General features: G+C 40.1%; 2 protein-coding genes across 6 annotated transcripts; one reads left to right on the plus strand and one right to left on the minus strand.

The window, feature by feature from the left end:
• The first annotated feature begins 12,854 nt into the window (after nucleotides 1-12,854).
• Nucleotides 12,855-41,233, plus strand: CPM (carboxypeptidase M). 2 transcript variants are annotated; one of them, XM_053979016.1, is made up of 9 exons: nucleotides 12,855-12,915; nucleotides 13,129-13,285; nucleotides 28,373-28,470; nucleotides 35,640-35,812; nucleotides 37,240-37,424; nucleotides 37,674-37,844; nucleotides 38,668-38,820; nucleotides 39,854-40,002; nucleotides 40,533-41,233. In XM_053979016.1, the coding sequence occupies exons 1-9, from the start codon at nucleotides 12,898-12,900 to the stop codon at nucleotides 40,770-40,772; spliced, it is 1,344 nt and encodes a 447-aa protein (XP_053834991.1). In that variant the 5' UTR covers nucleotides 12,855-12,897; the 3' UTR covers nucleotides 40,773-41,233. The 2 variants fall into 2 exon arrangements, with proteins under 2 accessions (XP_053834991.1, XP_053834992.1); XM_053979017.1 differs by lacking the exons at nucleotides 12,855-12,915; nucleotides 28,373-28,470 and having other exon boundaries at nucleotides 13,152-13,285.
• Nucleotides 41,234-42,459: 1,226 nt separating this feature from the next.
• Nucleotides 42,460-60,451, minus strand: MDM2 (MDM2 proto-oncogene). Of its 4 annotated transcripts, none has more exons than XM_053977473.1 (12): nucleotides 60,366-60,449; nucleotides 59,893-59,974; nucleotides 59,729-59,801; nucleotides 57,055-57,129; nucleotides 56,583-56,716; nucleotides 56,374-56,423; nucleotides 55,059-55,126; nucleotides 54,816-54,909; nucleotides 52,120-52,280; nucleotides 51,011-51,166; nucleotides 49,566-49,643; nucleotides 42,460-48,033 (listed from the first exon to the last, which is right to left on the minus strand). In XM_053977473.1, the coding sequence occupies exons 3-12, from the start codon at nucleotides 59,795-59,797 to the stop codon at nucleotides 47,464-47,466; spliced, it is 1,455 nt and encodes a 484-aa protein (XP_053833448.1). In that variant the 5' UTR covers nucleotides 59,798-59,801; nucleotides 59,893-59,974; nucleotides 60,366-60,449; the 3' UTR covers nucleotides 42,460-47,463. The 4 variants fall into 4 exon arrangements, with proteins under 4 accessions (XP_053833448.1, XP_053833449.1, XP_053833450.1 ...); XM_053977474.1 differs by lacking the exon at nucleotides 60,366-60,449 and adding an exon at nucleotides 60,112-60,129; XM_053977475.1 differs by lacking the exon at nucleotides 59,893-59,974 and having other exon boundaries at nucleotides 60,366-60,451.
• Nucleotides 60,452-60,948: the final 497 nt, after the last annotated feature.

Consider the following 60,948-nt stretch of genomic DNA (forward strand, 5'->3'; position numbering starts at 1 on the left):
TATGTACTGTTTTAACCTTGTTGTTTATCTGTCAATATAAATTAAAGCAAGAGAAAGCTTTCTGGATGGTTTTACTATCCAGATATTGCTGTCTTAAATTGCAAATCAGTGTAGAATATCTGTCAAGTCCCATACAGCTGTCAGATGATTGCTTGTATTTTAACTTAATCATATGTGGCTTTATAGGTCGTTTAGAAACAGATGGAGAATGTATGTCAATCTTTACAATGCAAAAAGTGACAAAAATGTCTATATTTGTAGTATAATCTCCATGCAGCATCATGATTACAGTTATGATAGGCATAGGAATGACCATCAAACTCCATCACGTAAAGGCAGTTGTTTGTTAACTTTAAACTAATGCCTTTAGGTACCTGCTAAACAACTGAGGTACATGCTAAAACATCCTACCTTTACTGGATTCATCAGCTAGGTAGCTTTCCAGAAATTACAGATTAGTCATATTGCAGCCATGGTGGGAATCCCTAGAATCTCTCCTACTGGTGGCTTCCCACAGCTGTGGGCATTTTCAAATGGAGCTTTTTCTTTTATTTTAATTGTAATAATGACTTTGTTAACTGTGTAAGTGGTTTTGATGATAAAAATGAAATGCTTGGCAAGATGAGTAGTTGATTTTGGTACACCTTAGCTCTGCATTACGGGCCATCCACAGGTCAGTAAACTTCATTGCAAGACAGGACCACGTAGGAAACAGCAGATAACTCCTTTGCTCAGTCCCGATCAGAGGCTTTTAGCTGAAATTATGTTTGCCATATCTTTTCTGTTCTTGTGAGAGACAAAGTCCACAGTTTGCAGATTACCAGAAGGGGAAGCTCTGGTTGCCCTTACTAATACTGTGTATGTAATGTTAGAAATACTGCTTGCTGTCAGATGGGGGATGGTGAACCAGGTGTCATGGGCTGTCCTTGCAGTGGTTTCTCTTGGAGTCACAGACTTCTCTGATCCTCCTGGCTTTTCAGAGCAGCAAATTTGTGATGCAATAGGACAGATTTTGTAGAATTTTTCCTTCAAATTAAAAAAAAAGATTCTAAGGCCAAATTCATGTGTACCAGAATGGAAAGGCAGTGATGGTGGGAAACAGTATCACAAAGCATATAGTCAGAGAAATAGAAACAAAACTGCAGTGTCCCAGACCTCAGAGCAGTCCAGATAGCATCAGTGAAAGGACAAGATCGGCTTGGAGTGATGTGCATCCCAGAAAGACAGGACAAAAGCCCTACTGTGGCTTATTTCTGTGAGCACAGAGGACTAACACAGTAACAGCTCGTACCAGAAGGGAATAGTGCTGTGTTAGTGGCTTACAGGCAATATTAAATCTATCAGAACATAGATAAATACCCCTGCACAGGGTGATTTTGAAAAGGCTGCTAGTGAAGGGTAAGAGAGCCTGTTGCATCCGTTTTCTCAGGAAATTTGTTCAAAAGGCTGTCTAGAGAGTCCTCATCATTACAAAGATGTGCAGTACCTAGGATCAGCTTGAGACAGCCCACAGGCCACCACAGATAGAGATGATTATTTTTTGATGAGGGACAGCTGTTGTGTGACTCTTCACTCAATGTGTTCATTATTCAGAATCATTTGCACCGTAGTTTGCAAGAGCCTGGTGTTCCCAAGTTATCTTCAGCAGTCTTAGCATGACATAAGAGTGGATTTAACAATCTGTTTCACAGATTTGAAGGGCCACCTTAACCTTTTGTGTCAGGACCTTATCCTGTACTACTGAGCAAATAGTCTTCTCAATTGTAACAACATTTTTGGCAATTGTAACAATATTTTAAAACTAATAAATCCTCCTGAATAATATGTTCACACATTTTAAATCCCCTGTCTGCATTTTTCTTTCTTTGCTTTACCTTACCATTTGTGGAACTACAGTAAAATCAGCAGAGCTACAGCATTTATTATTATAGAATAAAGTTCAGAGTGCTTGTAAGAAAAGACCAAATTGACTACACAGCAGTTTAGACAAAAAGCAGCATTTTCAGCACTCCATGCAGGGCTGTAGTAAACATACTCTCTTTTTCTGTGTTTGTTTGCAGGATGCAACCACAGAGTCACTATATGCTTCTTATGTATTAAAATTTAGTGTCTCATTTTCCTGAAGCATTGGGCAGATTATTTTGAAATGTTCATAAAACATGCATTTTAAGCAAACAGAGCAATTTGATCTTTGCTTAAATCTACAAAAGGTGAAACAAGGCTGCTTCCAACTCTGTTCTGTGCCCTGGAGCAACCTTACACTAGCAGGATAAGCAGTTTATTTGATGATTCAATTTAAAATCTTTTCTAAGTGTAATGAAGTGACAGTATCATTCTGTGATAGGAGAGTTTGTTATAGGAAATTTTAATGAAAGGCTCTTTTGTTCTGCCTTTACTATTTGTAAAATCTGTCAAATTACATCATGCGCAGCCTGAGTGTTTTAAATAGAGATGAATCTAAGGTTCCATTTTTTTAGTCTTTTTAAAGTAGGATTTATTGAGTTTGTCCTTCTTACAGAGAAAAGGATGAGTCAAGATAGCCAGTTCCAAGAATGCATTCAGTCTCAGGGTCTGAATTCCATGACTTACAAAAAAATTAAGTATATTTGCCTTGGGTTTTAATATTCTAATATTTTTCCTTCATTAATAATAATAATTTTTTTACTGTCCTGATAATGTACTTTCTCTACATACATCCAGCTTTTCTTTATATTCTAGTATTTAATATAAATGTTTTCTACTCCAAGTATCTCCTTCTTTTTGTAACTTATTCTTAATCTGCTTCAATTCACTTCAGGCCTTACATAAGTGTATATATGTCTCAGGAACTTGAGAGCTCTTGCTTTCATATATGGAAACTTGAATTTGACCAACTGTTTTCTTTGCAAATAAGGAGTAAGTAACAACAAGGAGCTTAGGTCATTAGTCATGAACCATGTCATTAGAGGGTGACACTTCACAGGACAGAACACCCGTTCCTTGTTTTGGATTTTTTTCATGTGGAAAATTAGATTAGAAGTCCCTTCATTAAAAGAGTATTATTGAAAACTGTCCATGCAGCTTTTCCCTGGATTTTCCTTCACACTCTACAGGAGTCACCTCCCAAAGGCTGAGGCCCTTTGCCAATCACTTTGTCAATGCCCCCTTCCTTCGAAGGTGATCCCAGCTGCTTGGTTTCCCTAGCCTCTAATTCCAGGCTCCTAGCCCTGTTCCCCAGCATCCAAGCAGTCAGGTGATCTGCTGAGCAGATCACCTGCTCACCTGGGTGATGGCTGAAATCTTTTTGCATATCCCACAGCTCTCTCTGGGATAGGGATTGAGTGGTTCCCTCTTGTTCTGGCTCTTCTTCTTGCTCTTGTGATGGTTCTGCTTTGTTGTCCTTTGCTAAACAAACTCTCTTGTGTCCATTTCTTCTGGTGAGAAGGGGTGACTGATACTGGCAGGGCTTGGTGCTCTGGGTCAGCTGCAGGGCCTGGGGCCAGGGTTGGAGCAGCTGCAGTGCCTGTCACTTTGTCACCAAATCCAGGGAGATTCTTTTCCTTTGAGGATCCTGAATAGTGTTGAACTGGGCTCAGTAGGCCAGCACCCAGCATGTTGCAGTGATTTGTGTCTCTCTGGAATTGCTGGGTTGAGGACATCCTTTTTCCAAGTATTTTCCTAGTTTTTCTGGATCCTGCACTTGTTCAGGGGGAAGTTCCAAAATGCTGGAGGTACCCACTGTCCTAGGCACTTGCCCACACTGTCCCACACCCCCGTCCACTCAGAGGTGTCCAGTCTCAGTGCAGATCTCTGGGTGGTTTTCTTAAGTAGTTACTCAACAAGACCTGGAGCACAGTCAAAGGACATAGGAATAAAACTGTGCTGGTTTGAACATCCCAAGGATATTTGAAATTTGCAAGAGCTGTAGTAACTAGCCTGGAGGAGAAAGGAGGTGTCTCCTCCATGGATTATGTCCCTTACAGTGGGAAGAGGAGAATAGGTAAAAAGGTAAGACTTGTGCATTGAGGGAACAGTTTAGTAATTGCAATGAAGTAAAAGATGATGATGATGATGATGATGATTATAATGATGGTGAAAAGGAAGATAAGAAGTGGGAGAGGAATAAATCCCAAGAAAGATAATTGATGCACAATGCAATTTCTCACCATCCACTGACCAGTGCCCAGCCAGTCCCCCAGCAGTGATCAGCCCTGCTTGTCCAAATTCCCCCCATCTTATATACTGAACAGGACATTCTGTGGTATGGAATATCCCTTTGACCAGTTCAGGTCAGCTGTCCTGGCCATGCTCCCTCTGGCTTCTTGGCACCTCCTCACTGGCAGAGCATGGATGGCTGAAAAGTCCTTGACTTAAAGTAGGCACTGCTCAGAAACAGCTAGAACATCATTGCGGAATCAACAATATTCTCATACTAAATCCAAACCACAGTACTGTACCAGCTACTACTTGGCCATGGTCTTAGCAGAATGCCAAATGATAGTAGACATATTGTCTGCAGCCCAATCAATAGATCACTGCCAAATGTATGAAAAATGCTGATTTATTACTTTTGCACACTCTTCAATTACTCTATATACATAAATGACAACATAGGACAATGCAAAAGTGAGTCCAGAGAGTCTAGAATCTTGAATGGAGCAAAATAAAAATTATTCCCAGTTCTTTAATTCTCAAAAGAGACTGGACCAAGATTTTTTTTCCATGTTAATCAGTTCTGAATAGAACATAAACAGAGAAAGGAAAAAAATCTTAAAATAAGAGTAAACTATGGCATTATATTTTAATCAGATAAAATGTTCCTATGAGACAGCAAAAGTTCATAAATCGCTATTGGCCTAGCAACTCACTAAAATTTTGTTTCAAAAGAGGATGGGAGAAAATAACGACGATCAAAATTGTGAGCCCAAATCATTAAAAGAAAACACAACAGAAATTAGAGATGCCTACGTCCATGGATCATCTCTGTTTTAATATAAAGCTATGTAATCTCTACAGAAGGCAGACATTTCCAGAACAGTAGATGCTCCAACTATGAAAGCTCCCAGGCCTATTCCATCTCCTACAAGACAATACACATCGTCTTAACTGTGGCTGAAATCAAGACAACCTTGGCATAAGTTTAAAGTTGTTGAACATATGGTTGTGTGATTTACTGGCTCGGATTCTCTATTTACAGCTGGGTAAAGGCTGGACAACACATAAAGATCTTTTTTGTAATTCTAGATCTAGACAAAAGTACCAGAATTACCAGGAGTAATTAGGACCGCACTGGCTGGAGAGGAAGAAATAAATTTTGGTCCTTTTATAAGGAATCATGTCCTAGATATAAATTTACGCAAGAGATAATATATTTTGTGTTTTCACGTGCAGTGAAAAGAAATAATTCTTTGGTTAAAGACAAAGACACAAGATGGATAAAGTGATCACACATTTTGGTTACATTTAGGCTACAAGGCCAAATTTAAAGGTCCAGTCTCAAAAATTATGAATCTAAGGGAACCAAGAAAAATTTAAAAACTGAATTTAAGTTAATATAACTTCATCATAGGATCAGGAGAAGATGCAAGTTCTGTCGACTCAGATTCTCCTTTACATTTAGTCCTGTCTTTAAAATTACAGTTAAAACACAAACGCTCTTCAGTTCACATGAGAGCTGGCTAACATTCCAGTCCTATAAAACATCTGTCTGCCACCATGAATCTAAGATCTGTTCCATGACTCTGTAAACCAGCAATCACATTAGGCTTATATTGTAATACATTTGTAATTGTGATAGTTACTTTGCAACAATGCCAAGTCCTGGAGCACAACAGATCTATGAATATTAGGACAAGGTGAAATAATTAATGTTCAAAGAAAGCAAATATGGGAAATGTAAATTTTTTAATGATCAAATATCTATATCCATGGCAATCTATGGAAATATTTGTAGTATACAAGGGAATTTGAAGTATCTGCCTGTAACAAGACAGTTTTAAATATCAAATACTTCTCTCAACAGTTCAATCATATAAAAGACAGACTCCCATGAAGTTAGGCTTGCATGGGAACAGTCATGTAAAGGAGAGGCTCAGAAAAGCTACTCTGTCTATGACAAGAGCAGATCAAGACTCCATAGATATTCATTAAAAACCCTGTAGGATGAAAAATAATTAAAATTATATTAAAAACAATCAATTATCAAAAAGGTTTTGCAATCTATGCAGTTCATGCAGTTCAGCCTTGCTATTTGTTATGGGGATTTGAATACATGCCTTGAAATGAGGATATCTTTCAAGTTATCTTAGTTTAGAGATCTCCTTACCACAGGGTCTCTGGGGAATTAATGTTTTTCTTGTGTATTTTCAGGCTTCCTGTGTGTGAGACTGCCAACAAGGATTACTAATGCAAATGAGATGAGGCTATGCTTTCTCAAAAACTTGAAATCCTCATTCCCAGTGGAGAATCTTGTATTATATTTACGCAGCCATATACTAGCAAAATAAAAATGAATATATTCAACCCCACTGAAGATTTGTTTCCTTCTGTATCTGGTGCAGGAAATTGTTCCAGCCTGGGGCTTGCTCAGATGTCAGTTCGATGCCTGATGACTCTGCTCAAGCCTGCTGTCATGTATGTTGTTTTGAAACATCCATACCAAAGATGTGCCAAGAATGCTAAAGCATCCCTTATCCTTCTCTGTGTGTGGATTTGGCAGGAAAGGTTGCTAAGGGGTTACTTTTAGGAAAGAGTTGTCATAAATAAGCATTTATTTTTTCATTATCTAGTTTAAGTACAAACATTCTAAAGCAAGAAAGCACTCAAAAATATTTGTGAATAAATAACATTGGAAGTTTAATCATATACAAATTCAGTGAACCAAGACAAAATTAAGGCTTACCTGATCTTTCTTGCTTCATATCAAACCTTGCCTACTTTTATAGTTTTCTAATAATTCTGTAAAAGATGAACTAGCGGGGAAAAAATTCTCTGCTGTCAGCAAAACAACTTTCTTTGTCTTGATTTTGGATTTTCTGATTAAGATATTTGTGACCTCAAATAAACTACCTTCTAATACTGAATATTGAAAGATCCTTGCTGTACAGGTTGTGTCTTGATAAGGGCTGCTCTTTAGCTAGCTTCCATAGCCACCATGGGAGCAGCTTTTGTTTCACTTATAAGCATTTGTGAATAAAAGTTATTATTTCCAGTGCTCTTTTATGCAGGCTGTTGTGTCTGTAAATACTGTCTGTATCAAGATAACATTAATAAGATTTCTGTCATGACAGTTGTCTTGGAAGGCTCATGTGGCTGGAGGAACTGTTTATATATTATCATCATTTTCTATACCAAGCAGGCAACGATATCAGACTAAGGGTAGCAGAGGTTTCCATATCTGTTAGAGGGTTCTCTTGCTCAAATTTCAGTTTAATTTGCATTACAAGACTGTTTGACAAGCACTAATTAATTTATAGCTAAATTCAGCATTAATATTCCCATGTCATTAGTGGGGGAGGAGAGTAATAGCACTTCATGTATCTCTAGGGAACAAGCCATTGCCAGAAGAGAGGCAGAGCACAACAGTCTCTCTCTTATGAGTTCAGCTTATTCTTCCAAAGAGACCCTCTTTTGGCCTGTGGCATCCCATATGTACCTCCCCTTAGCCAGCAGTTCACTGTCCAGGAGCCATCTGGCTCTTCTGCTCCCACAGCAAAGGCCAGTGCCTGTATGGATTGGGCAGCTGAGCCAGGTGAAAACAGGGATTCTTTCGATGGTGTATGTGTGTGTTTGGGTTAGCTTCCAGATGCACCAGTTCCCCAATCCTACTGACCACAGAGCTGCTCGAGTGCTCACACTGTCAAAAGGGCGTCAGCAGGGTGGCCTCTGTCAGAGACAGCTCAGTTTTAGGTTACTTTAAGCAGGTTACAAAACCATACCCATATCTTCAGAGAAATGGAGCCTACATAGAGCCATATCGCTTAATAAATAACAGTCTAACCAGTGCACAGCCACTACAGATTAACCCAAGAAGTCTTGACATCTGCTTTCACTGCAATCAAACAAGTGACATCTTTGTTTATTGCACCACTAAACATTAATTTTTAAACTGCCAATCAGCAAATCGATAGCTATTGTATATCTGGAAAGCTCCCTTTTCATTTCTTTCCCAAAAGAAAAAGGTTAGTGCAAAACATCTGTACAAAACATATGTACTTTTGTGCATAACATATGTACTTTTCACTGATGGGAGATTTCAGTGTACACTGTTCAGTCGGTTATCTGTGTAGAGGCCCATTATGCATAAATCAGTGCAGAGAAATAAAGGATTGGTTTATTACACAATGAAATTTTCTAAAAAGTATCCTAATTTCCTGTTCAAGAAATGGCACCATTGTTTTCTTGAAACAGATATGCTAAATGGCCTGGAGGAATTTTGTTTTTAGGAGACAGATTTGCCATCATTATGAGTAAGAGTGTTGCATTGTTCATGACAATGGCAATTAAAACATATTTTGATTTGAAGGTAATTAGCAAAAATGGCAAAACACTATTTCAAAGCTCGACAAATTTCCCAAAGAGCTAAAGCTGAAATGAGTCCAATTCTTGGGATAATTTTCAGATTGCTCAAAAGTATTGCTTAATATCAACAAGAAATCAGCTATAAAGAATCTCTGTAAATTCCATAGTATTAACTGCAATACATTTCATATACAAATTAGTAGACCTGACAAGATGCTATGTCATCATCTTAAATCCGTCAAATTTTGTTACCCTGAGGTCAGATTAGCAAGATGTCAGTGAGCAGAAAGAATACTCTCAATCCTTTTCCATATGAATTCACCTGCCAAATCTTCTCAATTACTTTTTCTCAACCACAGTATGTATAATGCTTCCACCTTCCAGGCCACTCTCACCTCCATGGACATTCCTCACCTTCCTTCTTTTTCTTTACTTCCCTGAGATGCATCTGTGCCTCAACCTTTCTGTCTTTCCCTATTCTTAGTATCATGCTATTGCCTACCGAGGGACACGTAATGCCCTCGGTACAAAATTAATTTTGCCCAAGGTGCAAAATTAGGTTTTGCCATTCCAAGGATAATTTATTTTCAAATTACATCTAATTCTGTGTGGACTGTTGAAAGGGCAAGTATAAGCCAATTTAAGAGGAGGGAGATGGGAGATAAAGCTGAAAAATGCTACAATTGTATTACAATACCCAAAACACAACACTCAAGACCTTTGTCATGATTGAGATCATGTTTCCATTTTTCAACCCCGTGTGGAGCAGAACAGACCTGTTCTACCATAGCACACGACAAAATGTTGTCATACAGTAGCTGAAAATCTCTGCTGTATGCAGATCGTGCTGTTGGCAAGATGGGATGTGTGAGAGGACTGTCAGGCAGCTGGTTGTGGTTCCAGATTCTCCAGCTGAATCAGTGCTTGTCTGGACAGCCCTAAACAGTACCAGCTGCTAATAGTTCCCCTTGGGATCATTTTCCAATTGAAGATTACAAGACACAGCAGGGCATCCCTTTCTTCTCCAAGGATAATTAGTATGCTGGGATGGAGGGGGAGGAGATTTATGAACCAAATATGCTGAGAACTGTCAGCACGGTAGAGACAACTAATCAGTTGGTGAATGTTTGAAAGATTTCTGATACTTTAGTGCTCTTTCTTACAGGGAATCTATCTTTTGTCATACTAATATCAGCCAGTGCAGATATTATACACCAGAATTGCTTCATTGATGTTTATTCAGGTAATTTGTATCTGAAGTTATACTAATCCAGTACTATGCTGTCCAAGTTCATGTGTCTGTGTCATCACTTGTATCGAACTCACTTGTCTGGTCCATCTCACTTGAGAAAGCCTTTATCTCGCGATTTTCCCGCAGAGAAATCTGATTGTCAGGTCCTTAATGTTACATCAATGTAAAGAACATGTAGCTGTAGTCTGTATTCCTAGGACATGATTTCAGATGAGAGTTTCAATAGCTGTGGTGGTTCTTAATCTTTGTTAGTGACCTCTTTTTTAATTTCTAGTCAAAAATATTTTGACACTTCAGTTATAATGTAATGCACCTCTTTTTTCTTTGGAAAGTGCAGGAATCCTGCATGAAAGATAACAAAACTGATTAAGATTTCAAATTCCAAGGCCTCCTCTGTGAATGGCTCTCCAAAGCCGCAAAATTTTCCAGAAGATCCTTTTGCTGCCGTTACCTATCTCAACTGCGCCTGTGAAGCGCCAGTCTTGGCGTGATGCCTGACTCTTTGCGAGAGGAGCTGCTCGTACCTGTTGCTTGTGGCAGGAATTTCTGTGCCTGTCACTAGAGGGCAACGCAGCGGCTCTCAGCGCCGCGCCGGTGAGCCCCAGCCCGCTCCCTGCTGACACCGCGGATGCGAAGCTCACATTAACGACTTGCGGGCTTTTCTCCATAAATCCCATGCTCAAGTGCTAACCTAAATAATTACCAGTTGGATACTTCTGAATGGACGATCCGGAATGACGCTGAGAGGAGAATAATGCTTCTTAAAGCACGAGGAGTTGGCTTCTCTGTGTGTGTCATTTCCTCACCACGAGGGTCACTGCCCACTGCTGAGAACAACTGCCATCATTTTCGGATACGTGGTCCCCGATTTTGAGCTACTGATGCTAACGGGGGATTTACTGCTGGTTTAGTTCCATGCAGGATTTGATCTTTGGTACTGACTTCTACCCACAACTGTGTTTACCAGAATATTACTAGCCCAGGCTGGCTTAAACTGACCTTGTGAAAAGCGATTCAAGTTTATCTTTGAATTTTGTGCAGGCTGGGGGGGAAAAAAAGGTTTTTGGTTCTGTCACATGTAACTCAAATATTGCCAAACATGCTGGCTTGTCTTAACTTGCAAGCACCTGGCAAAGAAACAATCTATCATTTTGAACACTCCTATATGCAGTAATACTCTCATTTAACCATGACTGTGCTGGCTACATTAGAGGGTGGTGTCATTTCCAAATGAGATAACGCTGCGTGATTATCCAGCATCAAAGGTGACTTTGGTTATTTCACTGAGGTTAAGTTTTTACACACCTTGTGATTTTTACTGTGTTGCCAACACCCTACTCTGTCTTGAAGTCAGAGTTCTCTGATTTCATGCGATTATCTTGGGAAGGTTTCCAAGTATATTTATGTGGGATTACCACCTGAGTGTATTTCTTCCCTGCTTACTCAAGTAGTGTGTCCAGATCATCATTCAAGGAGCCTATAAATATGTATATGGCAGCCAAATAAATTCAAATATGAAGTTCACATACTTGACTTCTTCCTCCTGCTTCTCTGGAGACACTTTGCAGTGTAAACCCACAGTTTATCTCCCATTTCACATAGGAGGTAACTATAACCGAAATCAACTATCAACTTTTAAATTTTTTTTTACAGAATGTAAAAGACATCCATATCTAAGTCTCATAAGAATTTTGTTTTGTGAATAAGAGAGGATCTTGTCAAGTTGTAAGAGTTAAAATAGGAGGAGTCAGTGTATGGGAGAAAGGCTCTGGGTCTGTCCCCTCCCTCAGAATACCATACTGGAAGGAACCCAGTTCACAGAAATATAATATTACACATCTCTTTTAATCAAGTAGCCTCATAATTTGCATACATCCCTTGTTGTATGTCATATATGATTCAGAAGTCCCTCCCATGAACTAAGAGGAATCTGGATGTAGACATCTTGCATTTTTATATACATATGCCTCTGGTACATTGGGATCCTACAGATAGTTGCATTAAAATATAGTTTCAAACTATTTTTCTTAAAACTTCATGGGAAAAAAAAAAAAAGGTACTTTTAAATTCAACAGTAACTTTTTGTTTAACAAGAACTTTTATTAAATATAGTGTCTTTTATTTGGCATACAGGACTTGTTATTTGAGATTGGCTCATAGGTTCATTTCCTTTAACATCCTTTTCTGACATTAACCAGCATAGTAAATTTCAGAAGAAAGCAGACAAAATCCCAGTGGTGGTTATAACTTTTTTCTTAGTAAAATTATGCAGAATTTAAAAGTAGCTGTTTTCTAATACTCAGCTATATCCACATTCATATTTTAAAATAAATGCAGACACTATCCTAATTTTTGTTGCTGGAAGCCAGCTTAACTTTCTCTTAGTTCTTTTCAATCATCAAGACAACAAAAGGTGATGAAAAAGCCTTTGTGGTGAATCCCAAGACCAAGACATCCCCAAGGCAATGTGGTTAGCGCGGAACCAAGAAAAGCACTTAATTCTGTAGACAGAATCCAGTCCTTTTAGTAAGCCAACACAAGCCTATTAAAAACTCATCTTCAAACAAAAAAGACTAAGCAAAAATAGCGCTAGGTAGAGATTTTGTTGGATTTGCAGATAAATTCTCTCACGGTTCATGCAACAGGCTTTGTCTCTGGGCCCCCCAGGTGCTGCCGTCCTAATCACACGCCACGACCACACAGGTGCTGAGGAGGAGCTTGGTTTTTATTCAACAACCTCTCTTGTGAATCAAAACAACACCAGAAGTCAAAATGTGAACGTTCGCACCCCTCCCCGGTTCGTTGTTTGGGGTTTTTTAATCCCTACAGACACCGCTTACTCCCTCCAGTAAGAAAAACGAGGAAAAACCAGCAGGCACTGATGAAAAGAGGGCAGCGCCGAGGGCTGCGCCGCATGGCAGCCGTGCCCCGCGCAGGTGGGAACCTCCGCCGAGGCGGGAAGGAGGGAGGGGACAGGCGACAAGGGGAGGGATGTCTGTCCATGTCTGTCCCGGGGCCCCGACCCCTGGGCGGGCCGGGGGAGCTGAGTGGATGGAGCCCGCGTCAGTCAGGGGCAGGGCGAGGCCGGCGGGGGATGGCGGTCCCCGCCCGGCGCGGGGCGGCAGTGGCGGAGCGGCGGCGGCAGCATGCGGGCGGCGGCCGCGGTAGGGCAGGGGCAGGGGCAGGGGCAGCGGCAGCGGCAGGGGGGGCAGCACCTGCTCCGGCAGGGCAGGGCAGGGCAGGGCAGGGCAGGGCGGGGGCGACAAGGAGAGAGGGAAGGAGGGTGGGCTCTCCGCGGGCTGGCCGCTGCCCCGGCGCTGCTGCCGCCGCCGCACGGCGACCAGCCCGCGGAGGGAGCTTTATCTGTTTCTTCCTAGGACGTGGTGGGCATCCTCATCCTCTGCCTGGCTTCTGCGGCGGCCGCGCTGGAGTTTAAATACCACCACACCGAGGAGCTGGAGGAGTACCTGAGGGGGGTGCATGCCGCCTACCCCTCCCTCACCCACTTGCACAGCATCGGGCGCTCGGTGGAAGGTAAGGGCTGTGGGACGAGGGGAGAGAAGGCTTTTTGTTCTAATTAAATCGGGGCAGCTGTGGGTGAAAGTGGCGTTTCGTGGGCGCTTGCTGGCGGCGGGGCTGCTCTAACAAACCTCTGTGAAGTTTCGTCTTCCTCTTGCTTAAGCGTGAATAACATACTCTGGCTGAAGCATCAAACGTGTCATCAGGGTAAAAGTTCTCCCAGCGCTTATGTTTCTGAGAATTGGAAACGTCCTGAGTGGCAATTTCAGAAAGAGGGCTGTCTTTATGAAGTGTAGAATTTACGGTACCCCTTTGCCAAGTGCCCATTCTGGGTGGGACTATAGTAAAAGCCCTGTGTTTTCTAACTTGTGGTTGTGTTAAAAATACCTTCTGATACAAGGTCCTGTGCTGTAGAGGAAGACTAGGATTTCAGTCTCAAATGTTACAGGAAAATGTACTGAAATCAGTAATCGCCTTTCTGACCTTATATTGATATTTTAATCTATCTCCCCATGATTGGTACTTTCTTACCGTAAATTTGGGGAGAAGTGGCTAATTTTTCAAAAGGGATTTGAAAGATTAGTGTTTATTTGCATATGAACTTTGATGTACATCTGTTTAATTCTAAGAAAACAAACAAACAAAAAATATCCAAACTGCTTTATTAGATTTCAGTTCAAGAAACGAAATCACTCTGAGAAGAGCTATAGAACTAGATAGAAAATCCATTCTTTAGAAACATCATCTGTTCCTCTAATCCCATTTCGTACCACTGGAAGGAGACATTTGTAGCATCTATTATCAAATCCATGCTCTTGATTAAAAAAAGAAAAATCTCTATTCTTCTTGATAGATGATCATGAAGACATTTTCATGCCTTCTCACTTGCTTTACCATGTATCTCAAAGCAGACAAGGAATCTTCAAGTTATTTAAATTGCGTTGGCTTTGGTTTCATCAAAGGCAGAATTAGATTGGATTATGTTATTCATCCATGCAAGAGGTTAGTTCCTGTAAGTACAGTTCCCTCCAGTGCAAACTAGCAATTATCCACATCCTCATTTTCATACCTTTAGAGAACTTGGCTAACATTCTGATGATAGGACTAGATTATGACTTTTCTGCCAGAAACTCAGCTGGCTTATCTTTGTGTGGGTAGGCAAAAACCTTTCATCCAACCTGAGAGATTGGAACTTTGGCTTTTACGTATCTAGATACCTGAAAGCTGATGAGGTGTTCAACTTGTCTGAGTTACACCAGAGTGAAAACTGGAAAATCATCATCTCTTGGTTGTGATTGAGCAATGCACTGAAACATCATTCAGATTTTGATATATTGCCTTCTTCTTTGCCAGACTCTGAGAAGAGAATTGTGTGGGCTCTCCTCATTATTATTTTCAGTGCCACGTAAAGCAGAATGGCAGTGAAAAATGTTTAGTGCTCCTCTATTCTTTCAGTTTTTTCTAAATGTTAAAAGATTTCTACCTTTGTTGAGAAATGAGCCTTCAGAGTCACCTGGAATATGGCAGGGGACAATACTGAATTAGGGTCCAATTTGTTTGTTTTTTTTTTGCTCACACTAAAATTAAGTTTTATGACAACAGTGGTTATAGAATTTTGGTGAAAATTAAGTTTCAATTTTGGTCCATGGGTTGAAATTCTGTTCCTCTATTCTCAGTTAAGCTGACGCAAGCAAGACTGTGCGTGCACATGCTTGTATGAGTTTACTAGTGTTGTCCTCCTGCCAGTTAGCTAAACCATGATAGCAAAATGTACTTCCTGATTATGAGAAACAGAAATTAACTTAAGTACTATAAAACTGAGATCAATGTGATGTAGTAAGTTGATAGTCCTGATATGAAAATTCTTGACAATGAGTACAATATCCCATGGATCAAAGTAACACCTATAAAGTCAACAAACATTATTTTACTATTATCATGAATGGTTATTGTTCCTGTGTTATTTGTTAATCTATGTTTTACTCCAATTTTATCTAATAATCTAGTATTTTATACTGCCATCTAAACTTGGATTATGAAGAATGTGAAGTAGAGGCTTGACTTTTGGTCGGTGTGTGCAGATTCAGAGCTCTGTAAGGATATGAAAATCCAGCTCTTAGGAGTTGTGGAGGGTGATAGGGGACCTGTGTATTACCACTTCAGAAAGTGATCCTATATAGTTCTTTAAGAGAAGTATCTAAACACTCTTCATGTCAGAAGCCTCACCTGCTTCAGGCAGATCATAAAGTAATTTAGGTCTGGAGGCTATCTAGTCTGAGCTCCTGTTCAAAGCCAGGATCACCTGAAAGTTAATTATGATGCTCAGGGCCCTCTCCACTCTACTTCTGAGTATCTGCAAGTGTGGAGGTTCTACAGAGTCTCTAAGTACCTGAGCCACTTTGCAGCTCTTAGGCTGCACAGCTGCAACCCAGCCAGTCTGCATCTGTACCTGCATGGGGTTATTTTCTTGAGCTGATAATCAAAACGTGGGGTTCTTTTGTTCCAGGTGTAGGATTTTGCATTTATCTTGGTCAAACTCCATGAATTTGCTGTCAGGAAATTCATTCAGCTTACCAGGGCCCTCTGAAGGGCAGCCCTGGCCCTGATGAAGATATTAAACAGCATCAGCCCCATTATTGACCCTTGAGGAATAACCCTTGACGCTGCTGATAATTTGCTGTCTCTTGAACCACCAGTTGTTCAGTCCAGTCAGCTTCTGACCTTACTGTAGTCTATTCCTCTAATCCATATGTTCCCAGCTTGTTTACAAAGCCACCATGAGGGTGACAAGAACTTGGGCTGTTCAGGGTGCATCCTTAGAGATATTCAAAAGCTGTCTGAACACAGTCCTGGGCAGCTGGCTGTAGGTGGCCCTGCTTAAGGAGAGGAGTTGGACCAGGTGACCTCCAGAAGTCCCATGCAATTCCTAAATCTGTGATTCTGTTGAAAGCCTTGCTAAGGTCAAGACTAAAGAAATATGATGCTTTGCTCCCTTTCACTAAGTCAGTCATTTCTGCATAAAACCCAAACAGTCAAGTGTGATTTGTTATGGATAAATTTGAGGTGAGATTTACATAGTATATTTATTTGATGCATGTAGGCTATAATAGCAGTGTGCACAGCAGAATCTGTACCAAGATCCTCAATGGAAAACAAATGGAAAGACGCCCAATTTGTTTTGTGGTGGTTTACATCACCATATAGAAATTCCCCCCTGCCAGATTACTCGGAGTGCTTCTGCCAAATTACTGAAAACAATGCGTTCTAGACTGGCAAAGGCCTGTTAAGTCTCCAGATCTGATTTGGAAGCTAGGATATTTAATTATGTATCTCATCTGCTAAGCTATTATCCTTAAATGAAGGGAGAAAGGAGCTTAAAAGATGTAGCTTATCAGCTGACAAAACCGAGTGTTACCTTTTGGTCTAATTTAGTAGGTATCCTCACAGCCCTCAAGATTTGTAGGTAATTTGGTCTGTGAGAAACTGATATGGTCTTAGCAGCAGGTAGGCAGATATGTATGATGGCCCAGAAAATACCTTAATTCTTTTGTATTGTTTCAGGTTATAAAAGCTTTTTGTCAGGAGTTTGGTATTCTGATATGTCCAATATCCAACCTCAGAACAGGGTGTGCACTCTATAATAATAGAGGAATCTGCAGAGCTGCATCAGTCTGGGATGGGAGAATGGGACCTGGTATGATCATATTAACCCATCCTGCCTAATGCCACCCCAGTGGAAAACAGCCTGACTCTTCAGCAAGCAAATCTTAGAGTGCATTACCAAAAGGAAAAGAGTCGATGTATGTGTATGATCTGTGGCTTTTCATTGTTCAAGATACAGTGCTGTTGTTATTCTTTGAAAAGAAAATGAGGGTCGTGGGAAGCCGATTTAAGGATTCTAACAGAATTGATTGACCTCCTTTAGGAGGACAAAAACAGCCAGGTATTGGAAGAGTAGAGTAACTTTTGTAGTAGATCCACACTCTAAAAAGCCTTTTCAGATGCACTCTGGATTGAGATAAAGTGATAGTATGCTAATTACAGCTTGGTTTAGATCTAGATTTTCTGGAGGCCAGACTACATTTTAGAATTCCAGTCAACTTGGGACAGTTGTAAACATCCTCAGACTAGATTCTGCTCACTGAGGGAAAGGTTGTGTATGGTTAAAGTACCCCTGTCTTTACCTAGTGAAGTTTCAAAGTTGACTTTATATATTAATATCCCTTTGGCAGATTTTGTTACTGGAGAGAAAAAAACTAAAATTGACCACATTTTGTTCTGGTTCCACAAGAAATTCTCAGAAATACCTTGCAAAAGAGCTGTCCTGAAAGCTTCTTTGGTTGAGAACTATGTGGCTTAGTCATCCAATTCTGATGCTTAGTGAATACCAATATTCAGTTGCTCTCTATGTTGCCCTTGATTGGATGCATCCATTAATCTTAAACACTTTGCTAACTTTGGGGGAAATTTTTTGGTTTGTTTTTAAGTAGTGAGTCTTGCTTATTAGCATTTTGCTATCCTTGCTCTGTAAACAGGAGAGGCTGAAATGTGCAGGGGGTGTGTGAATGGTTGCTGTGGGTTTTATAGTTTGTGCAGGACTTGCCTGTGGCTGCGTGAATGGATTGTGCTATGGACTACAGGGAAGGTGTGCTCAGCAGGGCTCCCAGCAGGCCAGGTTTCTCAGTGACAAGGTGCCTGTTGGATAACTTTGTCTCCTTCCTGCCTGCATTCATGTGTTTTTCTCCTTGGAAAACAGGAGGAATGAGCATGCCAGGTTTCCATCTGATAAGCAGCTGTGACTTCAGCAAAAGGGCATGCTAGGGATTAGGGCTCAGGTAGTGCTGTGTGCAACATGTGCCTGGTAATACAGTCAATAGAAAACCTAGGCAATTAACCTGTCCTTCATTCCTCACCAGCATCAGTGGAATGTGTGCCCAAGGTGTGCCAGAGGTCAAGTTAGACCTCCTGACTCATCTGATTCAGTGTGATTGATACCTATAGGCATTTACACGTGGCTGATACCTTTAGGTATTTATGGGTGGCTGTTGAACAAGAGAGTACCAATTTAAGGTTCACTGCTCCTCAGTGAAAATATTTTATAATAAAATGCTAGCTATTGTACTTGTCTCATCTACGCATAAGTAGTCTGTGTATGTAGCTGGGAACTCAAGTTATTTATTGTGACACAGTATGGAAGAAGCCTGAGTTACTACCATCAATAGTAAAGTGCATTGTAAATTTTAATGAATTTACATTACAGACTTTTATGTTCTGGATGTTTTTACTTTGTTTAAAGTATTAGAAAACAAGTTTTACTGCTGGAGAAAACAAAGTTGAAATACGTTAGCCATAAAATGTTTGTATTCCACTGTAATTATTATTGGGTTGGCTCAGGGGTTCTGGCAGCGCACAAAAATAGAATGAGAAGGTTTTATACAACCCACTGTACTTCACGTTAAGTTTCTTGGTGTTACCTGTTATTAAATGCTAGTACCAGTGTTTTTAAAAGTAGGAAGAAAAATGAAAGGTGACAGAGAGAATTCTTGTTGTCTTAAAAATAAGCAAATTACCTTGATAAAAATCCATAGCAAATGTGTTGCCTTTAAAGACTATATTGCAGTTATTTTTTCTGTGGTTACATTATGTGAGGTATATTTGTGTAGAAGATCGTTACCTTAGGTTTGTTCCATTTGACTGCTGCAGAGAACTTTCCTCCTGTCTCCAATCCTTGATAGTGTTTCTTCTTCACTTCCCTCCTCCTTATCCCCACCCCACAAATTTCCTTACAGGCTTGTCATGCAAGTATGGTGTGTATAGATGATATTAGCCTTGAGGTTTCTCAAAGTTCGTTTTTAGAAACAAGAATGAATGAGACATTTTCCACTCTGAGGGCCCCATGATGCAAATCATACTAAAGTTGCTTGGCTCCAGTCCAGAGTTCCATGCAAAAATGGGCATTCTAAAAATTATTGTGGTAGTTAAGTTCTTATCCATGCTTGCTCACTTCTAAATTTTTTTCCCTGTAATGCATCACTTGCTCTTTTTCCTTTCTTTCCTCATAATCATCTTTGTTCTTGTCTGACACTATGTGTGGCATATAAATTTATGTTAACAAGATTCTAAGTAGATTTACATGTTCATTTTATTATTGAAAAAGTGTTTGGGTTTACAGATGGGCTTGATATTAATAGCCTTGTAAACTCTATTTGCAGCACATTATGTCAGTCACTGTGATGGGAAGGGGAAATAAAACAGAGAAGGAGTACTGGCTCCTTCATGGCTTATCTAGTGAAAGCTAAATCATGACATTAAAAACAAGAAGTATTAACTTATATTCTTAAGTGTTCAGCTCCCAACTGAGCTTTGCTCTAAATCATGTGTTTAAATAGAAGTCACCATTATTAGATTAGCTTTAAATTCTATTTGTCCTAACTGAAGCTAAGAATTCTTTAAATGCTGAAATACAGATTCAGATATTATCTGACTGCCTCCTCTCACAGTTTGACTCCTGTGATGTGACACAAGTAGTTTGTATGCAATCAATCCTCTAATAGCCAAGTACTAAGACTTTATCTGATGATAACAAGACTTAACTTTTCTTCCCTGTCAGTATAACTATGCTTTTTACATGAATCATTTATAAAAAGCATGTCATTTGGTTAGCGTCAGATGCTTAAAACATTGATAAGCTTAGACATTACTCTTGGAGATGCAGTCACTGACTCTGAGCACGTTCCTATTCTCTTGCAGTAAAAGTAAAATTGTTTGCTTAAGTCTTCTCTTCTTTACACTTGCTGTGACTTGGTCAGTCATTTTTGTCCTACCTTCTATGATCTCTCCTACTTAAATATACTTCTTTCAGAAAATTTTGGAGGAAAGTTAGTTCATTTGTTTTTTTCCTGTGGAACATGCTGTATCAGAGATTTCTGTCCCAGTTTAAATAAATAAATAAAGTGTGAGTGGAACCTATCCTCGCAAAATAGATCAAACATTTCTTGTATATAAACTGTTATCTAGTACTGAAGTTTTAATGTTGTAACTTCAAAATGGAAAGAGCTGATCTGTTTAGAAATAGTACGCTGTTCACGTGAGTAGCATTTATTTAGAATCAGCCTTGTGGGAAATAAAATCTCTGTTCTCCTGCTTCCTCTCTACCTTTTGCTTTGTAGTTGTGTGGTTGCAGCATATATTTGTCAACCTTTTTTTCAGAGCAATAAAGGTCTTAAGGCTGCAGCTATCCTGTTTCCCATCAGTGAGACTTCGCAGCTTTCTGTTTTTGTTTAGAAATAGGCAGGATTGACTCTTGGATATTGTAATTCACACCAGTGAAGTTAGCAATGCTCTGCAGATCATGTAACATAGAATCAGCAATTACAGCTGGTGGATGCAGTATCCATATCCCTTCCTGGTGTTGAGGAAGTAAATGTGTAAGAGATTTTATGTTTGGGGTTTTGTTTATTTTAAAACTAACTAAAATACAGAGCTCAGGGTAATAACAATGGTGCATGATAGACATAAATGGATATTTTTCCCCCTCACTTCTTGTAGGATTCTGCATTCTGGAGCATTGTGCATATATTTTTAGCCCTGTAAATGAAATGTGATCACAACATACTTAAAGAATTACAAACTTAAAGAATATGATCACAAACTTACTTAAAGAATATGATCACAAACTTACTTAAAGAAATAAAACTCTTATCTTGTGCCTCAGTTTTACTCAGATGGCCAATTTGTCTGTGTTCTCCTTTTAGCTTGAGGAGAACTTAGTAACACATACCTCCTACCCCACTTCAGACGATGAGACTTTTTAGTAGAAAAGTGTTTCTAGTAGTTTTCCATTCACTCCCCAAAAAAGAAGAGCAGTGTGCCCCACATCCCTTCTGCCCAGCTTTTCTGCCTAGGACCTCTGGCTGTAGACCCTTGAAGGAACCAGACTTGCTTATTTTCAGGGCTACCTAATTAAAGGTTTGCTGTGTGTAGCTATGGCATATTGTGTTCACATAAGTACATGGAGACCTACTTATAATACATTAATTAATTGTTTGCAAGACTTCTTACAGTGAAGCATTTGTTTGTTAGACAGTTGTTCTGCATGTGTTTTTGTGTAGAAGAGAGATCTAGATTGTTTTTAGGGCTGGGATTTTTTTTAAATGAAATCTGAATGTGCATGTGATTTCTAAACTTTCTGAAAGTTCTGCTTTTGGAACCTTTTATTAATTAGAAGATTAATTTTAAGAAGTGGACATAGAAAAAGATAATGCATAGGACTGGCTGTAGATCCCTTTCCCTCACAGCTTAGAGAATACCCTCTTTGTAAAACTGTTCACTCTCATAAGCTGTGCAGTGGCTCAAATGTGAGAAAGAGGGTAGAGGATGTTTCTAAGCAGATGATTTTGCAGTTTGATATCTAGGACTTACTTGTTGTTATGGGAAAGGTCAGACCACAGCAGTCAGAGTCAATTAAATTACTGTAGCTGCTACGTAACATGCTGAGCTCACAGTGGATTTAGGACAGTTGAGTTACATTTCCTGTTTGTCCCTAGCCAGTGTGTTCTACCTCCATGGTCTTGCAGTTACCTGGGGCATTTAAACAGAGCTTGAGCACATCTGAAAAAGTAGATTTATCCTAAATCTAAAATAAAAGCAAATTCTGTTCTCAATAAGAAATGTAGTCCTACTGTGTCCATTATTGTGTTTTCCAAAGAGCAGCTAGAGAAAATTACAGGAACAGGGTAGACACAAATGCCTTCCCTGCTATGCACTTCAAGCAATGTCCAACGAGGATGATTCTGATGAAGCACATTTCCTGATCGTGGTGTGCCTAGACTACAAAACTTGCTTTGATACACAATTGCATTAGGCTGATCTCAAAATCCCAAGAATAAACAGAGGCCATCAGAGCATGTTTGTTCAAGAGACTAAGGACCAAATTATTCTACTTGTAGGTAGTAACACAGCCTGATTCTCAGTTGTTGCCTTGTGCCTTTGTTACCTTTCCAGAAAGCCAGTTGCTAGTGTTTCTAGAGACATTTTGTTACCAGTTTTAGGAGAGAATCTGGAAACACTGGTCAGACTAATGTAGCCTGTTAACTAAACCAGAAACAGATGATCATGGCAGAGACTGGATTATTTTTTAAAAATTAATCTAGTGTCCATTTTTCCCCCTTTATTGAGTTAAAGAAAAGGTGGGGGGAGGAGCTACTCAGTATCTGGATTTGTAGGAGTCTGCTTGTCAGTGTTGAGATGTGCATGGTTTTGAGCTTCCTATTCTTAAGGCAAACATAATTTCTGAGATCTGACAAGGATGTTTATGGGATAGGTGTAACAAGTCTCTTGGTGAGATACTTCAGTGAACTCAAATCCTCAAAGTGCACCAGTAACTTCTCAGCCACATATGAACCACAACCTGTAGTGGTTGTACGGGTTTTCTGTAACTTCAAGTGGTAGAAACAGTTCTACATCCTCTGCCTCTGGTGGTAAAAGTGTAGGCTAAAAAAACTATTGAATCTGGATAAATTGCACTTTAAAACAAACGACCCCTGTCCCTTGTGGTCGGCTTGTGTTAGAAGCAATCTAACTTTATTCATGGTGATCCAATGGTATTGCTGTGAATGGGTAATATTTATTACTTTCATGTATACAATAGCTTTTCTGAAAATTACTAGATGCATACACATTTCACAGCTTTCTCAGAAAATAAAGTACACCTTTTTAGAACTAGGTTTAAAAACCCTGTGGTGATAGAAACAAGAGTTGGTGAAAAGAGAAAAAGAATCTATTTGGTTTCTGGGTGCAAATATGAAACCAGTCAGTGTAAATACTAGAAAAAGCCTGCTCAGACTATTTCTATATGTCTGTGGTGTTCTCATCTTCTTAGTGAGCAATACTGAATAAGGTTAGTATATCTTAATTTAAAACTAGTATTCCCTCTGGGTTGTTTTTCTTTGGCTTTCACAAATTTATTTTTATTTCTTGATTTTTGTTCAAATAACCTGTAAGGTACTATTGTAGAGACAGTGCTCTGCCTTGGCAATTTTTCATGTTTTTTTGTATAAAGAGTGTGTTCAACTTGATTACGAGAACTGGAAATGGTACAGTGATGACTCACATGTACATAGGAAAGAAAGGGTTGCTGTTCTCATAAGATCCAAGTCTTGTGAAAGTGTCCAAAGCAGCTATGGATGTCCCAATCAACGAAAGATTTAGTTAAACGTTTAGGAAGATAAGCAAGCATGTGAACCATTAATTGTTTTGACTCCCTTCCCTTCTCAAGTGCTTTGGATACAAATAAACAGCATCTAGTGATTTTTAGAGTCATTGTTTATTCCGTCAGTTCTGTTTCTATGGTGCTGACTCTAATTTAGAGTGACTGCTATATATAATCTCTTGGAGGAGATAGGAGCTGATTAAATAGTGGGAAATTGATACTTCTATTTACTTTTTGCTGAGAGAGAGCGCCTTATATCTGTAATAAGGGATCTGAGGTAAGAGGTTGGAAGTATTAAGTTTAGCAGTGACCCCCACATAGTCATTTAGTGGCTGTAGCCACTGACAAATAATAAGCCTCTAGCCAAATGTTACCTTGGGTGCTTTTGGCTTTTTTTCTGGTTACCTAAGCACCATACTGAATATTGCCAGACATGCCTGGTTGATGTATGTGATTGATCTGTATCTCTTTATTCTTTACAATACCTTGAAGACTTTCTTATATTTAAAGTGTCCTAGCTCTTCTTGTCATATCAACTTCGTTCATTACTAATGCCAGTACTACTACAGGCCAAGTCTTTAGGTAATCCGTTCTGTCTCAGTGGACCATGGTATACCTGAAAGTATGGAAAAATGCTCACAAAATAATTTGATGTGCAGTTGTTCTTACAGATGTTTGTCTGATCTCAGCTTCAGGTATGTTGCTTGTTTTGGTGGTGTTTTACTCAGTCTGGCTAGATTAAAATCACATATTTGTTCATGTTTGTAAGGCAATACTGCTACATCAGTCATTCTGATTAACCATTTCTGGTTATACAAATAATGTACTGGTACTTAAAATTCTCTTAGAATCTCAATCAAACCATGTGTGTTTTTGGGTAGTCCTCTTGCAGAAGAAAAGTTCCAAAATGGCATTAGATTTTCCAGCTTGAATTGGTAATGACAAATCAGAGTACCTCAGGGCAAGGGTGCTGCTGATGGTAGTTTAGCAAAAGGAATTACTCTTGAAATCCTTCATTAGCTGTGGTAGTGTTTTGCTGGAAGACAGTGTTGCCCCGAGGAGGCTCATGTGCCTGGAGAAGAGAATGCTTAGGGTGGAATCTTATCACAGAATTTGAGAAGAGTGGCTATAAAGAGGATGAATCCTCTCTCTTCACAAGGAGCCATGTGGAAAAAAGCAAGGGGCAATGGGTACAAATTGCACTATGAGAAGTTTCATCTCAATATATGAACATTTTATACAGTTAGAATCATTCACTGGAACCACCTCCCCAGAAATGATGTAGAGTCCTCCTCACTGGAGGTTTTAAAGATGCAATTGAACAAAGTGCTAAATAGTCTTATCTAGGTTTCCTTTCCCATGTGGGGTTGGACCAGATGATCTCTTGATGTTCTTTCTGACCTGGGATGCTCAATGGTTCTGAGATTGGTTCTTTGAATTGCTCTGGGACCTTGCATTCTCATGAGAGTTTATCTCTCTTCCCCTCCTCTCTATCCTGCACCTTTCTAGGAAGGGGCTGCCTCAACACAGATCAGCATTACTGCAGTTCCTACCCATTAAGCCAGTGTGCAACTCATGGCCAGCCCAGGAGGACTGTAGTCAGTCTATTGCTTTTTCTTGGTCAAAGTGGTCCTCCCTGCAAACTCTTGAATCAGTACTCTAGCCTGACTGGTACTGACAGTGGGTTTGAGCCATTCCCCAGTCATTTCACTTCATTTCCTAGCCATAACTTTCTTTGAAATTATGAGTTTTTAATAAATGAAGCTGTAAAGGACAAAGTGAAGAAAAGCAGAAATAAAATTCAGAACAAAAACAAGGAGCACAATCCAGATTCTAACATCTACAAATTGATTTGGTTTCTTTCCCACTTGATGTGGAGATCAGTTTCAATTCTTCATTTTAATTACCGGGCTTTGTACATCTGTTTAGAATACTAACACTATGTTGTGAACTAGTGGCAATGCTAGAAAACTTTTTAAAAAGTTAAAAAGGCTTCTCATTCTACTAGAAGCTGTGTGGTCTGGCTCTGCTCCAATACAAGTCTTGTTACTTGTCCTGAGACACACAGTTAGAAACACGTTTGTCTTCATCACTTGAAATATAGTTCACTAATTAGTTGACGTCAGTTTTGGTTTGGCAATTTGGCAGTGAGAAATAGCTTTTCAAAGCATGAGAGGAAGCTTAGCTGCTCCCTTCAGGTACCAAACCAGAGTTATCTAGGCTTTGCTGATTAAAGGAAACCATCCATATGCTGAATCTTTTTACATGCAGTTAATTACAGCCGTATGAAAAGAAATCTTACATCATCCCTCACAGATACACTATCCAGTACTGCAGGCTGAGCAGACCCAGGAATGTATTTTAATTGTTAATGGAAGGTTTAGTACGCCTTACAAGCTGGAAATGCCAGGAAATAATTGGTATCTCAGTTCATGGGAGTGTTTATCATGTAGATGGCCCTCACACAAACTCTAAACAGTCTGAACACTAATGCAGGAAAGACCAATTTACATCAGTACTTAATGTTAGTCTATACTTAGCTCTTTCTTGTGTTTCCCATGAGTGCAATTCACAGTGAGAGCAGCAGGAATGAGTACTGCTGATGGAAAGACACTGGAAATACTATCTTTAAATTTGGTATCAGAATATCAAAATTTGTAGAAAATCTTAAATGATGGAAACCTCTAGAGCACTTTATCTCTACCTGGACTCTTTGCTTCAGTGTATATCATGAGCTGCATGTTGTAGGTTTGCAGTAGCCACCTTTAGGTTTGGGCCATGGTGAAAAGGCTGCAGTCTCTGCTGTAAGCAGGTGTGTTCCTCTTGGTGCAGAAGTCCACATGGCAACTGACACCAAGGAGGGATGTCTGAACTTGCTTTCCAAGAGAGGGAATGAAAGCTGGAAAGCAGGGCTTAGAGGACATAAGGAGAAAAAAATCATAGGAACATTCTGGAAGGACATCCTTGGTAATTCATTGCAAGTTGCCCCAGGATGCAGCTACAGAGAGAATGACACATTGCAGAATTGGAAAGTAAGTTGAGGTTGTTGTCCACACTTGATTATGAATAACAGTTTTATCACTGCTAGGATTGCTTTCAGTTCCAAACATATGCTACTTCAGCAAGACTTGTCATCTGTCTTCACTGAGCTGCAGGATGGTTGAGATTAGAGGGGACCTCTAGAGGTTTTGGAAGGGAAAAGTGCTAGGGTGAGATGATTTGTATGTTCTTTTTCTTTCCTTTTTGAAGAAGAATGTGATTAAAAACTAGTATCTTTGGGTTCTTCACTGTGCAACTTGTCTAGGCTTACAGAAATCAAGCTTTTTCTTTTTTTATGAAACAGTGGCTCTACATACAGCAAGGCCAAATAACTAGCTTTCTTACCAAATCAGTTGTCACAAAATTATTTTTTAAAGTATGGATTGTTTGCTCACATTGTCCTTTAATGAAAGAGTCAGTAGCATCATCTCACAGCTTTGTGCATGGCATGGTTACAGGGGTTGAACACCTGTGTCTTCAAGAGCAGCTGTAAAACCGGGGGATACTGAGATCACTCTTGGTTGAATCTGTCAGCTCTCAGCATTGTCTTGCTGCCTCTTGATCCTAAGACTCTTGATTCTCTTAACTGAGAACTTAGTTTGGCAACCACTGTCTTCAGTTTTACCTCTCTTACAACTGTTTCATTGCATCTTGCAGTGTTGCTTCAGTCCTCTTCAAGTTTTTCCTCCCATTCCCAAAGTCATGACCTTTGTGGTATAGCTGCTGTGAGTCAGTTGCATAGCTAGAAAACAAAAATCCTGTGGCATGTGCATAACTGCAGTGGCCATGCCTTCAGGAATGGGAAGCGATATGCTCCAGAGTTTGTTTACTGCAGATTTGATGATCCACAGAGAATCAGGAAATAAGGCTTTTTATAGTACTGCATATAGCAGTTCCTATGTTCTATTTTTCCTGCAAGTAGCAGTGGTGCTGGGCTCCTCTCAGACAGGTCATGGGTCCCAGCAAGACCTGTGTGGAGCTGGGGACAGCTGCCACACTTGCGAGGTCTGAGCATTAGCAATTTATAGCCTGTCACTGCTATTATCAAGTAGCCGGTCCAGTTTCATTGCTGCCATCTACTGAAACTTGAGTTTTCCACCTCACTGAGCAGACTAGTGGGAAGCACAGATTTGCAGATGAGGTCTGAAATGCCACGGTATCACTAAAAATAATAACAAAAAAATCTCGCCTCTCCCTCTCCCTGCCTGCTTAAATGTGGACTTCCAAAATGTGCATATGTTTATTTTGTTTCTTAAAGATCAGCTTCTTGTGCAGCTTTAGTGGTCCTAACTAATACTTTTTCTGTAGCTATTAATTCTTTCCCTGCTGATGTATTTGAAATATGTCTTGATACAGCTCTTTCTGGTACCTCCTGTTTTCTGAGTAGTAATGCATGAATGTATTTAGCTTTTTTGAGTTGTCTTTAGTACAAAACCAGATGTTCTTTCTTTGTGATATGAAAATTTCTGTATATGTTTCAGAAAAGCCTTATTATTTAAAATTTGGGGGGGAAGAGTGGTCTTATTTGCTAAATTTAATTTGAAAACTGTTTATTACAAAAAAAAAGAGCCTTCTTTTCTAGTGCTGATTAAATGCTTTAGAAATGTCAGAGTTTATTACATGCTTGGGCAGAAGGCAAAGCATATTTGTTCCTATAACTAATATTGAAAATATTCATAGAATAAAAGAACCCCACAGTCTACTTTGATATGTTATATATAGGACTGAGTGGGCACCAATGAAATATGAGAATTTTTACAGTGGTCTTAATGACCAACTCTTTTTATTCTTCTAAGGCTTGTATAATTTTACACTTGTTTTAAAAAATGTCTTTTCCCCTTCCCCCCTTAAAGGTAGAGACCTGTGGGTTCTTGTTCTGGGAAGGTTTCCAACCCATCATAAGATTGGCATTCCAGAGTTCAAGTATGTTGCTAATATGCATGGGGATGAGGTACGTTTCAATTTTTGCAATGTCATTTATACCAAATACACTTACCAGAGGTTTAGAGTGAGCTTCTCTCGAGCATGTGCTTCTTATTATTGAGGTATGTCATAACTCAAGGAAGACAAAATATGTGTGTATTTATTGAGGAATTTTCAAAATAAAGTTCCCTTGTTTTGGTGGAAGGGCCTTAGGAGGCCTTGCATCATAGCGAAGAGTCCAACAATCCTACACTCAAGACCTCTCTTAAGTAGAGAGCTTTGTCTTCTCCAAGTGAGTAAACCCAGAGGCTTTAAGTTTCCCAGCAGTGAGTCAGATGCAGTAGTTTGCTTGTACATTGTTATTGCCTAGGCATGAAATATGACGGATAGAACTCTTCAAATACATCCTAAGATTAAATAATAATTGCTGTAAAGCATCAAATTATTTATTTTAGGAAGAAAATTTATCTTAAGCTAGGACCTTATCTTAAGCTAGGAACAGATAGATACACCTGAGATAACACAGAGTACAAAAGAAAAAGCAATGCCAGAACAATAGACTTGCTCTGGGAAGAATGTCCACTTATTAAAGATCAAGGAGAAATTATGATTATGAGCCTACCTGCTGCAGTACTTGAATCTGAATCAGAAAGAATCAAAGCTTCACTGTCCCCTATAGTACTTCTTTGCTTTGTATTTCTTTCATTCTTTTGATTTTACCTGATTATATTAGTCAACTTCAGGATAAGTTTTTATGCAGTCTTCCATGTGAAAGTTAAATAATTAAGCAGGAGTAGCAAAGTATATACGTATATGTATATATGCTAGGCTGTGAATTCCCCAAACTAAGAAAGATAGATATAGTAGACAGTGTATCCTGTGCAAAGGGTAACATGTCACAAGTTATTGCTGTGTGTGAGCACTTGGATGCCTACAGGCACTTATGACATTATGTGCCAAGAATTTTCCCCAAGTTAGACTAGTTTCACCTTGTTCAACACTGGCCTTGCTCAAAGTGCTGCTGGGAGTTTGACTGCTTGGGAATTTAACTCTGTCTGGGAGGAAGCTGATTCATGGTGTCAGATGGGTACATTTGTTGGGTGCCCAAGATAGGGTTTGCAGCTCCTGGAACCTGGCATGCATCACCAAGGCATCTAGGAACTGCGGCTCCATACTGCAGTCCCTGCAGACTGCTGAAGGGGATTGCAAACCTGTGACTGCAAATCACCCAGCTTTGATGGGGAGGAGGTGGAGGGCAGGATATGTTGTCATCTGGAATGGGCTAGCTTGCAAATCCAATACTGCTGGACTGCAAAAGGCCACACATACTGAAGTCTCCACAAGGAAGTACCCCTGTCATTATCGCTGCCCAGCTGGATACACATAAGGAGCTTTGACCATAGAAGCACACATTGTTTGCACATCCCCAGGGCTGGGAGTTGCTGGGGATTGACAACTCGTATCATTGCCTAGGATCTATGTTTTTTATTGACTTCAGGAGGAAATGAGGCAAGATTTTCTTTCAAAGTCAGAGCAGGGTTGATCCTTGAGCTGCCTGGCTAAGGTGTCCAACATTCCAGTTGTTTGTCAGACCAAGCTTACACCTAGGGAACATTCCAGAAATAAAGCTATTCCTCCGTTTCAGGCCCTCATGATGATTTTTGCTGTATGCAGTTTTTTGGTACATACAGGTAACACACAGTTAGTGTTTGGGTTTTTTTGTTTGTTTTTTTTTTTTTTAATCTGATCATAAATGTATTTCAGATGGCAGGAAATTAATTTCTCATATAGACGAGCATTGGAGAACTTAATATTTTTTCCCCCATAATCTAAGATTTTGCTGGACTAGTCACTGGGGATAGATTCAACTACCCCTACAATATATTAAGCAGATAAGCTTTGCACTAGTTATACGAGCTTCAACTTGCGTGACAGAGTCTTTCATAAATTGAAGTTGTGGGATTATGGCTTCATTGATCCAGTCAGGTCTTTTGTGCTTCAGTGATGTTTTCCACAAAAGATACAAAATGAGAAGTTCTGTTCTCAAGTGTTGTTTGGTGATGCTGCCCTTCTAACCTGTTATGATCACACATATGACGCTTAACTTTGACTCAGCTGGCCCACTGCTCCAAAAACATAAAAGTTGGGGTGGAACCTGAATTACATGTGTGTGGGCTGTTCACACATGCTGCTGGAAGAAAATCTAGGTTATTTGGAAAGCTGCCCAATAGGGAAGTTCTAATAAAGTAATGTTATTACACAATACCATGAGAGGAGTATTTTTTTCAGAACTGAAAAAAATTATTTTTTTAAGTAAGTTCATCTTTCTTGATACTCTTAAGACATAACCAGCCAAGATTTAAAAGATTTTCATTTGTGTTCACTGTTACCAGATAGAGTGAACTTTTGCCCCAGAGGCAACAAAAAACTTCTCCCATTCTTTATGTTGCCTATATGAAGCTGGATACCATTTTTAGCAGTACTTTTTGTTTAACCTGGGCCAAATTAAAACTGATTTAAGCTAACTTTAATCAAGATGGCAGTAATTGCACAAAATGCCTGTGAAATGTTAATAAAATCTTCAGAGGGAAGGTGAGGGAGAGGTTGCCTGATCTTCTGGGGCAACTCCCATTCTGAATTAGACAGCAGCGTCTCTTGTCCCAGTCTTGTACTCTTACTTTAAAGACCTTCTCTTTCTAAGTCACACATTCCTTCCTGGGGAAGAACTCTTCCTGCTTAACATTGACCACAACCAAATCCCCAAATACTCCTAAGTCATAAATGGAGCAAAACCATTTGGACCCTCTGTGCCAGTGAGTTAAGTCTATTCTATACAACTGAACAGATAGGATCTAATTGGAAGGCTGTTCCTGAACCATATCTATCACTGCAGGAAAACCCTTTAAGGAAAAGCACATATGAACAAGCTGTAAACTTCCTGTATGTTTCTGCTTTCCCCCTTTAATGTATTGAGTATATGGCTTTAACTTTCTGCAGCTGTAGTGTAACTGGGCCATCACAAGATAAACTCTTTCTCAGGATGGCACTGCTGCTATCAGTCCTTTTCTTTTAAAGTGTCCACTTCTGGTCACTTTATTTTCTCAGTATATAAAATAACAACAATGCAAATAATATTAAATATTACAATTGCTTATTTGTAATAAACAATTTATTTATAATAATATAAATAAAACACTAATATAAATAATATAGTAATATGGTAGTATAAAATACTATTAAAAATAGTAGTATTTTTCCTCTTTCACTGTGTGAAACTGATAAGTCTGAACTAGCCTACATGAAAGGATGTGTTTATCTCCTGCCTTATCTTGTGAAATAAGTTAAAGTAACTCTAGCCGATTTTCCATGTCGTCATAGACATTGTCATATCCACAGTAGGGTTTCCTGAAATATTAGGGCTTAAGTGAATAAGGGCTGGAGTAGATTTATTTATTTAGTGATCAATATAATGGAACCTTAAAAAAAAACTCCAAACAATGAACTAATGAGTCTTGTGTAGAATTTCTTACTCTTATTTCTAAAAAATTAATGGAAGCTGCATTTATGCTATGAAAATACCACTGTGGGGAAAAAAAGCTATTTTTTTATCATCTAATTGCACAAAAAGAATACTACATATGCTGCACAACTTGCTATAAGGATTTGTAAGTCTGTATTCCCATATTCCCAGTCCTGTGTGATATATTATTGAAGTGATATGCAGGGAAACAGTATTTGCTGTAGGAAAAACCCACTATTTATAAAAAACATGTATTGTATAGTGAACTGTTTTCCACCTAGCTTCAGTCTTAGCTCATGTGATGTGAAAAAGGTCAGAAGTACCAGAGATTTCAAAATTCAAAACAATCAAATCTCAATGCTAACACCAGACTTTGAAAAAAGCTGGATGTTGCTGAGGTCTGTTTCAGCACATTTTAACACTGCCTTGCTGCAGTTGGTTTTTTGGTTATTTTTCTTCCCACTCTTCTGAGTGGGAAAAGAAAAAGCTATCCATGTCTCAGCCAGGTAAATCCTGAAGCCAGTGGAGTATGTCCAGTTGGTAACAACTTGTGCCAGTTACTGTTCAAAAGCATTTCCTTGAGTGATAAACCAGAGAGCTGCACTTTGCTGTCCTACATGTGGTATTTCTCAGATGTCCATAGCAATTGCTGCTGTAGAAATGAAGGGATGTGTGCCAAACTATTGGCACAAGCAGTCACTTCAGTGCTGGCGTGTTTTAGCCAAGAAGGACAGCCCCAGTGGGGTGTGTCCTAGCGGTGCATGATAATTAGTGCAGTACAAGTGTTAAAAATAACATCTTGCAAGTGTGGCATTTCAGTGGGAAACCAGGCTGGCCTATGCTCATACTCTGCTCCCTTAGGTGGGGCTGTGCCTGGTATGCTGCACCTGGCCTGTGGAGCAGCCAGGGCTAGAGCGAAGAGCCAGGCAAGACTGTGTTGCCCTGAAACAGGTCCTACCTGATGGTTTGGATCTTTCTTTCAACATCGTTCAGCTTAAAAACCAGGCCATGTTTAAGGAAAGAATTTTAATAATAAAAATGGGCAGAGTCCATCCACCCATAGTCCCCTGGTATTAGGTCTCTATCCTGTGGTAACAAAACTGTTCTAAATCCAGGGCTGATGCAGTAAAGTGTTACAGCACAGGTGCAATTGGACCTAACCTTAATCTCCTAACTGGCTGCCTCTCTGGCTTCTTGAGTAATGCCTGTGGCAGCTGAGCAGGGTGCTGACACAGCCCTGCCAGCAGGCAGAGTCACAAAGTTTAAAGGGTTTGTGTACAGAAGCAGCAGTTGCGCCCTTTTCTACAGCGTTGATCTGTGCCCTGACACATGCACGCTTCTTCATTCAAGGCTTCCCCTGAGGATCGCTGAAAGCCTTTCCTGCTGACTTTCTCCCTTTGGGGCACAGGAGGAAGCTGACATCTGAAAGTGCACAGAGAAACTTGATGTCTAATTGTATCCCTAGAAGTAAGAGAAAGGGATTTCCTTTGCTTTTCTGTCACCCTTTGTGTGAAATACAATAGCACAATCAGCATCTCATCTCCCTTGGGCTACTGCAATGAAAGCTAAATGTTCATGTCCTCTCAAAGCCCCAGAACACATATATGCTGTCCCCTGCTCTTCTATCTTCATATTAAACCTGAGGCTGGTAAACGTGTCTGTCCTCGACTTTACTGTCAGCAACCTACCTTCAGTGTGTCTAGATCCTTTATTTGAAGCTCTAAAATGAAGCTCTAAGTGGCTCATAACTCTTATCCACAGACGCTCCTGACCTCTGTAGTAACAGGGTAAACCTTGACTGAGCAGCAGATGCTTTCCAAGGGCTTGATCAAAACTTGACCTTGAACTTTCCCAGAAATAAAAACTTTCCCTCAGATATTTCCAGATGTGCTTTCCCAAGCAATGCAGGGTGCTCTGGACCAAAACAAAACCACCCCTCTGTTACCACACCAAAACAGTGGTAAATAAGCATACACTTCTCTCACAGTGTAATCACCCAAGTGCCAGCACTCTTATGATAATCTGAATTGCCTAATGTCCTGAGTACAACAACAGCTATACCAGGAATCCTATAAAATAGTTTGCAAAATACTGTACATGTAAGTAAATCTGGGATTAACTTTTAATTGCGGAGAATATAATCTGTGAAAATCTGGTCATCTTTCATTCTTTGTAAACATTGTTCTTTTCTACCACATTCTTTTGTTACTTTTCTTTTTTCCCCTTTCTGCTCCTGCTTCTCTACCCTTTCTTTTTGGGGCTTATTTTGGTCAGGCACTGAAGAGAAGTACAGTAGGAGAAGAGCACTTTCCCAGGTTCTCCAGCAGTCCAGTCTTGTCTGTAGTTTAGCTGTCTCTGTGGTAGAGCTATTCTTGCTGATTCTGAGTCTGGTAACTTCATGTCTCATGCCCAGGGCTATGAGTTGGCTGATTTCTCTCCTCTCCTGTCCTCTCCTTTCTTCCCACACCCTTATAATGCTCCCAAGATGTCTATCACCCTTTTCAAGAGCTGCCTGTACAAGACAGGTTCTGTTGCATCCCTTCTTAAATTTCACAGAGTATATTTATCACACCTGCAGAGCAGTCTTCACATACTCAGGTGCTGGTTTAGATCCTGTTGTGATATACCAGGCTTTGTTCTTGGAGATAAAGTAGAGATAAGTTTTCTCTAGAACTCATCTACTTGCAAGTCTTTGTTCCCTTTCTAGACAGGGTTTAGGAACCCTAAAGCACCCTTGAGGCATGGGTCACAGTGCTGTGGAAAGTGCCCCAGGAAAGTAGGGTCCAATAAACATTAGCAGTGGTTTATGGGGTAGAATAGAATTGTCCTTAACTCTGGATTGTGTACTTGACACTATTTTGCCCAAAATCTGATAGACTAAAGGGAGATGTCAGCTTTCATGACTTACTCGAACTTATAAGAGCAAAAATACGGGTTTAGCTTCTTCTCTGCCTCTGCCTTTCCTTGATCTAAAGTCTGTATCCAAATGTCTTTCCATGTCCTTTTCTAAGGATTTATTTGGTTTCCCCAATGCGCATGCTCATGACATTAAGATAAAGCAATGTAACAGAAGTATCTATGTGGCCTCTTTGATCTTGCATTAATATTGACTTCCCATAAAAGAGGATCAACAAGAAAAAATCCTGCTCTGTGGCATCCTGGAAAACATGGCAGACTTGTCCTCCCTTTCTTCTGAAGCACCACTGCCAAGTGCTGCCACACAGCACTGGCACTCATGTGCAGGGTCACTGAGGCACCAGCACAGAGCTGGGACCCTGCAGTGGGACTGAGAAAATGCAGTGGAGTGTTCCCAAGCCCACATGATGTTTATCAGGCAGCTTTAGTTTTTGTTATAGCTATTCCTTATGCATGCAAGATTTAAGCAGTGCATCTGACACAGTCAGTTTCCCATTATACAAAAAGGTCTGGTTGATCTGGGTTTAAAACCCTTGTGAAAACCCTCCAGTGATTCCTTTAATCTATTCAGTTGCTTTAAATATATTTAGGGGAGAGCATAAAACAAAGTAGTGTGGATCAGTGTGCTTTCATATGCTTTGTATGTCTGTGCAGTCCATAAGAAAAACCTGGAAGTTCAAGGTGGTAGATCTTTATTTATTTATTTATTTTCTTCTTCTTCCATATCAGACTTAAAATAAAATCTGTGCTTCTTTACACAGACTGTTGGGAGAGAAATCCTGCTCCATTTGATAGATTTCCTGGTGACCAGCTATGGACATAACCCAGTTATTACCCGGTTACTCAATAATACCCGGATTCATATCATGCCAACGATGAATCCTGATGGATTTGAAGCTACAAAAGTGCCTGATTGTTATTACACACGAGGAAGGTAAGAGTGGCTTAGGAGGCTGGGAGAGGTAAAATAAATGGGTGGGGAGTAATAATCGCAGCTAGCCAGAAGACTTAATCACACTTGGTGGAGAGCAGTCTACAGGATGTGCTAGGGCTAATTTTTGTCTGTGCCCTTCTGAAGACGCATTGTTATGGCACAGAGTTTCTGGAAGACTGAGTCAGACTGGTGTTTATATGTGGTGTGGCCAGAAAAAATTGGTCAGAATAGTGTAATGACTTCACCTTTTAGGCAGGAGACCCAGATTGCAAATACAAGCACAATTCCCTATTTTGTACCACCTTTAGAGTGGTACAAGAAAAGAAGGAAAATTCCACCCACAGGCATCTATTTCAATTGGAGAATTCTGTAACCCTTCTTAATGAGAAAAGGTGTGTCTAAGCTTGTTGAATGGTCTTTAGCAATGTGTTTAAAAATCATGTTGAATGTGGATTTAGTAAGGAGGAGTTACACAAGCAAAGCTGGCTATAATAGGTTCTTTGCTAATAGTGATGGTAGGAAAAAAAAAACTACACAAAAGAAAATATAACTTGGCATTGCATCCTGTGCTACTTTTGCATTCTTTATTGTGACTATTGCAGAGACCAAAAAGGGGATGAAAAGCTTAACAAGCTAGAAGAGGGAAAGAGACAGTGAGAGAATGGGAAGAAACACTCAAAGAACAGATTTGGAATGTGCAGAAAAAGCAAATCCATGAGCTAGAAGTTCTCTTGCACCACTGGCCTTAGCAACATCAGAAACAAGTGAAAGAAAGTTTAGGTACTTTAAGTGACCAGTGTAGGCCATCCTTTTTATTAAGAAAAAATGTATTCCTCAGCAAATAGATGGGACTTGTATGGAGGCACTGTCAAATAGAGGGGAGTTTAACAGACTGAGCTCAAAAATTAACACAGTCAACGGTGAATACCCTCTTCGTTCCCATACTGACCTATCTGAGAGAACAAGCAAGAAAGCATTCGAACAGGCTGGGCATTAAGGTTCAGGGAGAATAAAATGCATCCTGTGTTTGACTCAATTGTTTTGAGGGTGAGATCAGCCCAAAGGATACAGCCATTCAGTAATTACATTGGTTCTATAAAAGCAGGAAAAACACATACAGGAAGAGGACAAAGTCCTTCTGATCTGGCTCTAGTTTTTCTAATTCACTTATGAGTAGGTGTGCATCCTATGTGCAAGTTAAATATTCTGTTTCCACTTAGAATTGTTTTATTGTGGCCTATGAAAATTCCAGTGCTGCCAGAAAGCAAACTGAAGTCCATCACCCTAATGCTTGAGAAATAAAAAATGGACATCTTCCCTATTCTCTGAAGATACTAGCACACCACAGATCTGGAGTAATGGGAGGCTGGTGATGTGGAAGCATCCACAGGCAAAACAGTAATGGGAATGTCTTCTCTCTTTCTAAGGTACAACAGGAATGGAGAAGATCTGAACAGAAATTTTCCTGATGCATTTGAAAATAACAGCGCCAGCATTCAGCCAGAGACTCGAGCAGTAATGGACTGGATAAAAAATGAAACATTTGTTCTCTCAGCAAACTTGCATGGGGGTGCCCTGGTTGCCAGTTACACCTTTGATAATGGTAACCCAGGTAAGCTGGTGAAAAACTGTTCTCCCACAACAGACTGAGTTTAGGAATGTTGGCTGTACCAAAGCAAAATTTGTAAGGGTTCCTGCAAAGTTCTTCTAGCTTTTCAGCTGGGATGGGCAGAATTTGATAAACCCCATCAAAATTCACTGCCTAATATGGCCTTTTGGGAGATGTTTATCCTGCATGTAAGCCAACACTGTGTGTTTTACCAGTAATGAGAGTTGCACAATGGCTGTCTTCACTCTGCAGTTACTGGCTCTTTGAAAGGCTATAGCAGATCTCCAGATGATGATGTCTTTATTCACCTGGCAAGAACCTATTCTTCCAACCATGCCAGCATGTACAAAGGGACAGGGTGTGACAACAGGCAATCCTTCCCAGAAGGCATTACCAATGGGTACTCTTGGTACCAGCTGGAAGGTAAGAATGTCATTGATATTTCATTCAGCTGCTCCTGGTAAGATGTTTTCTCACTTTCTCCTGCCATCTCTGATGATGAAAGGGCAGTCATTTTAGTCAGAGTAGAGGGCTGATGAGGGAAGCAAGTCAACTCATTCATGCAGATTCTGTGAGCAGGACCTGGGTGTTTTCAGACTCTTCCAGCCAGCAATTACACAAGTGAATGAGGCAGTTGCTGCTGTTTGCCTGCTTCTGTCCCCTTGCTTAAGGCATGCAGTAGCTGTATACTTACATACATGTGCACACACTGCTTGGCATCAAGATCTTCTCCTTTCAGAAAGAAAACTAATCTTCTATTCATATGTCATCCATTTTTTAATGTTTAATGACTGAAATAAAAGTTTTCATTATTGTTTATGTGTAGTCAAATAGAATATGGGGCTTGTGCACTGTGTGCATTGTTTTCATTGTATTAAAAGATTTAAAAGGGTCTTGGAATGGCTTTGGCAGCGGCAAATCCTATGCCAGCCTATCTGTCCCTTTTTAGTTGGGAAAGCTTGAATGAATTGAAGTCAAAGATCCACCCTTTCTCATCAATCATCGTCATTTCCAAAATGAAGTATGCTTCAGAAAACAACACTCTGTGAGTAACTAGAGTAAATAATTAAGTTGGTTTTTCACAGGAGGCAGTAAATACAAGTGTGGCATTGAGGAATAATTTATCTGAATTACTTTTCTTACAAGTATGATGCAAGTACCAACATTTTAACTCTCCTATTATTTGTCTTTTAGTTTGACCTTAGTGTTTCTTTGCAGCTGAAAAGTCTTTTATTTCACTTTTAAGGTGGAATGCAAGATTACAACTACGTCTGGGGACAGTGTTTTGAAATTACACTAGAGCTGTCGTGCTGTAAATATCCTCCAGAAGACCAGCTGGAAAAGTTCTGGAGAGACAACAAAGTTGCTCTGATCGAATATATCAAACAAGTACACCTAGGTGGGTATGCGAATGGGGGCAGAGTGAAAACTGAGGCCAGCTTAGAGGGAACTCCTCAGCAGCCTGGGTCAGTGTCACAGCTCACAGGGGAGAGATTTGGTGTCAAGTTGGGAGCTTCTGAACAAGAAGTGCTACAAAGCCAGGAATGGGTAAGGCAGGAGAACTTAGAAGTGTGTCAGGCCAGGGGCTACTACAGGTGTGCAAGGGGCTTAAAATGTGCTGGGGCAGGAGCAAGGGACAGGCCTTGGGGGCTGTCTGACCATGCACTCCCCCCTCCCCTCATTCTCCTGAGCAGCCTTGGGATAATCATTTATTTCAAAGGTCTCTCAGTGTATGTGTGCCTCAGCACTAGTGTCATGGGTCTCTGCTGCTTAGATTTTGTAAATTTGAAAGGCTTCTCTAGGTGTGATCTAACTTCACATTTGGAAAAGAACTGCTGCTTAGTGAAGCTATGGTGCTTTTCAATGAGTCAAAGGGTTTGCACAAACCTGTTGCTTATCTTGCATTTTGTTGCCCTAACTGCTATTTTTAATATCGGCTTAATGGCTGTGCTGCCTTGAAGGTGGTGTGTGGGAATTAAGGGAAACTACTTCATAAGCAGACATTGTTCGTATTCTGCCTTTGGGAAGTACTAGACAAGAGGCTGACTTATTTTAAATTGCAAAAAAAGAAGGGGGGGGGGGCATGGGTGTGTTTGTGTGCAAAAATTGCCAAACCTGTACTCAAGACTGAAGCCCTTCAGTAAAGGACATACAGTAAATGTGTACGATACCTTCAGCAAATGAGACTTGGAAGAGGAGATTACAATACTGCTTTCTAACTTAACATGAGGGTAAACTATTAACATCAACCAAGGATTTTCTGGTTTAATTCCCTTGAGCAAGGCCTAAGTCACTAGTGATAATATTAGATGTGCTGAAATGTGGTGAAATAGCCTTTGAGTGCATCCAGCAACAGAACAGTCTGCCTTTCTCAAAGAAGGAGGCTCACCAGTTACAGTTCATTATCTTTCCCTCCTCTCCCTTTTTCATAGGTATCAAAGGCCAAGTTACTGATAAGAATGGGAATCCTATTCCCAATGCCATCGTGGAAGCCAAAGGAAGGCCACATGTCTGCCCCTACAGAACAAATGAACAAGGGGAATACTTTCTTCTCCTTTTGCCTGGGACATATGTGATCAATGTGAGTATGCAGCCTTACTGAAGTATTGTTTCTAATTGCACTGAGTCCCTGAGCACAGTGAGACTGCAGCCTTAGAGGTGGGTGAGCTGAACTGCTCAAGTCATAGATAGGAGGTGTAAAGGCTCTTTAGCAGACTTTAAAAAACTATGTATTTAAATATTAGTCAGCAGAAAGGAATTTTTTTTATACAGTCCTCAATGTCCAGAGATAAGCACTACTTGGACCTTGATGGTGGAGCCAGCTGAGATGAGTGTGTGGAGCACGGCAACAGGAGCTTGAAGTGTTTGAAACAAACCACAGAGCTCTTGCGGGGTGAGAGTGTGGAGCCTGGGATCCACAGCACAGGCTGACACCACCACGGGTGACTGTTATTTCCTTGTGCCAAAATAGTTTCTCTGTGGAAGTCCAAAGAACATCCATGCACTGTGAGCTCTGCCTGCTGCTTGCCTTGTACGTTTAAAGTATAAACAGTAATTGTTTCACAGTTGAACTCAATGTTTCAAACCAAGAACTCTTATGTTTGCTCCTAGGCTACTGTACCAGGATTTAAATCCATGCTGAAGACAGTGGAAATACCTGACAACACTGGAAACTTCAGTGCTTTGAAACGGGATTTCTCTTTCCCGGAGATCTCAGATAAGATCACATCAAGAGTTGCTTCATGTCCCAAAACTCCCCTCTACCAAGAGCTCACACGGGCTTCAGCTGCAGTAAAACCAACAGTACATATCTTGGTTTTAATGACCATTATACTTGTAATTTTCAAATAAAGTCAGGAATGACAAAGGCAAAATCTTCCTGCACAAATGTGGCTTTTCAGAGAAGGAATTGTATATACAAAAGAATGTATGTTTTTATAAACCAAATTCTCAGATTCACAATCATGTTTACTGTATTTTGTAAAATACTGGCTTGACAATTGAATGTTTTACTTTAGTTATAGTAGACATATTTTTAATAGTAACAGACTATCATATTATTCTATGTAAATATCTTACTCTGAAGAAATTTTATATACCCTATGGAGAGAACCGTAGAATTTTGATGCAGAAAGTACAAATACATTTTGAAGACTTTTCCCAAATTCAAAAACATCGGGAATTGTATTACAATGTTTCATGCAAGCTCAGGCTCCTCACTGAGCCAACAGCTCAGGTGCCACACAACTGTAAGTCATCAGCTCAATACTAATTTCTCATAATAAAGCCACTGCTGTAAATGAAAAATGGCATTTTTATATATGCTCTTTCTTACCTGGATAGATGAGATGGCTCAGGGCTCAACTGAGGTAAAAACCAGTAACACAGATATGTTTTAAGACAAGAAGATGAAAACCAAATGTGAGTATCTACCAAAGGGCCATGCTGTGGAAGCTGGATGATAACCCACACCAACAGGGAAAAGGGAGGAATTTGTGGCTCTGAAACCAGTGGCAGAGCTGCTGAAAGCAATGTGGAAAGAGTCACTGACAGCTTTACATCTTGTCCATTTTCCATTTTTAACTGAATTTATTGTGGCACAGAACCACATACAATTCAGAATTCTTTGAATAGTTTTAGCAATGGCTTTATACTGTTTCAACAGCTTCACAGCCCTGCTACTCCACTGTTGGGACTGTTTAACACCCATGCCAGGAGCTGGCAGGCACATCAGCAAGGCACCAGCCAGCTCCAGTTACAGAGGGTGCTTTCAGTGTTCCCCTGGCTAGGTTGTACTGCAGGCAGGATTAGCAGATTCCTTTTGCCTGGCCAGTTGCAAGTCATTTTCAGAGCCCTTTGAAGCTGCCCAATGAACAGAAAATTTATCAAGAAAAGCCAGTTAGTACCATCTCCTGTGTTTACTTTAAAGCTTTATCTGCCAGTAATTTTCTTAAGCAATTTCAAATGTAAACCAGCAAAGATTATCTTTGGAAACATCAATCTTTTCCTGTATACAGTAAATAAAAAAATGCAGGAATTCAGTTAATCCTTTCCTGAGGCATTGCTGCCTGTCACACCAAGCCCTACCAGCTGGGCTATGGAGCTTGGGCAGCCATTTGTCTGCCAGATGGCCACATTCAGTGTGCAAATCCACTTCAGAACTTGAAACAGCAATGCCAATACCAATGAGGGCTGTGTGTGCAAGAGACTGGTTTTTTGAATGTCTTCCTCATAACCATTTGCATTTTCTACCTTTTCTCACCTTTTTTCTGATCTGCTGTGGGTTGTTTACCACACAGAGAAGTAATTATCCACTAAATCCTGTCACTGATCCTGCCACTTGTAGCAGGAAGAATGAGAGATTCCTTGAGTTAAAATCTCCCAAAAGAAATCTGACACAAGTCAGCAGTCCAGTGGCTGAGTGGGGGCAGAAACAGCCTGTGTCCTGGCTCACAAAAGTAAGAATCTGTGTGAAAACAAAGTACCAGAACTTCTAACAATCAAGTAATTGACATGAAAAAAAAAAAAGAGCACCATGTAGTATATAAACAAATCTTTATTTAAAGCTTTTAAATGGAACACAGTACTCAATTTTCATCAGAAAAGGAAAAACTGAAATATAAATGCAACACATGTGAAACTTCTCATAAATGGGTCTATACTGTGTGGAATTGGAGTGGATACTTGCATTTTAATGATTACTGACTGTGGTCACACATGCACTGGGTAGCTGGAAAGTAATGCACCAGGTAAAGCTCTTGAAAGTGTGTTGCATAGTTATTTAAATTCACTATAACTACTCTATTCAACAGTCATCCCAGCTATGTGTAGTCAGACAACAAAGATTCTGGTTTTAGAAAAGCCATTGGTATTTTAGGTGTTAAATAATCATCATCCTGACAGCCACTACTGTGGCTCAAGACCAAGAACTGTCCTTTAAAAGCAGGCTGTTAAGCTAAAGCATCTACTCAAAAGGGGAGTCACCACCTTTTTAAGTATCACTGACAAATTTCACATGTATAATATAGCTATAGATACATGAAAGAAGCATTCACTTGAAGCTTTCAGTGCATCTGTGCTAAAAAAAAAAAAAAAAACTAACAAAACCCCCACACTTTAGTTAAAAGCAACAATTTTTCATGTTCAGTAAGTGCAATCAATTGTTAAAACCTTAAGCTGGGTTTTGTGCTTTGCTTGTGGAACCTTTAAAGAACAAGATGTGCCTTGGACTCCAGTATGGAGGAGCTGGAAAGGCAGGGCAGGGCCTAAAAAGGAGAAGGCTGATGCTCCAGCAAGGCTCTGCTGTACTGTGGGACCAAGGTTGCCCCACAGCCCCTCCATGACAACACTGCCTGTCCACAAGTCCCATGAACGTGTCCAATATGCTCCTCCCCACAGGGAAGCCCCACAACAGCAAATGCCCCTTTTCAGACCAAATGAGCACAACAAAATGCTGTACCATCCATAAGGGATAATTCCTGCCCCACCATATGTGTGTTAAGTTAATATGCTGAATAAATTACTTGCTTCAAAATTATAGACTCTACCTAAAGTTATGCCCTAACAGAACAACAGCCTTAGATTAAGATGGGGAAGAAAAAAAATCTTCATCCCTATTTTCATCCTATTTAGTAGGTTTATTCAGTTTCATTCAGGTTTTAATAATTTTCTAATCTCTCTTCTGTAAGATACAATTTTCTGAAACAATTATTCTTGCTGACACTCTCTGTAAGAACAAGGAATTTTCCTCAAATTAGTCATAAGAGAAAAAAATCTGAAAAAATCTTCATACCCACAGACACTTCAGAGACAGTGACATTTGAACAAATGTACAGCAAACAGAACTCAGTGATAAAAATCGTACCACACTCTTAGAAGGAATGTAAGCTTTCACCAGTGATCATTTTCAAGCACTTTTACCCTTTCTAAATCATCTGCTAAGGAGAGAGGCGCAGGACGGCACAGCCCACAATCCTGCTGCTGTGGGGTGAATTTCAATACTTATATAATGTCCATACTAACAAATAGGTAAATAGTTAAAGACTTGTATTTAAACAACAAGTAGGTTTACTGTACTTTCTAAAAAAGAATAAATGCAAGTTCTTGCACCATTTGTACATAACTATTGTCTACCTGATGTGCAAGAAGGAAGAGACTAAGAAAAGAAAATTACTGAAAATCACACACAGTCACATCCTGTAGGCATCTGGCCTCCCCTGCAACCTTCATGGTCATGTGTCCAAAGGCAAAAGCCATTACCACCTTTGCAAATTAACCTTAGCGCCTCTCATCACCATCCTGCATCTCCTAGACCATGACCTCGAATGTTACCAGCACCTGGAAGCAGTCAGTCAGCTCCTTGGCTGTACTGAGGGATGCAAAAGCATTCCAAAGGAAAGCAAAACACCACCAAAATATTTTCACTATGCTGATGCTGGACCAGCACCATCTCTATTCAATAAATCTTGTTTAGGTGATTTCAAAGGAAGGCAAATAGGAAACATAGCCATAAATCTTCCTGTGCCCTTCTCAATCGGAATATAATACAAGTATTTATCTGAATTTTAATGCTACATTTCTTAAAATATTTTTCTTGAGCCTGTGATTTACTAAATAAGCATATCATTATAACTACACGTGTAGCAGTAGACTAATTCAATAAATTAGAGCTCAAAACATCAACTGTGAGCACAAGGATATTTACAAACAACAATAAATTAAAGATTAAAATGTGTGCGATATTAAATAAGGATCTCTAAAGTTTTGTACCAAAACTTTACTTATTTTTGTGCTATTACTCAAGGCCAGGAACGTGTTTACTACCCAAGGCCAGAACAAGCAGGGTGCTCACTGCTCATGACCACACACCGAGCACAGCCAGGCCGGGAGACAGGGTGGAGGCAGAGCCAAAGGCTCCAGGCCACAGCCAGGAGGCACCACGGGAGTCACTGTGACACAGCCCCCGGGCACAGGCCTGCACTTGCACTTGCCTGCCAGTGTCCCCAACGGGAACAGGCATCAATACCCATCACTTCCATTTGGAAGGCATGCACCCACACCAACCAAACTTAAGTTGCACTAGAAGTCATTAAGAATAATATTAAGCATAAAATATAACTTAAACCAAAACACCTGACACAGTGATTTGCAGCTGCAGAAATTAAAATGCCCCATTTCCTCCCACCAGCAAGTGGAAGGTATTTCCAGGGCTATTCTCTGCAACAGAAGGCATGTGACTGGAAAAGAATGCCAAGAGCAGATGGTACAATTTGTCCCAACAGGAACTAGGTAAGGACAGCTGCTCCCCCAGCACTGCAATTACACAGCCAGGGCAGCCACTGCAGAGAAGGCATCATGCTGAGAGAGGGGAAGACATGGGAGACAATGCAGTGGACAAAGCTTCATAAGAAGAAACTTTTTAGGTATAGTCCCCATGTTATTGATGCTTCTGCATATGCACATCTACAGTTCTCTCTCACCTGCAGGTGCAATGAAGAGCCTCTGCAAGCCTCACAGCACCTAAGTTTATAAAATCAAAAATAAAAAAAAAACATTAATAGGAAGTGCAAGGTAAGGCAAGTAGCCTTCTGTTAGTATCCCTACTTGAAAAAATTATTTGCCCAAAGGCCTTCTCTATCTCAGGCTGAAGGATTATCAAATCCTATAAAACCCATGAAAGGTTTCTGCCGATCAAAAAACTTCCAATAACTTCCAGCTACCTAATGTCCCTTTACAAAGTGCAGGAGGCAAGAAACTTGCAAGAATTTGAATGAATACAACTGTGGTTTATATTTTGTTTACTTAAAATTAACTGTGCTAGAACTTCGCGTACACCAGTATCTTTTACTGGCAAAGAAATAGCTCAAATGTATGACCAAAATAAGAATGATCCCAATAATTCAGTCTTTACCTATAAAGTTACTACTTTTCAACCGAGTCACAACCAAAGATTTACTACGTCTCTCATGTATGTCTTTTTGTCCTTTTCCTGGGTGCTTCCAGGCATTTGCAGCTCTGCAGTTAAGAAGAACAGTAGGAGTCTGTGCCAGCACACAGGCATTAGCAATTTTATACTGCTGGTGTTAGGGAAGCTGTAAAATGGTAACACAGCACAATTCCTGCACTTGGACTACATCTCTACTCTTGGCACTCCCCTGACTGTTTATCTGCCATTCCCTATTGGGCAGACAATCAGCAACTACATGTAAAAATAAAAAGTTCTAAAAATATACAAGTTCTCTTGTAACATAGTTTTCCAAAGGAGTAAGTATCACTCACTGGGTACAGAAACTCCATGTGAAAGGCAGCTGAGTGATCTTTACCACATCCTGGTTCCCACACTCACACTACCTTGCCTGAAGGGCCCCAGAACTGAGGCAGGCAGCAGACTCCCTGGGCACAGAACTGGTAAGTTTCACAAAGTCTTTGACAAAGTACAGTGAGGAGACAAGAGCTAAAAGCAGTAAAGGACAGGTCCAACGAGACCAACTTTGAGTTGGCCAAACACCTTGCAAAAGATTTTCAGAATTTTTGTGATACAGATAAGTACAGTGAGTTGGAAAGACTACCACACTTACAAGAATGTGGACTGGAACTGCACGGCTTAATTGTTTCTGCAGATGAAGGTGAATTTTTTTCTTTTTTTATTACAGTGCATGTAGCAATACAGGTGAATGTATTCTGCTAAGTCAGAAAGAAGTGCAGAAAAACAACTGTCCCCTAAGACTACCTGGCATGACAGTTCATAGTATATCCTTCATATCCTTCCAACAAGTCTGCCTAAGACTTGTTTCATGATGCTAAATTAATAATAATCATAATCAGTACAGACCTCCAAACCCACAAATGTGAGTTTCACAGGACGTTTGAGAGAGAACTGTATGACTGAGCTTGGATCAATGACTTCTCAGGGGACACACAGCCCTTAAGTTCACAATGCACACCACAAAAATAAGACACACAATACCTTTTTCTGTTTCCAAAGTATTAATTATTTTCTACCACATCTTTCCCTACTTCCTGATAAGATCTTCCACAGAATTTGGTTAATTGAAAGAATTTAAGAAAAGATTCTATTTATTCATTTTACTGACTTATTCAGAGGGGTCTGATTGAGCCTTATGTCTTCACCAAGCAACAAAAAATGGAACCTGGATAATATATTTTCTTAAATGAGGAACTTGCAGAAATAAACACTTCAACATGTCTCTCTTCCAACAATTACCAAGTTTGAGATTTTAATGAATGTATTTAATTCAATAAAACAAATGTCACTAACTTGCATGGAACATTAAAACACTTGGAGAGGCAGGTGGTTTAGAGGACCTGGTTACTTCTACTGAGAGGGATTTAAAATCTCCGAGTTGACTTATAAGTATTAGGCAAACCTCTTAACTCCAGTGCAGTTATGTCAGCAATTATTTTTCAGACAGAACGCCAAGAGACACAAAATATTAATTTTCCAATAAGCATACAAAAATAATTTCTTACTCTCTTAACCAGTTTATGAACTTTCTTTTGCAGCTTTCCAGTCAACACATGTCTAACTAAAATAAGTTAGTACAATCATTTGTATGGGCTGCCTACACACTGGGCAGGGTTTGTTCCTCTTCTTGAGCTTTTTTGCACAGGTAAAACATGACATGAGGTGTCCCGTTTTGCCATGTACTATGCAGCCATTCTTAGGTCTGCTCTGACATATGACACACGGCTCTATGCTGGTAACAGGCAGACTGGATTCCATGCTTTCCTCTTTGTCTTGCATTTCTCTCTTCTCGGGTTCCTTGAAGTCCTCCTGACTGCTACAGAACATGCTGCTTGATGTTGATGGCTGGGAATAACCTTCACTTTCCTGGGACTCAGAAAGCTGTACTGCTTTATCCTCATTCTCATCCACAGCTGGTTCTTTATCTTCAGTCATTTTTGTTGTCTTGCAGTCAGGAACATCAAAACCTTCTCCAGACTCTGCAGGAAAGGAAGCTTCTAATTTGCTCTTTTCCAATTTCTCACTCTTTTCATCTGGAAGCCAATCCTCACGAAGGGCCCAGCATCTGTGGCAATGTCGTGGAAGCGGAGGATTCATTTCATTACATTCGGGACACTTCCAATAATCCTTTAGTGAATCAAAGGTTGGAACAGCTTAAGCTACTTGGAACACAACTGAAGTATTCAGACATTATAAACAATTTATTACTGCCAAAATAATTATTATGTTGAGCTATCAACTTGTTTACAATTTTAAAATTCCATTCAGTGGTTTTGGCTGCATTTTACAGTTCTAGATTAAAATGGTTCTTATTTTAAAAGGACTCTGGCTTTCCTTCATTTTGCAGTAGGTTTGTGAATAGAACAATTCATTATTTCATATGCAAAACTGCAGAAAGCAGACCACAAAACTACTCAGAGGCCCTCATGAAAAACTCGTTAAAAAGGCCATAATTTCCCTTCTTTTCGACTATGGACTTCTGCAACGGCAGCTATTCAAGACAGAGGGACCCTTTCCCTGCGGTTTGCTGAGCTGTTGGTGCACAAAGCGGCCGGGTGAGGGCGCTCCGACACAGCCGCACCAGAGAAAACATCGGCCAGCGCAAAAACAGACGGGAAGAAGGGGGAAAAAAAAAAAAAAAGGGCAAAAACAAAGTGCTGCATCAGCCTCTCAGAGGTTACTCCATGGAGTACAATGAAAATAAACCACTATTTCGTTAAAAATACACTTTGCTTTTAAGGACAGAGACCCTTCTTAGAAAAAATGCAAGCTGTAGGAGAAATCAAAACAAAAAAGAAACAACCCAAAACTTACTTACACAAGTCCTGAATAACATCAGTAACATCAAAAGCTTATAAGACAAATTTTACATCCTAAAAATAATGTACAGGTCTCTATTTTCCACACATAAACCCTGCTATGTTTTCAGAAGGTGGCCAGCCTTCTTAACACACCAAGTCCCTCAGTCCTACAGACTATCACAGGACTGGAACACTTCACAGTTCCACAAATCAGCTTTAATTCATATTCATGCATCAAATGTGAAAAGCAAATGTAAATAAGGAGATAGCACACGCTAGAATTAAAATGCAGTGTTTTTTTCACAAACATCTCCATACTTTGCCTCTAGGCTGTCAATTTGTTCCCACTCTTCAAGAACGGTCTCACAGAATGTAGTAGAGGCCTCTTTTACTTTAACAGTACTGTTCTGAAAAAAGGCTTGCCTTCATATCTGTATGTTACAGATACCTTCATTCAAGCCGGACAATAAAACTAGGTATTCTGACTTATAGGAAGAGTTTTTAAAATGTACATGACTATGATTTTAATTTTTTTCCATTTTGTGCAGAAAGTCAGATTTAGGCTCCAAATAACTTCCTTCCATTAAGTCAATGAAACGGTAAATTAGCATGGGATTAATGGATTAGGAAGTTTATTAACCATTAAACAAAAAAAAAAAAACAAAACAAGATTCCTTAATAATCACATGTTCCTTAATAATCAGTAATTAAAATATTGTATTGGAATCTTCATGCATAGAAAAAGTCAATTAAATTCTTAAAAAATCACAGGTAGCAATAGAATTCATCTATACTTTTTCTACTCTATGTGTCAGTTTACCCGATTTACCATGCTTCACCAGACAAGTTTTTACTCACAGCTAGAGAAATCTCTGGATCTTCATCAAATGAATCAGCATCACTATCTTCGTCCTGATAAATAGTCAGCTGATAAACCTAGTTTAAATTTTTAAAAATTTATATATATATGTATATATATATAACTAGCTTTCGGCATTTAATAAAAACACAAATATTTTTAACCTGATAAGATTTTCAGATAGCAAGCTATTGGAGAGTGTCCAGGGATGGGCTATTAAGATTATTAATGGATTAGAGGAGCTCTCATATGAGGAAAGGCTGAAAGAGCTGGGAATGCTCAGCCTGGAGAAGGCTCAGGGGAGGGGGTGCCTGGTCCATGTGGGTAAATACCTGAAAGGATGGCATCAAGAACATAGAGCCATGCCCTTTTCAGTGGTGTCCAGTGGCAGGACAAGGGGCAACTAACACAAATTAAACACGGGAGGTTCCCTCTGAATATCAGGAGACACCTTTTACTGTGAGGATGAAGGAGCACTGGCATGGGTTGCCCTGAGCATCTATGAAGCTCCATCCCTGGATACAGTCAAGACATCTGGACATGGACCTGGGCAATCAGCTCTGCCTGAGCCAGGACAGATGGGTAAGACAACCTCCAGAGGCTCCTTCGAACACCAGTCATTCTGCAATTCCCAAAATTACTGTCTGGAGCAGGGGCACACCTCAATCCTTTCCTCCTCCAAATTACCATCCTCTCTCAGGGTGCAGCTCTGCACTACACTACAATTTGGTGTACATCAGTACAGTCAGTCCCATTCAGCCTCTCAGGTATACAATCATGTATGTCCCTAGTGAATTCTGCCTTTGGTACTCACTCAGTCTTGCCGTGAGCTGATTAACCTCTCTAAAGTAACAGAAAGCTAACCCAGAAAGAAAACCCCACATACATTCTCACTTCATTCCTGACATTCTAGAAAACTCTTGAAAACTGCAGTAATCCAAATTTTTCTGTCTTGCCTACTAATAAAGATTCCTAAAACTTTGGTTCAGTATCTCTATGAAACATTTAAATTCATAGAGGCAAAAAACTTGGACATATCCCTTTGGAAAGAGTTACTCAGAAAGGTTTCCTTTGGTATCAAGTGTTGTCAAAGCTTCTAGAATTAAAAATGCAGAAAGACTATAGTACACATGCTTCACTGACTTCAACAGCTGGTGAGAGAAGTTAAGCACCCAGACTTTCCTATCCAGCCCATTTCAGAGCCTGCAGAAAGTCTCAGCATTGTTTCAGTCACTGGCTGGTGGGTTGTATAAGGGTGACCCAACTGTACTGACACGTAATTTGATTTAATGAACAACTGGGTACAGATTGTGACACCAGCACATGCAGCTCCAAAATATACCTGAAGAGTTCTCCTTGGAAAATTACAAGAATTTTTCATGTTGAAATTCTTTTTCCTTCTCATCCCCTCCCCCCAAGGTCAAACAAGGAAAGCAGATAGTACCTCATCATCTTCATCAGTGAGCTCCTGCCCTTCTTCATTATGGCTATAATCTTCTGAATAAATAGACTCAACTTCAAACTCAACACTGAACTGGTCTGATACAGAACCGTGGTCAAACCAATCCGAGTTTTCGCTTAATGAACTAGCATCAAGATCCTGAAGAAAACAAAAAAAGAAAACACACATTCAACCTCACCGGTCCATATACATAACATTGCTGATAAAACAACTCTTAGAATAAAACAGTACTACTCAGTATAATTAGCTATGGAAGAAAAAGGACCAGCTGCTGTGAGACAGTACTTTTTATGAGATAAATTATAGGTGGGTAAAAATAAAGCTAGGTCTGGAAGCCTTTTGCTGGCTCTGTAATAAGAAACTGCACTCTGCCTACAGGCAGCTGAAAGACTGCAATTATTATTTCAGAAAGTCCCTCCTAAAAAGTGGAAGAACAGATGCAAGAAGACGGTATCTTTTGGCTGCATGTCATTAAATTACCTATTCTCATAAACTCTGTTTAAACTGAGACCATGGCTAACAATTACAAAATAGGAAGACTGAAAATACAGTATAAGTTCTGTCAATTTAGAACACAGTATGTGACTAGAAATACTATTAGTTCAGCTCTTCATGACTTAATGAACCACAAATTTGCCCTGGTGTTTGCTAAAAACAATACAAAACTTCCAAGTTGTGGCATGACAAATTAAAACAATGCACCATCAGCATCCATTCCACTGGGTACAGTTACCAAAGCTGTACCAGAACTAACACCTAACTTTGAAATATGGAATTACTTTTTTTGTCTCTTAGCACTCTAAGAAATACTTATTTTAAAACACAAAATACATCTGACATTTTTCCATACTGTGTTTTTAAAGACTATTCAACATTAATATTTTAAAAAAATTCACTTCAGCTTTGCCAGCAGACCTATGAAAAACCCCACTCCACCCACACACCTACTTTTCTTTCAACCTCTTTTCTTTCCTCAGACACCACTGCAGGCACTCCTGCTTTTAATTAAGAACATTGTGTTTTCAGATGCATGTTTGCACTTGTGTCATCTGCAAAATTTGTACCAAAAATACTTTTCTATTTTGACTTACAGGCATGGAAAGAGAATCTGTTGAATCACTGCTATTGCTTCTTTCATGGCACAGACCACTGACAACACACCATGAGAGACTTTCATCAAACGTCACCGAAATGTTCTCTGACTTGTGTCGCTTTCTTCTCTCACTGTGCAGATCATCTGAAGAATTTTTTTCTGGGCATAGTCAAGAATTTTTTATTACTCAAAAACATCTATACGATGTGCAGTTTTGAATTTTCTAAACAGAAGCTTAAACTACAATTTACTACAAAGAAATCTAATAAAGTAAAATATTACAGTACGTTTTTTATGGGCAAAGAGGCACTAAGACTTATTTAAAAAGACACAATAACTCTTATATCCATACAGTGTGAAACATTTCTGTAACCATTACTTCAGGGGCTGCCTTTCCCCACTTGTCTCATCAATACAATTTATGAGTGGCAGTCTCCACATGGAAAACAATTGCAAATTTGAAAGAATTATTACTCCACACATGACATTAAACCTTCCTAATTTAAAGAAATACAATTAAAATCTTACTTGTCCTCACTCCCTCTACAGGCAACAGATAGAAAGGCATTTTCAGAGGGCTTCTGAGTTCACCCCAGAATTTATAGTGAGATAGAGCACTTAGCTCCCAGTTCACATGCATACAGAACACCTTGTGCTAAGCAAGGTAAGTTCAGGTTCAAGTTTCAGACACCTCAACATATTTATCAGGGAATAGTTGCACTATATGTAATTGTATTTGCCCAACAAGATTTTTATAACAAGCTATTAGAACTTTCATCGCACCCTAGCAAGAAAATCTTCCAACATACTATGTAAAAGCTGAACTCTGAAAGCATTGCTTTAAGCTCTGCATACTAAGCATGCTTGGTTTGAAGGCAAAAAGACAATGCTTTGTAACTACATTGTGTTTTGGAACAATCACCTACAGCAGTGTAAGGACTAAGAGCACAGCATTTTAGCAGTAGGTAAGTCAAAATTCAGCTCCATTGACTTCTAGAGCATTTGATTTGCAATTTTATATAAAAACGTGTTGCAAATTCAGCATGTCAGTACAGCAGAGTGAAAACCTCCCAAGATGCTAACAACTTTTGGTTCAATAGGCCTCAGTATCAGCCTGCTACAGGTGCCTTTTGCACCCACCCTCTGCTGCCCCCGTCTCCCTCGCCTTGCAAATCACACTGTGACAATCCGCAAGTCTTCAAGTCTTGAATCTTTCATTGTTAAAAAAACAACCAAAAAAAAAAAAAAAAAGAGAACAAAACACTTGTACATACTTTGAGACTTCTCTTACTCTCCCTTGGTGCTTCTTGGCTCAGCCCCTTTCTTTTCTTTTTTCCGCCCTGAGAGCCCCACCAAACTTGGTGCCCCCAGGCCCAAAGGTTGCTCCTGTCCATCGTTGTCCTCATTTAGTTGTCATGGCTCCATGCCGTACTGATACTGTATCACCACAAGGTCTCTACATACTATTTAAGTGGCTCCAAAGGAGCCACTACTGTCCCAATTTAACAATAATAGTGGTTTAAAGGGAAGATTTCCTATAAATTAGAAAAAAAGTGTATATAAAAACACTATATTAAAAGAACTCTTAAGGTTGTAACAAACTAATAAATGGATGCAAGGCAAGAGTTAATAATCAAACCTACAATAAGTAAGCATAACCCAGAACCTTATGTGCTCTGTGTCATGCCAAAATATTACAGGTTGTGATGTTTAACCAAGACTTTCCATCCTTTCATCAGTTTTAGTTACAACATTAAAATGTTCTTTTAATTTAGTGCAAACCGCTCAGCAACGCAGCACTGGTTTGGGACTGACTTAACGTAACTGTGGCCTATGAGGGACACAAAAAATACTACTTGAAAGCTGAGGAACTGAAAAATGCTCCTGAGCAAGTAAAGAAAAGGAGGTTCTATGCAGTGACAGAAGGTTATCACTGCCCAGGTAAGTGCAACCACCAAGTCATGAGGCAAGACAGTAAGTGATGGAACAAACTAATGTAAGAAATTTCACAGAATAATATGTACATAGAACTGTAGAGAACACTTCAATTGAGAAGCTAAACCAGGTTTACACTGACCAGATTGTTATTGCTACTTATCAGAAACAACAATTTGTGTTTTGAAAATGTACTTGCCAGTGATTATTGAATAACCACAGTAAAGACAAAGGGGAGGCAAATATGATGCTTAGGTCACCAGATGTTTTAACAAGTGCTTAATGAATGGTGAGGTACCTGAATATATCCAAAATCATCCTGTGTTACTACCACACCTTTGATGCCTCCCACCAGTTGAAATCCAAAGAAAACTGGCTTTAATGAACAAACAAAATTTCAAATTTTGTGGCTGTCTACAGAGGGAATTGAAATTAATTTGATGGTATCAGTAGATTACAAACAAATCATGAAGATAACACAACTGATAAAGTCCTGCTGATGTGAAAAAGTTTAACGGAGCTGTGGAGTAAGTTATTCCATCATCTTACTAACAATTCTAGGCATCCAAACGGTAACATGACACTGGAGCAATGCAAGAAATTGTGTTTTTCTTCCAGACTGAACATTTTGTTTTAGATAAGCAAAGAAACATGAGCAGTATTTGCCAGCATCTTTCAAGTCAGCAAGGCAAGAGAATGTAGCTTTTCCCTCCAAGTGGCCATGCTACTGAAAGCTCTGCATCATAAATTTTCAGATACCAGATTCACTGTGTGTCCTCCTCCTAGAAGATGTCGTTGGTTGGGAAGCCACGTTTGATGAAGTCTGGTTCTCTTCTAACTCTTGCCTAGACTCCTGATAACAGAAATACTGAGTAAGCCTGAGCATAAATATGAGGTAAAATGCAAGAATCAACTTACTACATTAAACCACTGACACTATCATGCGAAGTTGAATAGAATGTACAACTCAGAAAATTTATTCAAATAAAATAAAAATAGCACCTTAATAACATTTTCTTCTTCAAGCTGAGATGTGGCATCATCCTCAGGTGTATCACCAAGGGTAGAGTCTGAAACCAAACCAAAATAAAACTCATAATACAATATAGCAGAAAAAGTCAATTTCAGGCTGAAAAAGTAAATTCTAAGTAAAATTTTAAATCCAGACATTTTGCAACAATGGAAAAAACACACTGTTCCTTTGTTTTTCAGGTGTGTGCAGGACCTTCCCTATAACATCACTGAAGTGGAAATGTGGGGAGAAAGAAGAAATGTCAACTGAAAGCAGCTCAGAATTCTGTTATAAACAGCTTCAAATGAAGTCTGTGTATAAAACTGTGATTCTGCAGATATAAAAGAATATAAGAAGGAAATGTAATTACTTGCTCCTCCCCAAATTGCTTTTTACTACTTATCTTATGGGACCCATGAGTTTAAAAGACATGCAATAGAAGAAAAATTAGCTGTTGTTAATGATATATGCTTACAAACAGACAGATCCTAAATTAATAAAGAGTCTTCCATGAAAAAAGAATTGGAAGATAAATTTAAGTTTGCAAGGTTAACAATGGGGATGACAAAGAGAGTATGTTTCCCATCTTCAGCAGCTGAACACTTGCCTTTAGGAAAAATCAGAAACAAAGGGTGTCTTTATACAGACTTAGAGGCCAATTTACAAAATGGCTTCCATTGTTTTAACTTCTGTTTCATACCCTATATTAGGCAAAAATTACAGCTATATTGAGCACTTTTTATACTGCACAGGACTGTGTATAACAATTCTGCATTTAAGGAGTGGCTATCCACAGCATCACCACAAAGATACTTAAAAGTATACAGCCCATTTAAAAAAGGGCTGAATATAGCTAAGAATGACCAGTTCTAAATGCACTTCACATTCAGCTGTGAAAATTAAAACAGAACTTTAATATAAAAAGAGCCTTTGCCCTGATTTTATTGCTGGCGAAAGTTTAATAAGCTTATTTTTAATATTAAAATTTTGTATGTTGTTGAGGGCTTTATCAGTAACAAATACAAGCAAATGACTTAAGTTTGTAATTTAGTAGCCTTTTTATTCAGCTCTGTGTTTTTTCTGGTTCTGGTCCAATAAAATTACCCATTTTTTTTCTCCTCCTGAGGGAACAAGTGCTTGCTTTGATTCACCTTTTGTGATTGCTCTGGACTATAGTGAGCAAAGCCAAATAGCTAATAATGGAGAGCTCGCTGTTATCTGATCACTACCTGCAAGATTCATTATGTAAATTCTATTTTCCCTACTGCTGTTTCTCAAACAAATCACCCTCCTAAACTAGCTTACCTTGTTGATTGATTGCTATCAGATTTCTGGAAATCATTGAATATAGTCTCCTTAAATAAGGGTAAAGAAAGAGATGATACAAGTTAGCTTCATGTAACCATAAAAGAGAGCTTACCATCTTTGAAGACACGAAGAGTTAAAAAAGGGACATATGCATGATGTTCTTCATTATTTCCCAACCAGACTCTCAGAAAAGAATCCCATTTTACCTGTGTTCTTTTACTGAAAAGCTTGTTACTCCAAATAAATCCCCCAGGAGATCATTTGCACAGTGTACAATATGCTGCTGTTTTTCATCATATAATTGCTTAGACATAATATATTGTCCAATATAGAATATTACCTGTGAAATAAAATAGAGATATTAAATATTCAGGTTGTTTCTTAAAGTGTAAGAGACAAAACATATTAAATACATTGAAATTTACTCTTCAAACTCTGCCTAAAATTCTCTTTGAGCCGACAGATTTTCATCTATCATTCCAGAAGAACACTACTATTCTACTGACCACCAGAAACTTTTGTTCAGATTTCTGAGAAACTTGCTAAATACCCAGTCAGTAGGAGAATAAACATTGTCTTATCTCAATTTCTAGACAAGCTATGAACAATACTGTCCCTTCCATTTACCCAACCCAAAACACTCACTGTAGTCTACCTTTAGTGGTTAAAAGTTCTCACCTCCTTCATAGTAAAAGTGTCCTTTTCAGCACCAGCTAACTTTAACAATTTCAACAACAGTGGCTTTGGTTTAACCTGTGTGTGGAAGGAGAAAAACAATATGCACTAATTATTCACCAATAAAACATTTATTTATACCAGCTGTCCTTCTCCTTCTGCATTAATCTGATATGCAAACATACAACTGCATTAAAACCTATCTTCATTCAAGTTTTTCACTTTGTAAAGTTCAAACTTAAAAGCAAATAATATGAATTAAATCATACTATATTTGTCATACACTGTACATCTTAGCTCAAACCCCAGTCTTTCATTGGCCCCTGGTTTCAGCTGGGATAGTTAATTTTCTTCCTAGTAGCTCGTACAGTGCTGCATTTTTGATTTAGAGAGAGAATAATGTTCACAACACACTGATGTTTTTGTTGTTGTTAAGTAGCTACACAAAATTAAGGACTTTTCAGTGTCCCACACTCTGCCAGTGAGGATGTGCACAACAAGCCATGAGGGAACATGGTCAGCACAGCTGACCTGAACTGGCCAAGGGGATAATCCATACCACAGAATGTCAGGCATAGTATTATGAACAGGGGAGTTGGCCAGGAGGTGCTGACTGATGCTTGGGGGTGGGCTGGGCATCCATCAGCAGGTGGGTAAGCAATTGCACTGTGCAACACTTGTCTTCCTTGGATTTAACTACTCTCCCTTTTCTTTACTGTTACTCTTATACTTCCGTTATTAAATGAACAGATTTTGCCTTTTTTCATTATGCCCGTCCCACCGCGGAGGGGGCTGGGGGGCAGGGAACAAGGTGCTCTATGCTACCTAGTTGGCAGCTGGGGTTAAACCTCAACACATTGGTAAATACAAATTCCTTAATTGGAGCTACAGAATTTGTTCATTAGTTGCAAGTCCAGGGCTGGGTCCTGGGGAACTCACTTTCACTCCTTTAACCATTGCCACAACTCCCAAAGGGCAGGGAGGATGGAAAACAGACCTCTGTGACCGTTAGTCCAGAGTGCAAGGTCATAAAACACTGGTCCAGCTCTTTCTTAGTCTCTTTCTGTGACAGTTTCTTGGGTTTTGGTTTTGCATTTGCCAGCTGGGCTGCTTTACCTCTGAAGACTTTTCTTAGCTGGGACAAGCACACTCCGTCCCTTCGGTCATACTTCACTCACTCCCACCTCTGCAATGGCCTCCCACCCACGCACCATGCCAGCAGTCTAATCTGCAGTCAGTCCGTGACAATTTCCAAGGTAGAGGAAGGAAACGTTAACAAGAAAAATCACTTCCCCCATACATACAAACTGCACTGTCCCACACAACTGTGCCAGCACCAGTGCAGCAGATCAGAACAAGCTGCAGGGGCTGCCATGACAGCAAAGCCTGTGGAGCCACTGATGCTCCCAGCGCAGTATATTCTAGTGTCACCTCTTTAACAACAGCATAACCATTCTAAAACCAGGCTAATACTTAGCTATCCTGATATATTAGATAAAATAAAATGTAAAAAATAAACACAGAAAGTAAAAGAAAAAAACAACACACCAAAACAAAACAGGGAAGTGTGAATAAAATATCATGAGAAAGCAATAAATATTTGAGGGAAGGGTGGAGGAGGGGAACTACCCTTCATTCCATTCCAAAGATCTGCTAAAACTAACACAAGTTTCAGTGAGTTAACAAGATATTAGTTGCAAGAATTACACATAATGAAAAAAATAACTAAGTGCGTGGACAACATTAGCTGTCCATTCACCCCCTACTAAGAACTAAATTATTTAGAACATGTGGCATATATATTAGTTTCATAAAGGAAGCAAAAAATAACTTATCCAAGTACTACTGACAGCTAAGCACAGCAAGGCAGTTTCAAAACTCTGAATCCACAACTAAGCCCACTTTTACTCCCCAGCCCTCTCCTCCTGACTCCTCCAAGTTCTACAGCTTTGCAGATTTGACAGGACACAGTAATATCACAATATGATGACATAAAAAAAAGGAAGACACAAATGAAAGAAATCCATTTTAAACAGTCTGCTCTTCTACAATTTCACTTTTTTGAAGTTCTACTGTCAAGTCCACACTTTTAAGCTTTACCCTTCTAGACAAGATAATCCAGTTCAACCATCATTGTATATATGCAGTTTTGTAACTCGCATTTCAGGTGTAAAAGGCTTCAATCCTCAGGAAAACTAAGGACAAAGCCGCAGAACTGTCACTGTATCAAGGAAAGCCTGAAAATGCAAAGCCATAAACACAAATGAAGACTCTTCTTACAAATTCCAATAGAGGAGAAAGTCGAAAATCTTCAGATTATTTCACCCAACAGTATGTTTTGTATGATTGAGATTTTGCAAAGCGCTTACGATCTGTTAATAATTACCACCTGAAATACTTACCACTATCAAACCCGATCATAGGATCCTTTTTATTAAAAGAAAGCAAAAAACAGCAAACGTCTCCAGGAAACAGGCTAGACCTATACCATCACCCTGTACTCTCAATTATGCTGAAGATTTGGTTATTACAGAATCAAAGAGAGATCACCTTCACTGGCTGGACTTCCTGGCTTTTCCCCAGCCATCGCTCGCTAAGCACAGTGATTCTTCTGAATTAGCCACTAAAAACTCTGCAAAAAGCATGCAAAAAATCCACGCGCCCAACAGCTACTGACCAGCGCCTCTTGCTCCGAAGCGGTGACAGATGAGGCATCCGTAAGGGAGGACATCTTGGTGTTGCACATTTGCCTGCAGTTAAGGGGAGAACAACCTCAGAACGCGGCACGCAGCGACACAACCCGGGCGGGCGGCAGCCGCCACGCCGGCGGGGCCCACTCACCTCGGTGCCTCGTCCAGCCCACACGCTGGACTCTGGCGGCGGTGTCTGTGCCGAGTCGGGCCGAGCCTGGCCTTATATAGCGCTGCCAAGAGGAGGCAAGTCAGGGCTTAGCTCCCGCGCCGGCCCGGCCCGACCCGACATGCCTGAGCATGACCCGCAGCGCCGCCGCCGAGTCACCGCGGGGGGCGGGCGGGCGCGACGGGCCCGGCGCTGACTCACCGCAGCCGCCGAACGCGGAGGGGTCCGGCGCCGTGGAGAGACGGCGCCGTGGAGGAGCAGTGGAGGAACAGCGGAGGAACAGCGGAGGAACAGCGGCGTCCCCGCGCCCCGCACCCACCCACCCGGCGCGGCCTGCCCTGGCCCCGTTCCGCCGGCGGGAGCCCCTCCCCCAACACCGACGGCCGCCCGAGCGGCCAGCGAGACCCCCGGCGCCCCCTCGGCCCCCGAGCGAACCGCGATCGATCCCCACGCACCGCCAGCCACGCCCGCTCCGCTACCCGGCCCGCGGCGGGCGGAGCGCCGGGACCGCCGGGCCCTGCCCGGACCCTCTACCGCGGCCCCGCCGCGCCGCGCGCGCCGCCCGCCGCCATGTTGGTGGCCGCAGCGCCCCCTGGGCTGCGAGCGGCGGGCCGCGCTGCCAGGGCGCTGCGGGAAGCGGCCCGCCGGGAAAGGCTCCCCCCTCCAGCCGCGCCCTCTGCCAGGGCAGCGACACGGCTGGGCCGGGGCTGCTGGGCCGCCCGCCTCATCCCAGCAACGCCTCTGGGTACCAGTTCCTCTTCCAGCGGCCGCTCATGCCTTCTAACTTGTTTTTTTGGGGTTTTTTTTGTTGGTTTTTTTTTTTTTTTTCAGAGATATTTAAGAGATGGAACTAGGAGAAAACTCTGCATACAAAGATAATTGGACGTTGTCCTATGCTCGTCATCTCTCATTCTACAATTTTCTGAATCTTTTAAATGTAGGGCATTTGGAAGTGTGTTACTTTAACAGGTACTTATTAGTTGCTACACTTCAACTCGAACTGGTTAGGTTTTGGTCTGACTGCCTTTTCTAATTCTC

Source organism: Vidua macroura, chromosome 5, assembly GCF_024509145.1.
Source record: "Vidua macroura isolate BioBank_ID:100142 chromosome 5, ASM2450914v1, whole genome shotgun sequence".
In the NCBI taxonomy this organism is placed as follows: Eukaryota; Metazoa; Chordata; class Aves; order Passeriformes; family Viduidae; genus Vidua; species Vidua macroura.

Coding starts and splice junctions, on each gene's coding strand:
- CPM (XM_053979016.1), top strand. Junction 37,845..38,667: donor CTCTTGGTACCAGCTGGAAG/GTAAGAATGTCA, acceptor TTCACTTTTAAG/GTGGAATGCAAGATTACAAC. Junction 38,821..39,853: donor TATCAAACAAGTACACCTAG/GTGGGTATGCGA, acceptor CCTTTTTCATAG/GTATCAAAGGCCAAGTTACT.
- MDM2 (XM_053977475.1), bottom strand. CDS start 59,797: ATGTGCAACACCAAGATGTCCTCCCTTACGGATGCCTCATCTGTCACC. Junction 57,130..59,728: donor CTTCGGAGCAAGAGGCGCTG/GTCAGTAGCTGT, acceptor TTCCACACACAG/GTTAAACCAAAGCCACTGTT. Junction 56,717..57,054: donor ACACTTTTACTATGAAGGAG/GTGAGAACTTTT, acceptor TTTATTTCACAG/GTAATATTCTATATTGGACA.